Source organism: Megalops cyprinoides, chromosome 9, assembly GCF_013368585.1.
Source record: "Megalops cyprinoides isolate fMegCyp1 chromosome 9, fMegCyp1.pri, whole genome shotgun sequence".
NCBI classification, from domain to species: domain Eukaryota; kingdom Metazoa; phylum Chordata; class Actinopteri; order Elopiformes; family Megalopidae; genus Megalops; species Megalops cyprinoides.
In genome coordinates, this window is record NC_050591.1 from 8,221,884 (window position 1) to 8,293,972 (window position 72,089).

Consider the following 72,089-nt stretch of genomic DNA (forward strand, 5'->3'; position numbering starts at 1 on the left):
AATTCCCTCGACCTCAGCTGCTCCTTAAAATCTTTGAAGTACCTGTTGATGAAATCCCTGGAGTTGCAGTGTTTATTGGGATGGCAGGCATGCCATCTGCCGAGTTATGGGTTGCCAGGGCATACCCCATATCTATCCAGCAGAGCTTGTTAGGGCCTTTTGCGGGTTTCCTGCAGAAATGATGAGAGTGACTCTGAGGTTTGACTCATTACAATTTAATTTAAACATATAGCATTTTGACACAATTGTATATGACCACACAATACATTACACTATGTTACATTAAAACATTTAACAGATGCTCTTACCCAGAGCAACTTCCAAATAAGTGCATCACTATGCTAAGAGTAGCTATGGAGAAGTATTACAAGAGGTCAGAAGTATTACAAGAGGTCAGTACTATGTCCAATAAATGTCCAAACTTTCTTCATACCTTCCTCTTCCTCTTCTGCTTCTTGTTCTTGTTCTTCATTTTCCTGCCACATTACATCATCATCAGTGCTTCAGTCACCCATTTTAAGATTATCACCACTGGTTTCTCCTCATGTTCCACACAGCAGCCAAGGGAGGACAAAGGAGAGAACACTGAACTTTTTGCATAACAAAGCCAAGCAGGTTTTACAGAGATGCTCTTCTGAGAGGGGGCAGGTGAGGATTGTTCAAGAGCGTCTAAAGTTTCTCACAATGCACACTGCTGAGGTCTTAATGCCCTGTTGTCAATCAACATCCTCAGAGTGACATATAGCATACAGAACACCATCTGAACCAATCAGAAGGCAGCGCAGGACCAAGCTCATGCTCCCTGAGGTATGGGAGCCATCACAAAAAATACTGAACTCTCAGTGGCATTTTTGATAAAGAGATTGTGAAGTCTGGACTTTTTGGACAACAGTATTTCAAGGCTACTCGAATGTGCCACATATCTTCAGAAACAGCTGATTTCTGGTGAAATAGAAAACAAACTAGGTCGTAGCTATCCAGCAGGGTTTGAGATCACTAAAGAAAGGTGACACGTCCATTTGTACAGTTATTTACCTGTCAGTATGGATATTTTTTTCTTTGCTGAATGTTTCTAACTGATAAACAAACATTAATTCTTCTGGAGTCTTTATGCAAACATTGAAAATGCATGTGGTGAGGCAAATCAATACCTCTGAAAATGGGAATTTGAAGGATCTCTTACCTGTTCAGCCAAACAGACAGTATGTCTGGCTGCAAGTCTGTAATACCACCTAACTCAACCATGTATAAGCTATACCACTAACTCACATTAACCAACAAACTTTGCCGCCTTTACCCTGACGCTCATTGTGCCGTTTGAAGTTGTTGAAGTTTGCCGTTCGAAAGTATATCGTACTAGTTGCCCTTTAGGCTGTAATTGTAAAAATCTGATAGTACTGCGTCCTCAAACAGACCTTGCTCTCAGCTGAGAACTGTCTCATTGTGGAACTGTACACATCCTGTCCCCGTACTGTCGCTGTACCTACTGTATGCACTTTTGTAAGTCGCTTTGGATAAAAGCGTCTGCTAAATAAATAAATGTAAATGTAAATGTAAAACAAACACAAGTTCCTCCTTCATGTCTTTGGAATCCAAACAGCTTGCAAAACTGGCTGATCCCAGAGTGGAATTTAGAAAGAAGGTTGCTCTTATTGGTAAAACCCATCAGAATTGGCCATCTTTTTGACAACAGGATTTCTGGCCCCTCACAGACGCTGAAAGTAAAATAGCTACTTACAGCAACTAACAGAAACTAACAAATTAAAATATGACAAAGTCACTTCCTGTGAACAGCTTCAGATGAAAATCAAAATCTTTCCAAGTTTGCATTACATGTTATGGCAGAGCAGATGTGCTGAGCTTTTAACAAACACCTGACCAATTAGCCAGACACTTTCAGAGGCATACTGTAAGCGCATAGCTTAAGGCAGGAACATGACAAACTGGAGAGATGGAATGAAGGGGGCTATGTGGACACCGCAGAGGACATCATGTGAGTTAAAGTTAAAAAAAAAATACATGGAACACCACACACAAGTCTAAACAATACATTCCCATCTTGTTTGTGCCAGATCTACAACAAATTCTGTGTACATGTTTTTTTCAATTCCATAGCTTACTCTGATTAGCTGCAAGGTTAACATTGGCAATAGCAAAAAATATATATATATCTTTTCTGGTGTTAGGTTATTGACTACCTCACTCTCAACATATACACCTAATGTAATGCGCATGGAAAGGAATCATAGCCTTTTTGGGTTTTGAGATACCTGGTCTGGCATTATGAATAGCCCAGTATCAGAAGAAGATGGATGATGTTATACGAAGCCATTGAAGCCATGTCAGCTTTGCCTACATAAGTAAATACAAGTAATCATATCACTCATTTTAAAGTATACCATTCAGTGGGCTTGCATAATCTGAATAAATCTCAGATAATACAGTGGCTTCGGAAAGTATTCAGACCCCTTCACTTTTTTGCATACTTTGTTGTGTTACAGACTTCATCTAAAATTGATTAAATGTATTCTTTTGGCTGTTAATCTACATACAATGACGCATAATGACAAAGCAAAACATTTTTTTTTAGAAATTTTTGCAAATTTATTAAAAATCAAAAAATATTCCATTTACATAACTATTCAGACCCTTTGCTATGGCATTCCAAATTGAGCTCAGGTGCATAGTGTTTGCTTTGATTACCCTTGAAATGTCTCTAGAACTTGACTGGAGTCCATCTGTGGTCAATTGAATTGATTGGACATGATTTAGAAAGGTACACACCTGTGTATATAAGGTCCCATCATTCACAGTGCATGTTAGACCAAACCATGAAATCGGAATCTCGTAAGCACTCTATCAATCAGGCCTTTAGGGTAGAGTACCTAGATGGAAACCACTCCTGACTAAAAGGCATAACACAGCCTGCCTGAAGTTTGCCAAATGGAACTTTAAGGACTCTAAGGGTATGGGGAAAAAGATTCACTGGCCTAATGAGACAAATATTGAACACTTTGGGCTGAACTCCAAGCACTACTTGTAGCAAAAACCAGGTACTACTCATCACCTGGAAAATACCATCCCTACAGTGAAGCATGTTGGTGGCAGCATCATGTCATAGGGGGTGCTTCTCTGTGAAAGCGTCAAGGAGACTGGTCAGAATTGAGGGAAGGATGAATGCAGCCAAATACAGGGAGGAAGACTTGCTCCAGAGTGCACACAACCTCAGACTAGGGCAAAGGTTCATCTTTCAGCATGACAATGTCCGGAAGCATTCAGCCAATGTAAGATAACGCTGGAGTGGCTTCAGGTGAACTCTCTGAATGTTCTTGAGTGGTCTAGCCAACGTTTGAAATTGAAAACCCGTAAAACATCTATGGTTGCCTGAAGATGGCATTTTATAGACACTCCCTGTCCCAATCTGACTGAGCTTGAGAGGATCTGCCAGGAAGAAACTGCCTAAACCCAGGTGCACAAAGCTTGTAGAGACTTACCCAAGAAGGCTTGAAGCTGTGATGCTGCCAAAGGTGCTTCTACAAACTACTGAATAATGGGTCTGAACACTTATGTAAATGAAATCAGTTTTAGATTATTATTAAGTTTGCAAAAATGTATCAATGTTTTTGCTTGATCATTATGAATTATTGTGCATAGATTGATAGCCAAAAGAATATCTAATCTATTTTAGATTAAGTCTATAACACAACAAAATTAAGGTGTCTGAATACTTTCTGAAGTCACTGTAAAAGCCTTTGTAGTTTTAACATTTGGAGATACTGGGTCATATTTCTGTGAGAGATACTGCTAACTGTATTGCCATTTGGTGTAGGTAAATATTTGATTATACACAGAGTCTGGACAGACTCATACACTTGTGAAGGAATTATGCTGGCCCCACCACTCAAACACATTGTATTCCATTCAATTACCACAAAAGCAGAAACTTGTACAAAGCATAGTTACCTAAACCCTGTTTCATAGGCAAATGCAATTTGTTGACATTACAGCAAATGAAGAAATTGTTACAATGAGTTGTAACAATTTTAATTGTTCATAAATGATTATACACTGAAGTTTTTTTTATTTTGAAAGCATATGAAATGTAACTTCCAGCTTTAATTCATTTTGTACAGTAATTTTCCTGATAAAATTGCAAGTTAAACCGTACATTTCTGCTGTCATGTCTGTGTGTTGTTGCTTGTTGTGTTAATATGTTCACATTTTTCTGCACAAATATTTACTCAGTGAAACTGAGATTAACCGTGTAATCTAATTCACCTGTCTCTGCTAGATGATATGATATTGTTAATCATATCTTCTCTGTCTCCTCTGTGCAATTAAAGGAATCAATCCCATAATCCACCTACATCAGATGTTGCCAATGTTGCTGTGTTTCCAACAAAAGTCTCCTTCTAGAAGCAGCACTGAGTAGTTGAAGTGGTAACTGCAAAAATGTATGCACGAGCTTTGACATACTCACCTGTTCACTTTAAACCTCATCAATGTACATGTTCTTTGTTAATTACCTAACAGTGATAGAACAGCAGTCATGTTTCATTCATAAAAGATACTGTTTGCATTCACACTACAGTTAGGCATGGTGCCTGTCTAGTGTGTTTCACTGTGCTTGTAATTGTCTACTGCCCTCTAGCGTTTCTCTCTGGGAAATGCTAATTTTCTATATTACCTTTTTCTTATATCAATTTCTGTCTTTTTTGGTGAGCGATAAATGGGAGTAGCTATAAATCAGTTTCAGTCTGTAAAGCTTAGTTTCAGTTTCAGTCTATATTTACATCTGCCTCTGTTGATCTCCTAATCAGACTTCATGATGTACACAGCACATATGTATGATTTTTAGTTTGTTGTTTTTATTGAATTTATAAGGATGACTCAAGCTACTCTATAACTTTCTACTATATGTCCTATCCCATCCCTCTCTATAATGTTGCAAGGCCCAACAGCCTCAATCTAATTTTAGGTGAATTTAACTCCACAAAAGGCACCATTAAGAGTGAAAATGAAAAGTGTGAGCACAGAGAGTGATAGTTGGGACTGAACTTTGACTCTCCCCCAGAGCAATGAAGAGACCCTTTCATGAAGAAATAAAATGCAAAGCTGTCACCCAGGAAGGGATCACAATAAGCAATAAGCACCATGCTCGATGAACCACTAATCTGTTCTGTTCACACAGGGTCACCTCTCAAGTAGCTTCATGCCACCCCCGACTGACAACGCAACCTAGTTTGAATATTCATGTTTTTCCCTGCATGATATAAACTTGACGGGTGGCACTGTGCCTCATTGAACGAGCTGATGTCTAGCGGCTCTTAACAGTCAAATCCAAATTATCTTAGGCTAGCAGGTGTTGCCCATTTTGCCTGTTATCAAAACCAGGCAGAGCAACATTTTTCAACTGTCGAGAGGGGTCATTTGGCTAATTTTGTTTGACAAATTTGATTATCTTCAACGTTCTAACATCAGACTACGTGCTCCTAACTTGGAGGCCTAATCCTAATTAAACTTTTGCGCAAACAAAATTTCACATCCAGAGCAGGAGGACACACACATATATATATATATATTTATATAAATATATATATATATACATGTGTGTGTGAGTGTATATATATATATATATATTTATATATATATATTTATATATATATATATATATATATATATATATATATATATATATACACATATTTATGTTCCTGCTCTGGATGTGAAATTTTATTGTTATATATGTTTTATATGTTATATATATTGGTGCCTAACATCTTTTCGTTCAGAGGGAGGTGGTTTAGAAATTGCTGTGTGTAATTATATTGAACCAGATGCTGCTTTGTTGGAAATGTGGTGTGGAATAGCTGGTGTGACACAGTTCCCCCTTCGCTCCATGGTTTGCATTGCATTGTGGGAATTAGGACTGCAGCAGAGCTCCACTGTTCCAAAACCACATATAACAAGGGGCCATTGTGCCACACTCCACCACAAGAGAGCTGCCTAAAACGGTCACAATGACCCAAGATTCAGTTCTACATTTTATACTGTATGATAGAATGATTTCATTGATTTTTTTCATTAAAACAACTAAATTCAACATTTTGTGGGAGCACAGTACTAATGTGTGGTCCCTAATTGTAAACATATACAGACTCACATGTCCGACTACAGGATTTAAATGGCCAGTCAAATTAGAATAGGGGTCAGAGGGGTCAGAAGTTTGACTGGCCTCAGAAAATACCTGAAACATGAAAAAAAAAAATGTATTACTAAAGATAAAGCGATTTATAATCATCCTAATGCTTGAAGACAGTTAGTGAGACGGGTATAGGTAGTTATAATGTCAAGCTCAGGCTGAGCATGATTAAATCCATGTTTGCCTATGTAAATAAAAAATGTAATTAATATTTAATGAGGTCATTTAGTTGGTGCTGTAAATACATTATAATTTATAAATTCCTTTTTGATATGAGAGTGAACATTTTGTCACTGTCACTTCCATTGTCTTTACTATTTGGTGTAGAATAATGTAAAGTATAGTAACGCAGTGTGTTTTGAATTATGATTTAGTGACTGTGATGTATGGCAGTGTGTGTACTTGTAGGGCTTGAATACTGTTACGCTCACACTTTTAGGGGTGTTGCTCATTCAATTTGAATAGATATACTTCTCTTCTTTCGTGCTGCAACTTGCTCTGGATATAAGAATCTGCTAAATGAATGTAATGTAATTTAATGAATAAGTCTGAAGACAACATGTATTTACATGGACTCATAACAAAGAATAGAAACTGGTGTGAAAACACACCTAGCCAATCCTTTCTCTGCCCAAACCTACCCAAAGTTTTTCTGCTGGGGCACTGCTGTTGTACCCTTGAGCAAAGAACCTAACCCAAACTGCCTCAGCAATTGGCCAGCTGTGTGAATGGTTAACACATAAAAAGCATAAGCTGCCTATGTTCCTCTGGATGAGAGTGTCTGCTAAGCAACTGCAATGCAATGCAGAGCTCTGGCATGTGCTGGACTCCCTGGGCCTTCGCTCCCTCATAGGCAACAGATCATGCCTGCCCTCAAGTGAACCTGTGTGGGTGAGAGCCAGAAAATTGCATGTCCTGCTCAGACAAGGGGATCACCAATATAGAGCTGAGGGGTTGTGGGCTGCACTGTCTTCCCTCTCTGTTCAGCCCAGCCTTGTGTGCTCACATTGTGCAGTAACAGCTGTGAAACACCAGCCCTGCTGAGGCGGACTGACACAGCAATGTCACCTGGACAGTTTGCTGAGTTGTCTCAGACAGCATCTTTCACTGTTAGGGTGAGGCAGGTGTTGTACGAGGGTCGCACAATGGAAAGCTTCTCTTTCCATCTGAGTCTGTCTGGGCAAGACATTTGTTACAAGGAACAAAGGAGTTTACTGTTCATTAATGCTGTTTCACTCAGAAAAAATACATTTCAGCAATATGCCGGTTATACACTTAGAAACAGCTCTTGCTTTTCCACAAGTGGGTGAGCATGTGGTTGTGGACTGGGCGGTAGCCCTCTGTGGTTTTATATGGCATTGGACTCCAACTGACAACATCAGAATCAAGGTGGTGGCCCCCTAAACTGCTGTGATTGAAAACCTTGTAGGGAATGAGGATGCAGGCTACAGAAGAGGAAAAGTAGATGATTAGGACCACAGAAAATGACTGAGAAGTCCAGATGACTGAACACCACCCTCCACACTTGCTGGAAAACCAGTTAGACGATGTGTGGGGGGATAAGTTGTGTGGGTCAGAAGTACTGTATCTTCATTCCTGGACTTTCATTACCAAACCCATACAGTCTCCTCAGGGCTTTAGCCCAAGTTAAATGTTTTAATTACCTCTCATCAGTTCAATGTGACAGAAAGGAAGTGATGGGTTTACCGCTAAGCAAACTCTGCACCAATCTCTAACTGTGTAACCTGACCACATCCATAGCAAACTGCAGGGAACAGGAGTAAAGTGTGATGATACGTTTTCCATCTGAGCACAATGCTCTTGAAACCATTCTGAAACTTCATAAAGGCTGGCCTCATGTAATAGAGTGACCAACAAACAACATCATGACACACCATCCAGTGACACCCCCACCCTCCTTTTATCCTTGCTGGGCATGCAGGTGCATACACCCATGGTGTGCTCATGGGGTCAGAGTATGTGTGCTAAAAACATAATTAACAATGAAAGCTGCAGCAGTGTGACATGTCTCAAGGTCTCTGGTCTAATCAGCTCAATCGTACTGCACAATGATGCAGAAGGATGCTAGGGTAAGGATGCTAAGTTCGACCATGACTGAAGGTGTCAAGTGTGTCAATAACTCTCCCTCTGAAATGAAGGGTTCAATGTGTTTAGTAAGTACACAGTGTTCAGTGCTCAGTAAGTGTACACCTGTAATGCCTTCTCCAGCAAGACAACTCAGCCCGAGGACCACAATTGAAGGTGGACGCAGAACCCCGTTCAGTCATTTAAAAAAGTACTTTATCAACAAGTTATAAATAATGATTTTTAAAGATATGATTTCCAGTTTTATACAAAAATAATACATCAGGCTTAATCACTTTTGGTATGGTGGTTTCTGTCATCTGCAGTATTCATACCAGCTGATTCGTTTGATCAGCTGCCATGTATTCACAGATGAACAAAACGTTTCTAACAACAGCATTAGAGACTTACAAGAAGGCACGATTTTCTCAGTTGAGGAATATCACACATGGGAGGAAAACTTTTTTTTTGACAAAGTGAACAACAGCTGAAGGTATTGGATTTACAATGTTTTTTGCAATTACTTTAAAACCTACCACAATGCGGCTAACAAGAGAACACAGTTGAATAAATACTGCTTCAAAGTCATTTAAAATATCCTTCATCGTTTTATCCAGGGATTGTTTCACAATACTTTCCTGGTAACTGGAAGTTGCATAAGAAGTACTTTATCGCAGGGGTGTCCTGTGCATGGCAGCTAGTTTTTGCCTTGTTCTTTTACAGCCTTTAGGGAATTAAAACTGATTAAGCCCATCACTGAGACAAAATACCTCTGTAGAAAGAGGCTCTTTCATCTCACACTCCTCAGTAATTTTCCAGACTTGCATAATGACTGTTTTGTGTGCTATGTCAGTGTTTGCGTACATGACGGAACGTACAACCATTAATTGCACAAAGATTGTAAAATTTCCCTCTCCTGGTGTTCCCACCCCTGCCCTCTCTCCATGCGGGGAGCTGCGATGTGTCAGACTGTGGAAGGAGGACGCAGGGGTTTTCTGAGGCCTCGGTCATACCATCAGATCACTGATCGCCACCTCAACCCAGAGGCTACATCTGGCAGTCACAGTTGCTCCAACAAGGGCGTCAGCACAGTCTAACAGAACATGGGAAGGGACAGAAGGGGCCACAAAGTCTACAAAGGCCTCTAAGGTGGACTTCCTGAAGGCAAACGGAGGTGCGTTTTGATAAACGAGCATCAAATTAAAACCTCCGTAAAAATAAGCTGGGCCTTACCTTCCGGTAACAGGTGTAAGGCAGTAACAACAATAAAAACATTATTGGAAGTTCAGGCCAGTGCGCTTCATGACAGGATTACATTCCTGAACCAACCAAAATTTATATCACTTATATATATATATATATATATATGACTGAAGTTCTGATTAAATGAACTATTGAAGTCTTCAGGACCGTACTGCAGCTTTGATAAACATTAGGAGTGGATTTTGTCCCCTGTAGCATATTTAAGGAAAAGCAAACATTGGTCCAAAATGCATGTGGCCTAACATGCCTATTGACACCAGCATGTTTGTGTTACATTGCAGATAATATTAGCAGCACACGTAGTATACAGTAGCTCAATGTACAGAATTAGTGTCTGTTTTCATTCCAGTTCCCATGATGTACCAGTCCTGGGCATTCAGACTCACTGTCTGTCCCTCTGATTCAGCAGATTGTCAATCATTTAATCACAGTTTTTTAAAATGGAATGAGGGAATGGTGAATTATCTGAAGTGTTCACATTCCAGGCTGGGAAAGTGTTTATAACTCCTATAACTAAGACATGTATATTTTTTTACAACTGGCTGTACAGAATACATCAGATAAAACCAAGTCATACGGAAGACTTGTGATTGTCACGTGACACACACAGCTGTGTTGCTGTTGGAAGTCTCACTGACAGTGATACGATAATGACCAGGATGGTGAGCTTTCAGTGTCTGCCAGCCATGGGCAGGTCGCAATGATCTGTAATTTATTTGGCTCAGCCTCTTGACAGCGTCTGCAGTGGTTTTAGAAAGAGGCCCATTAAAACAGGCAGAGAGACGGGCCAGGTATCCAGCCAGGTGGGGGTCACGCCAGCTGTCCGTCCCAGGTTCCCTGTCCTCTTGGCAGGAGGTCGCTCCTCAACACTCCCCATGCTCCATACAAACACAGACAGACATGCCCACTCACTACACACACACACACACACACACAAACCCCCCCCCCCCCCCCCCCCCCCCCCGCCACATACACCCACACACCCACACACCCACTCACACCCATGCGCGCACCCACCCACACACACACACACATTTTCTGTTTGTGCTATTCCTTTTGCCTTTTGTTCTATTCCTCTGTAATGTTCAAATGATCACTTTCACTGAAATCATTTTTTTTTTCCATATATGCAAGTAGTACTTTGAGAAATACTGTTTCCTTAGAGGGTCCTTTTTGATCATAAGGATGCCAGTCAAAGTTCCAATCCTCACTCCTCCTTATTTGGCTTTCATGGAATACAAACTTCAAGTATTCATTTTTGTTTCTTCCTTGAACAAAACTGTTTCTATCCTGTCAGTGCTGCTCCCGCCTTAGATGGCAAGTCCTTTATTTATTTACCGACTCATTGTCCAGCACACCGTTGCCACTTCTTCAGAGTTGCCATGGTTACAGCAGTGAGAGGGTGGAAAAATGTGCAACTGTTGCCAGGCGCCAAGGAAGTCAGGTGCGCACTCTCACCAGGCTTGCAGAGGACACTGCAACAACAGAGGGAAAAACAGCTTAACTTATCTGCACCAGTACTGAACAAACAATAATAACCACAAAGAAGAATTAGTATACAGGTACACCACTGCCGGAAATCTTGTCTGAAGATTAGAGTAATCACAAAAATGATGATTTTGGCAGAATGATTTTATTTTTGGTTAACTAGGAGGTGCTGCCCTAAACCTGGGATCGTTGCAGACTGAGTGCAGAGGCTGAAGCACCTGACCAAATACATCCCTTATTTAACACCTGCCGTGCAGAAAAGCCTTATTTCCTCCTTACACACATTCTTGTCTGTGTTTTTGGACGCTATTTTGGATGCCGTGCATGGGTGGAGGGGCAGTTGACCCCACAGTGACCTGCTGGCCAGTAAACAGCCCTACCTGATAAAGGTGGATGCCAGCTGTTCTGACAAAAGTCATTGGGCCAAGGGCCATGAGTGGAGTTGAGTTTTAGAGAACAGGTGATGCAAGGGAGGGTGTGTATGTGTGTGTGTGTGTGTGTGTGTGTGTGTGTGTGTGTGTGTGTGTTGGGGGTGTCTCGGCAAACAACAGGATAATGAAGGCTGAACAGATCTATAATGTTATGAGTAAAGATCCCGCCAACTCCACCCAGCTCAAACACAAGCCCTGATAAGAGATGGCTTGGGAGAATCTGCCGGTAAACACACGCAAAGAGAGACGTTCACCTGTGCTCCCCACGGGACACACCACAGAGAGAGCACAGCTCTTATCTTTATACCCCACTATCGCACTGCTAAGCACGGCTCAATCCACATTTGTAAGGGTGTAAAGAACTGCTGCTTGCAGTATGTTGTTTGACTGAATGTATAAATGTAAGCAATGTGTGAAGTGTTTCTTTATCCAGTTACACAAACAACAGGGGATACCAGCATACTTGGATGCTAAACACTGAAGCATATAATCATGCCTGAGGTGAGGCAGGGAGGCAGGTGTGGGGTTAGCCTTCCAGCGCTGTGGATCACTTGCTCAGCTCCGAATACGTGCTACAGCGTGGGAAATAAGGCACGTGAAGGAATTTAGAAAAACAACTGGAGCCAGAGTGAAGGCAGGAAGATGTGAGAGAAAGAGAAGAGCTGTAATTAGAAGGCCAGAAAACCATTCAGGCGCTACGCAGGCAAACAGGGATTTGATTAACACAGGGGAAAGCACTTCCTGGGACCAGGGCCCATCCTGGCCAGGGAGGAATATCAAGAGTGCGAGGGAGAGGGGAAAGAAAAAGAAGGCATCATTAATCAAGCGCCTTACGGCCAAGAGCTTGGCTGATTGATTTTTCCAGCCTTTCAAAGGAAATTGGGATTCTGAGGAGTATCAATATACCCGATTGGTCAGGTGCTTGAAATTTGCAGTACACCCCGCAAACCCAACCCAAGCCACCCCTTTGCATGTGCGCACATACACACACACACAAACACACAGAGAGCCACACCAACAGGCACAACAGGCAGGTACATATACCTACCCCTTTGCGTGCGCACACACACACACACACACACACACACACATGAACAGCCACACTTACACAGACACACCAACAAGCACAACAGGCAGGTACATGTACCCACCCCTTTGTGTGCACACACAAACACACACACACACACACACACAATACAAAACAGAATGAGGTCAAACACAATACTAAGCCTTTACAGACCACACTGTCTCCTCCAGCTAGGCAAAGCGTGAAGCAAGAAGATGCTTGAAAGCCTAATGGAACAGTTTTACTTTTCAGCTGAGCCATATCCTTATCCACATCTCTAATGCTTTTACATGTTGAACTCTTTCAGCAAAAAAGCATATGAAAACAACATCTTGGGTTTTCCTTTCATATAGGGATCATCTCTACATAAGTGGCTTTTTTTTTTTTTATAAAACCTGGAAAAAACATGTGACACATCATCCAAGTGATCTGTGTGAAAGTCATATTTAACACTGAAATAACCACCACCTCTACACTATCACTACAGATATATTTGGTCAGGTGAGCGTGGCTTTTCAATGGGGGCAAACACATCTTTACTGAAATCACTGAAGACTGTATCATGTCTGTGCCAGAGTGAGCTGAATCTCAAATGCCCCTGATCCCCCCCATTGGTGATCAGCAGAGCCCCCGTCTGTGACCTCCATTTTGTGACCTTGTCCAGTGCACAGCTAAGCTCATTTTGTGGGTTTTTTTGGAGTCACTGAAAGGTAGTATTTACCCAGGCGAGACCCCCAAGCTGCACCATGTTGTTTACAGGAGCATCCTGATGCAGTGGGGATAGAACATAACACAAATTCAACATGTCTGCCCCTCGAGCCCACCTCCCTGCATTCCAACACTCCTCAGTCTGCGCAGAAGAGCTACTCTCAGCTGGGAAGAACTCCTGAGGTGCTGTGTTACTAGATGAAAACCTGATTTAATGATCCATATCTTAATAATCCATATCTACCCAGAGGGTTTGCACAAAGTGTACAGCATTGATTAGATTTCAGCAGGTGTGCTCTTGTGTGGTCTCAATGGGCATACTCCCTGGGTCACTGACCTGCTTGCTGGTAGACATGGAGCTGAGGGTGCTGATGCCGTTGGCTTCCGTCACCGCCATGGCAGGGGGGAACCGTGAGGGCTGGGAGTACTGCGGTGGCTCAGTCTTGTGTGGGTACACTGCCGGGGGGAAAGAGTCAGAGAGAGAGAGAGAGAGAGAGAGAGAGAGAGAGAGAGAGAGAGAGAGAGAGAGAGAGAGTGAGAGACAGAGAGAGAGAGAGAGACACAGAGAGAATACTCGGTCATTCCTTGCACAGCTAAACTGTTACCACACTGTCACTGATGTTGAGAGAGGGGTGGAGAGGCACAGGGGCAGTACTGACTGTGCGCGTGCGTGACGGCGGCCATGAAGGAGGACGGCTGCTGGCCCATGTGGCCGGGTGACTGCTGCATCAGGCCCTGCTGGTGGGCGCTATGCAGCTGCTGAGAGAAGGACACCGGCTGCAGCGTGGCCAGGCCGCCCGACACGCTGTTGATGACGGGGACCGTCTGCGCCTGTGATGTGCTCAAACCTGCGGGGACAGCGGGCAGGGGGGAGGGGAGGGGTCAGCAGCGGAGCCACCTTCTCCAACAACCTAATCTTTTTTATAGGTGCTAAATCCAGGCACTTTCACAATTCACGCTGGATAAGAGCATTTCTGAATGACTAAATGTTAATTGTAGTATTGTCATTTAGCAGATGTTCTTATCCAGAGCGACTTACAATTTACAAATTTCTACATCAGGATATCTAGAGAGGAAACAGTGGGTTAAGTACTTGCCCAGGGGTACCCCAGTAGAAAATTGAACTAGAAGCCTTTTGGTTACTTGCCCTACTCCTTACCACTACGCCAAACTGCTGCCCCTAAATGTACATGTAATGTAACAGGAGAGCAGACATGTCCATACCTGAACACCTCCACTGCAAATGTGCAGAGCAAAGGGGTTTGCCAACCAGATGTAGGTCTGGGGTAGGCAGAGCATGGGAGACAGAGAGAAGGAACAGGAGGAGAGAGGAAGAGTTGGGCAAGAGGGATACTTACTCTGGGCAATGGCCATGACTCCAGTCAGGGGCATGATGAGGTTCTGGGTCTGCTGATGGTTGTGGTGGGAGCTGTGGATGTTGGTCAGGGTGCTGACGGGGGGCAGGCCTCCACCCGACACTGAAATCTGAGCAAACAGAGGGGTGAAGCGGAGGTTGGTTCAGCCAGTCGGAATCTAAAGCACCTTTCCCTGTGCCTTTCATCAAGGAATGCGGGGTGCTCAGTTTGTTAATCTCACCTGATTCAGGTACAGCAGGGCGCACATACACGCAATAGTGTAAATTGAGGCCGATACTTGCGTATGATGAACTGTTTCACACTTCATGACAATAGCTTTGGAATCCACACATTCTTTTGTTAGTGAAACAGACTAGGAACTTTAATTTGAAATTTAGAATAAAATTACCACATCAGCCTAGTTCTACAGCTTTAGTGCCTTCCTTGCACCATCTGTTTCACTTCTTTCTGTTGTCTGTGGAGTTCCAGTTATAATCACACATACAAACAGATTTACTTCATATGCAGTTATATGGAGTTTTTGGTCTCAGTTTAAGAGATACAAACTGACAAACAGAACAGCTCTCAATGAGTTTAATTAGACACTGACTAATAACCTGGCTCTGTGTGTGTGTGTGTTTACCATACCAATTTTTTCTCTGTTACTACACATGCTGCAGTGTGTTTTTGTGGATATAAAGTGTGTGTCTATATGTGCCTGCCTGTTGTGCCTGTTGGTGTGCCTGTGTGAGTGTGGCTGTTTGTGTGTGTGTGTGTGTGTGTGTGTGTGTGTATGTGTGTATATGTGTGTGTATGACTGCGTGTTGTTGAAGTTTATTCACATGCTCTGATAAAAAGCCCATGTGCCTGAAATGTTTGCCTGCTCTGTAAGATGACGTTGGTTCACGAAAGCAGCAGTGAGTGGGAGCTGTTTGTTTATTGACCGAACCCTGAACCCCGGCAGGGGCAAAACAGTCCTTTCCAAGTTTCTTTTTTTCGCTTTTTCAAAGACAAAAAAGTCCCCTCATTATTAGGTCTGCTGTCACCACCATGTTACGACAAGCGGCGCTCCTCCCACTGAGCTCTTTAAAAGGTGTTAAATCAATAAAGGCGGAATGTGTCTTTGTCAGCTTTATTGGCTCAGTGCTGGACGTGCCCCCTTTTGCACTGAATATGACTGGAGCCGCCGCACTGGGTATGTACTGCTCAAATGGCCGAGGTCTTCCGCCTGCCTCCATCATCCACACAGCTCTGTACACTGAGCCTCCCTGGGCCCCGTCCTCAGCCAAAGGCACCGGCCCTCGGGCATCAGGTTTGCATCTCTGTGCTGAGGCAGGCGTCCTCTGATTGCTCACCATCTTGATGTCCTGGGACAGCAGGCTGTGGCTGGGGTTCAGGCTGTCCGGGGAGAGCTGCTGCAGCACGGACTGGCTGGTCACCATGCCGTCACTGCTGTGGTGGCTGATGGTTGTGGAGGAAGTGACCTCGCTGGCTCCCTGCTGGCTGTACCGAACTCCTGTGGAAAGAGAGAAAGGAAGAGAGAGAGGGAGCAGGGAAAAGAGGGGGAGATACAGAGAGAGACAGAAAGAGAGAGAGGGAGGGAAAGAGGGGGAGAGCCAGAGAAAGAGAAAGAGAAAGAGAGAAGTAAAAAGAAAGAAAGAGACAGAGGGAGGAAGAGAGAGAGAAAGAGTGTTTACCGCCTCATCTTTGGTTTCAGTATGCGTGTGCCACCTCTGGTCACAGGTTCAATATTGCCCCTGTTCCCTGAGGCAGGCTGGGTCAGAGGTCTCAGCCCAGTCATAAACAGGGCGTGCAGTGCAAACACACACAGGGCCCCAGCGCAGGTGACATCAGTCACAACAGCAAGGCCATCTCACTGTGCTCGCACAAGCCCCTCCCCTCAACCCCTCCACTCCTCCACTGCACAGGCACGAGGAAGCAAGCATCAGCACAGCCAGTCAAGACCCCAGTCACTGACTCATGAGATTCGGCAAACCTCTCCAATCTCTCCAAAAAACGTTAACTCTTCAGAAACTATCCACTGTTAAATCTCCTGTCTAAGTATGATACTGCCAAGTGCTATATGTTTTAAATCCTTGTCTAACGTCTCTGTTAGTGCTCTAGCTGCCCGGAACACGCGAAACTGCAGGAATCGCGCACCTCCCCCCCATTGGAATGGCTGTTTGCCAGTCCCGGCCCCTCTGATACCAGCAGAGCAAACATTACGCAATTAGCAGCCAATGTCAAACGCATTCTTATCCTATGGCCTCAGTCTCACACAGAGTCCCCGCGATGGCACCTCTGTCACCGCTCTGTCAGAGCGGAGATGTGCGCTGTTTACACGAGGATCCGAGCAGCTGAGTGGATCTTCCCGAAACCGCAACCTCTGTCTGACCTGCGACTGGCATGGCCGCGCTCACGGCTGAGGGACATACAGAATTGTCCCAAACATGCCAAACTAACATATTACAGTGCAAAAAATGACATATTCATACATCTCTACACCATATCCAGACTGCTACTGGGATGCAAAGTAGTATATAAAAATAAGCCTCATAACTTCTCCACTGATTTTGTGAAATGACCCTTTTCACCTCCTTTCCAACGCATGGGAAATACTGAATTTAACATGTCACCTCTACACACTTACATACCAAAACTGTGTGGTCCTGGTCCCAGCTGATGGGATCCCAGTTAATGAAAGCAGCGGAGAGGCCCGTGTGTAAATCAACAGGCTTCTCACTGAGACGATGGGTGGGTGAACGGAGGTGGGGGGGGGCTCCATTTCAGCCTTCACCCCCCCACCCGAGAGTGCAGACATGACGCTGGAACCCCAACACAACAGAAACAACCCGATGACACTCGGCTGCACCTTGTAAACACCAGCGCAGAGGACCATAAAGCACTCATCAGGACTGCGACCTGCTGGCTGCACAATGGCTGGGGCCTCATAAATACACTGTTTCTGTGCTGCTTTATAACCATGGGCCCTCTAAAAGTGTCAGGGCCAACGGACACTATTCACTGTGTCTTCATCTGGCTGTAATTCAGGTGCAAGAACCTCCTCTAAAAGCTGGGATTGTGATTTGGGGGGGTGAGATGGGGGTGGGGGGTATCAGAGACATATAAAGATGCTGTTAGTCTGCATGTTGTTAATACCGAGGAAAAAAAAAGTAGCGATGGGAAACTTTGGACTTTGGATTTCATGCAGCCTTGGATTTCGTGCGGTGTGCATGCTCGCATTTCTCCCGTTTTATTGTGCGTAACTAATGGCCGCTCTGTAGGGGATGTCTGAAAATATACCCTCTGTGCAGCAACTTCCTGATCAATATGCGTCGTCAGCGCCGTTGTTTGAATAACAGTAAAAAAAAAACCAAAAAAAAAACACAAAGTCCTCCCCTGTCAAACTCTGACCGGCCAGTAAACGCTCACCGGTGATGCAGGGTCTGAACACGGCTTTGTAGGCTGAAGTGGAATGCTATCAGGAACTGCTCAAGGTTTTAAAGTGCTCAGGTCACACAGGTCCAATGTCACCTCAACCCATGGTAGGGGCCACTGTGGAGGCCTCTACATGGGCCTATGTCCCTCAGTGTCCTCCGGGGCAGGTTTCCCTCCTCCCCAGACCTATGACTCCTTTCAGCTCTACACAAGCTGGTCCTTATGAGGTGCTTCCTGTGACTTCATGCAGGAAATGTACGGGCAGACAGTACAACAGCATACTCACACGCAATGGGCCAACACACAGAAGCAAAGATGGCGAGGGAACAACATGATCTGTTCCTTACCGTGAGAGACACTTCCGAAACAAAATGTTGAGAGTGTCTCTGTCTTTCAGTTTTCCTATCAAAAGCTCTAAACAGCTGTAAACGAACCCGACAGCTGTACATGACATAATGTCATCGACCTCCTCTCTAAACAAAACGCCTGTTTTTCTGTGCCCTCTGTGATGTTCTCAAGGCACTTCCCCCTCTCTCTCTGTACGCCCCTCCGGGTGTGCATTTGGGCAGCAGTGTAGCATAGTGGTAGGGAGCAGGGCCTGTAACTGAAAGGTTGCTGGTTCAATTCCCTACTCAGGCACTGCTGCTGTACCCTTGGGCAAGGTACCCAGAATTTCCTCAGTAAATATCCAGCCTTATAAATGTATAACATGTAAAAATTATAACCTGTGTAAGTTGCTCTGCATAAGAGCATCTGCTAAAAATGTCTGCAATGTAACTGTAATGCTGGCATTTCTAAGGGGCTAATGCTCGACTGTCCGTGCCACTCTGCTGGGATCCTCTCTTATATTTCACTTTCCCTGCCATCCGTTTTAACGCTCGCCATGAAAGGCAGCTGAGCTTGTCACCCCCGTACAGTGGAAACGTGTGGGCAGAACCGGGAGCATGGAAATTCACGCGCTCGCCCATTGGGAGACCACAGGTGCGCTGGCGGAGCTGATAAGGCTCCTACAGCCAGCATTTGCATGCAAATGACTGCTGGGGACATGCACCACGTGCGGTTTTGTTAACGCTTCGGATGGGTTCCCAACACAACCTGGAGGCAAATAACACGCTGCTGGCCATTCCAAAGCACAGGAGAAGCCCAGCAACTGCAGCTCTTTTCCTGCCTGCATTCCTCTTGTATCATAAGAACAACTAGAATCAATAAATACTCCTGTAAACTTTAGTTAAAAAAAAAAACCCTGACCCTATAATGACCCCTTTTACTCAACTGGAGCTCTGATGCATCTAGATTAGAGGGGGTTGACCAAAACTACTTTTTTTTTGGCTACAACAGAGGGGTCATCAGTCCTGTCTAGCCAGAATAGAGCCAATAGCCTGGTGGACAGCTCCTGCTGCTCTGGTCTGCGCCCAGCCTCACACACTATATTGTGGCCAATAAACCCAATAAAGGCTAGTGGGGGGGGACCTTTAAAAAGTGCCCTCCTCAGACCCAACAGAGATAAATGAACCTGGGTTACAGTTGCTGAGGTCTTCTAATACACCATAGACAATGGCACCCCCTGGAGAGAAGGGGTATAAAGAGGAGAGGTCAGGGGGAGCCCCTTATCAAAGGGCCGGGAGATGTAGCAGCCAAGGATTTTAACTGTCAATTAAGCATGCATGATGCAGACGGCGCCATGGCAACGCAGCGGCGCGACCTGCTGGGGCATTTTTGTCCAAGCGAGACCCCGACACCGAAAAACAGCTGACGCTGTCAGCAGGATCCTGACGGGACACCTTGTAAGCAGGCAAGCGGGAAGAGCAAAGTGTCTTCCGCTCATGTTCCCTCAAACGTCGCCCCTCCCACCCCCCACCCCCACCGTGCTCCCCTGACCCTCCTCCCCTCACAAACATCCCATCCAGTCTCGCCTCTTAGGAACCTGAGGTCAAGGCCTGAGCTGGAGTTCTGGTGCATCTAACACTGCACACGCGCATGCGCTTCTGCCTGTCCGTGGGCGTCACACAACAGCAATGCTTTATTGGTCAGAATCAACATGTTTTTATATCACTTACATTGACAGAAACGCTCAAAAACAGGTTTTATTCTGGTGATCACCTCACCCCTTGACACCAAGTGAAATCTGTTTCACTTATCCAAGGTGCAGTGTTTGACTAAATGAAACCTCCATGGACATGCTTTCCCCACACTGTTCTGCCACAACAAACAATCATCTTGCAGGTGAAGCATTTGCTCAGCGCTTGATTAAACCTCACCACACTATGTACTCCAGCGCCTTCCTGATGGATGACGTTGCCACTTTACAGAGCGCAACTTCAGGGGACGGCTGTGTTAGCCTTGGGCTGGGCTCTCTGCTGACCCTCTTCTGACCCTGGCTTGTCACAAAGTTGCTCCACTGACTTTTTTCTCTGCACTCCTGGTGCCTGTCTTTTCAGTGGGAATCACAGGTGCAATGCAGATTGTGTTTTCAAAGGTGAGGGTAAAGACCAGTCTTCACTTTCTCCCTCTCAGTCCAGGAACACTGCAAAATTCTACCTTGCTCTGATTCCAGACAAGTGTCTTGAAAGCTGCTACATGAATGCTGAAATCATAATGGAGTAGTTTTTGTAGAGTGTCTTGGTGTTCCTGTTATACAATAATTGCTCCTACAACCACAAATGACACACAATTCAGTTGCTGGCAAATTTTCTTTTGCCACTAGAAGCACACTGTGTGTCAGATTCAGCATGCCAACCTCACAACCACGATCCAGTGAGGAATGTCATGATAGCCAAACTTTTTGCAAACAAACCCAGACAGTCACTGTTCAGGAGCATACATCAAGTCAAAACCACTGCACTGGCCAATTTTGGAACAGAATGTCAACACTACTTTCAACAATTTTCAACCATTTTCCCAGGCAAAAGCAGCAAACTAATACAGCTCAGGCCAATAAAGTCAATGTTGTAGTGAAAACCCAAGATATGTCACATGACATGAAACAAATAATGTTGCACATTATTGTACACCTAAACATTATGTGTGAACAATTTCCTGTGAGATGTAATTCTATCAATGTAAATACCCTAAACTGCAGCTGAAAGGATGTTTTTTGTTTAGTGAAGTCTGTGCAATTCCATGTGGTTGCACCGCTAGCTATACAAGCTAAGGAAACAATATATTGTATCTCATTAATGTATCCCACTTTTTCCATTCATTTAAAAACCCATGACTAGCTAACCACATGCATAGTGTGTCTTACATATGCATCATCAATAATTCATACCGTAGAGGCATCAAATGTAAAACTGGTCTTGCATAAATATTTCCTGATGGTAAAACAAACACAGCGACCTTTACAGCTTGTTCTGTGGTCCACAGTGTAATAGTTCAGTCCTAATACCTGGAATTTGTATGTTAGTTCTGTACTGTATGTTTGCTGTTCAGCTGTTTTCCCCGTTCTGCTGCTTTAGGGTGTCCTAACAGCAAACCACAGTGCCGGTTAGATCAAACAATAAGCAGTCCAGCGCACGCAGGTGGCGCAGGGGGCAGACGGCTGTACCTTGCATCTTGCTGGGGGGCGAGGCGCTGTCCTGGGGCTGGTGGGGGGAGCCGTGGGACAGGAGTGAGTTGAGGCTGTGGGGCGGCCCGCTGTAGGCGTCCATGGCCAGCTTTTGCCGGAAGGCCTCCTCCTTGCGCCGGTTGGCGAACCAGTTGTAGACGCGTACCTCCGTGACCAGGTTGGAGCCCAGGCCGTGGGCCTTGGACGGGGACACCCCCCTCTGCAGGCACTCGGCTCTGAGGAGGGCAACGGGAACAACGCGAGTTAAAGCCTTGGTCGTTCCGATCCAAGAAGCACAGAAGTTGAAGAGCTATAGACTAAAAGGACTAATGACACGGCTATGGGCTCCACATTATATGACATCACCAGGACTTTTCACATGTGGTGCAGAGGTCAGAATTAGGCCTAAATATCAAATATAGCGTGACAGACGACAGAAAAAAGCTGCTCTCATTTTCATATGACATAAATAATTAATTATTAGATGATGTGCACCACCTGGGTCACCTACATTTACATATACATTTACATTTACATTTATTCATTTGGCAGACACTTTTATTCAAGGCAACGTACAAGTGAGGCAGAGTACAACACAAGCAAAAAGCCATATAAGGAGTCAAAATATTAGAAGTGCTGCATGACCAAGTTTCAATAGCTGGCCAGACATTGTACAAGCTAGCTGGTAGAGATATGAGTTCATGAAACCATAAATTTGAAATTTCTAAATAAAGTTAAATTTAAAACAAAGTTTAAGAAATTGCTTTAGATGGTAGCGTTTCAGGTATTCAGGTGAGCGAGGAAGAGCTGTGTTTCTTAAAGATAGTGAGGGACCCAGCACAACGGATGAAGTGTATGAGCTTATTCCACCATCGGGGGACAGCGGTGGAGAAAGTTCTCAATAGTGATTTTGTCCCATGCTGTGGTAGGACCACCAGACGCCTGCATTCTCTTACCTGTTGCACTCCTCCACCAGGGCTTCTCTCTCCTCCTTGCTGGGGTTCTTCTGTCTCTCGTAGGCCTGGTAGAGGATCTGCTGGGATGCAGGCCCCCACTTGAAGCGATTGCGCCTCATCTTCTTGCTGGCAGGCTCGGAGCCCACCTCGTCCGCGGGATGGCTCACTCCCTGCCCAGGCTGGTTGAATTCGGGGAAAAAAAACATCACCTGATCCTGGCCATCCCTGTCAGCCACACTGCTGCCGGAACCCTGCACCACCTGGCTGAATTCTGCAAAACGAGGGAACGGGCATTTGATCCATCTCGCAAACGTCAGAAATGATACACAGCAGAAACATGGAATACATTCATATTACAAACAAACCAATGGTATTGTGTTGCCATTTTTTTGTCTTTTTATCTGTTTGCCTAATTGTTGGAGCTCTCAAATTAAATGAATTTGTCTGTTACCTTTGATTTTGAGATCTAAGCAGACCTTGGTGTATTGTAAACTAAAACCAAGTCCAACATTAGACATCAATTAGAACGTTGACAGTTTCATGTTTAAAAAATCAAGAGATGAGTAAGAGTGCAAAGTAAGCCTGTCTTAAATGTATAATTGAAACCTTAGCCCAAATCCCTCTGCCTTGACCTGAATTAGCTTTCTCAAAAGCAGCTTGTCTTCTGTTCAGTGATGATTTTAGGACAGTATTAAACATATTTTTTATTTGCAGGTGTGAAATGTAGGTGAATGTAAAATGTTGAAACAAACAGAAATTTTTGCTTCTTTAATTTCTTGAAGTTGAAAGTAACGCGCTTTACTGAGGGTTGAGTTGAGGCCAACCAGATCAGTAACATAGGAGGCATCACATCCTATTCAGGTGACAGTGATATAATTAATTTCAAGTGATCTGGCATTTGTTACATTCTTACGATTCGTGGTTGACTGGGTTCAACTACTACCTACATATAATTTTTCATTTAAAATATAGTGAAAATTACAAAGACAAATCACAACCGTATTATAGAAATGGGAACGTAAATCGGGATGGTTAATTAACTACACATATATACTGTATAACAGCAGTTCACTGTTTTTTAACAGTGATAATTTTAATGGTAATTTTAATGATCATCGGGTTCAAATCAGCTAAACGTTTCGACGGGTGCACAAAATTGACAAAATTAGTTGTGTCGCCTCCGTATAAACAGCCTATAGGTAGCAGCTGCGCTGCAGAGAAACACGAAGGTAACTTACGTCTGTCGATCTCCCGCTGTTTCTGGACGTACCAGGTGTAGAGCGCGGCGCGCTTCTGCGTCTTCATCGGCGTGCCCTTGTTCAGGTGCTGCGAGAGGTGCGACTGATTGAGCCCCGTGACGTCCACCACCTCCCGCTGCGGGATGTTGTGCTGCTGCATGTAGCCTTTGATCATGCGCGCAGCTCGCCACGGGTCCTCGCTGAGGAGGGTTACACACAACACAGCAACCACAGTTAGAAGCAGCACGAAAGAAATAATAAATCATAATTTCAAGCAATAGACATTATTATTATTAATTAATTATAATATATTATAAATTAATATTATTGTTGTTGTTGTTGTTGGGGTTAGGGTTAGGATTGAGTCATGATTTAAAACGCTGCCTTAACGTTCATCTCAGAAGCCAGGGAGTATTTTCTATTATGTATTTAAATGATAACAGAAATGCTAGCACCAGGGGTATTTTCTCAATCACAGCTTCGGGAAGTAGGGTAAAGAACGAAAATGTTCACTGCGCCTAATAAACGCTCGTTAATCATTGCATTCTACAGTGTGTACGCGTAGATAAAAACGCACTGATTGTATTAACCAATCCGACTGAATGAGATTCGACACAGTGCAAAATACTGGTCTGTATACAAGCAATTTAATTTCGAGTTTTGCTTTTGTCTTCTTGATGACATTAAATGTAGTCGAATACAAGCCTCAACATGAGTAACATTCATTCAACTTCTGGAGCAGGAGGCCTATTTTCTGCAAGCGATATAACGCCACTCTGAAAAATACTTAGGCCTACAGGTAAAAACATTTCTACTAAGCATTATCGCCTCCAAGTGATTATTATCGATGCAAGTTAAATAAAAATATTTTTGGTAAAACCAATTTATTTATTTATTTAAAACACACTCAAAGCAAACTTAATTTTTTGAGACAAAGAGTACATTGTGTATGAAGTATGACAGTCCTATGTAGTCCTATGACGCCCTTGGTAGTTACTTGCACGTGTCCACTGGTTTTTATTGCCACCACTGATTCTTCTTTGACATTCGGTATGAATTTGGTTTCTGAGCAAACAGAAGAAAACGTTGCTAGCATTAAGCGCAATGATTAAATAATGAAATAAAACAACTGTAAATAAAACAATCATTTAAAACTGTCATATTGCTGTCATTGCTTGCCAGCTAAATTAACTTGTGGAAAATGCCTAACGAACGATTAACCAACACGTGTTAGGTTATTTTCAAGTGTAGGCCTATCTGCGACTGCTAAATAAGTAAATATAAATAGTTTACAAATTCTCGTAATCTTACAATCTCTTAGCCTTAACTGCATCATCTTTTATTCATGTACAGTTTTAAAAACATGTTCAAAAACTCACATAATTACTAATACCATTTTTGAGAAATTAATGATTTCACTTGAGCTCAGTATCTGTTCTGCCCCTCTAGGTTCAGACAACTGTACCAAATACTACACCAAATGACTAATGGTCGTGTCAACGGAAATAAATGATTCGACGTCGTCGCAACCAAGTTTTCCTCGGCCCTAAGCCGCTATGGTACAAACGCGCGGAACAGTAAGAATTCACTCAAACTGACACTGAAGTCAGACTCACCGAACGTTGAATTCACGGTGGTAATACTCAAGCAGGACTGTTTATTTTGGAAAATGCTTACATTTAAGACGACTGAGGTGCTGGTTTATAACTTTCGACAATGAATAACCAGATAGCCATTCACTCTAATCGTACACCATTGTGTATCTTTCAGTTGATGATTCACAGAATAAAATTAATATCAACAATAACCACGTGCTATAATTTTTATTTTCTCATGCTATTCTTATGGGTTCCCTTCAGGATAAAACAACGCTGACTAGACAACTTAACTGTACTCAAAATATGTTAAAAAGTAAAGCAAAGCAGAGATAGCACACGAGCTCACATTGTCCTATTTCCCTGAACGAACGAGAACGTGTTTTATTTAGGTACATACAGTGAAGTTGCCAGTTTATTTAACTACGATCTGGATAAAATAAATAAGCAACGTTTCTACAAGAATATGTTATGTCAGGGTAAATAATTGCTACTGTCATTATTTGTGCTCACGTTGCAGAAGTTATAATTTATAGATCTGTCGGCAAAGAAAGTGTGCTTTTATTTTATTTTATTGTGGATTAGGCCTATTGAAAGAATAACTTTTTACTAGGCTACCCGTCGTAACAGCGCAATATTGACACCACGAGAATGACATTTTCACAATCAATTGACGTTACAGGCCTAACCTACAACAACAGAAATGAAATATCCTATCTTTCTCATTTGCGTTGTTGTTTTCAAGTAAAAGAACATGTCGACAATTACCAACAATGTGAAAACAAATTATTAATTATAATAATTATGAATAGGAAGTCCGTTCGTAAATTTAATTTTCAGTCTTTCTTCAATAGTTTTTTACACACCGTTGTCAAACTCCAATAATGGTTGCGAGTATGCAAATACCTTCGAACAAAAATAATCAATAACAGTAAAACAGAATAATTACGAAGAATTAAAAAGTTATGATGACCATAAACTAATTAATAATCTAATTTAATTTAATTAAAACTACACCGACAAAATAAACATTATTAAGCCTGTTAAGATGCCCTTGAAACAGGCGGTGCGATGGAACAAGAAATTGGGCCTAACATGGGCATTTTGGTTACACTCCCCAACATTCCTTTTCACATACAGAAGAATCCCATATTGGAACGTAATATATTTCTTACATTTAATTTCCTTATATTTGATTCCTTGTTTGTTTACTTGCTTATTCCTAATTATTTCATAGCGCTAGATGTAAAACACGTATAGATTTATTATTAGTATAACCTCTTTGGTCGTCCAGGATATATTATTGTTGGTCTGCTCTTAAATTTATGCATATAACACCTTCCGATTCCAAAATTTAAAAATTATATTTTTGATGGAGGCTTGGACCGGAGAATATAGACATGTTTTGACAAGAAGACAGGTCCAATCAAGGTGACTGACAGTTTTAAGTAGCGTCATAACAATTTTAAGGAAATAGGCAGCTCTACATAAGTCTTCCATAGCGAATACCAATTTGAACTAACGGAACTAGGCGATAAAATGTGAGCTAATCCAATTCAGCAGAGACCCAATTGAACAGAGATGTCACCTCTCACCTTTTACTGTAAAAGGTAGGCCGACAAATAAACCAGAAATTAACATAGCGTACTCACGCCAAAATTCGATCCACTTCTGCCCTCAGCTCCGCCGCTTCCTCTGTGTCTAACGCCTGAAGTTCTTTCAATATCGGGGGCGTATCGAAATCGTCCCCATCCTCAGAGCCCTCGTCTCCGGACAACTTACTGGCCTTACTGTGCCCATTGGCCAGCCTGTGGAACACTGGCTTTGAGTCCGAATCGTTTCCGTTCATTTTCGAGCCCGGCGGGGACATCTGTAAACTCTCCACCTTAACTCCAAAACCGTTCGGGCTCGGGTCAATGTCGTCCAGCGCTTGGATCAGAACATCTTTGGTGACTCCGGAATCCAACAAAGCGCTCAGTAGCTCGTGCTGCAGAGAAGTCAACTTGGAGACCATTTTTGCGAACATTAAAAAGGCCTTTATCTTTTTAATGAAGAGAATTAAAAATGAAAGACAGCGTAGAAAAAAGCAGAAGAATAAACGGCGTGCCCTCTTCCTCCTCTCTTCTGGCCTATGACGTGTGCGAGGAGACTCCCGGCGGCACCTGCTCGGAGAAGTTGGTCGGCTTCACTGCTGGACGGAATGGTTTCATTTGCCATGATGGTTGGGGAGGGCAGGCGATATAAAACATGGTAATCAGTAGGCTGTCTGATGCAGGCCATATGCAAATCCCAAGAATCTGGCCGTGTTGACTGAGCGGCAGGTAGACAGAGTTCCATGCGTTTACATTGGATCGCTGGCGCTTTTATTGGCTTCGGTTATCTGCCGAACTTTACATGAACTTTGGACTTGTGCTGGGAAAAGACTTTCGTAAAAGGGAGTCGCTGTCATGTATAACAACAATAACAACAACAATAAGAAAAATAGTAATGCCGCTGTAAAGTGCTTTGAGTTTGAGAAAAGCGATATATAAATGAATAATGTGAATAAAAAGTAAATAATAGTAATAAAACTGCACATTGCTATTCTAGTTTGTGATGTATAGATCCATATAGGCTAAGTATCCTTTTGAGTTCACAATATTTGTGAAAGATCGCCAAAAAGGCAAAATGTAGAATAAGACTGTTCATTGTTGAATGTTCACATGTTTAAATATGATATTTTAAACTTACGTTAAGAGTTTTATATTTCGTATTTTCTTTCGTATGCATTACAATAAAACGTGTCGAGAAAGATATACAAGCGCACACGCGCGTGCACACACAATAGGACAAGTTTAATATATAATTCGTTTTTATTAAATAATCTTACAATTAATTTACAAAAGCAAATTTACAGGTACAAGCTTCTCCTAACGTGGTTTCTGCGGCCTCCTTTCTATTTTCCATTTTCCTTAATCATTTTTACTCTTAGTTCGTTTCAAAACCGGTTTTGATCCCTTTTCGGAGTCTATGTATTAAGAACAATGCGATGTTAAAGCTGCGATTAGTTTGATGTACTTTTTTATCTGAATAAACATTTGTGGAGCGGTATTATCGCGACACAGATCAGCGCTGTGATTCTGGCCAGTTCAAAAGCTAGGAAGTCACAATAGCGCACCGAGGAAGGGAGGAGGACCCCAGCGTGAGCAAGCAGGTCTTAGCCGCTTGCATAATACATCGGACAGGTCTTAAGTTTTTAATGACACCTCTATTTTACAGGCGAGGGTGAAAAAGTACGCTGTCCGCGAGCATGTTGCTTCGAGGGTGGGGGTGAGGGGTGGCATAGCCTCTTCAGAATGGACCTGCAGGTCGGTGCAGGATGCCCGTTAAACAAAACGCTCGTAAAGCAAATGTTTCTAACAAATGTTTCATCATATTCTTATGTGCTAGGTTGCGTAACACATGTTATGGACCGGATTCTTTTGAAAAGGCTCATTCTTGAATCGGAAAAATAAACCGTATCAGTACTATCAACTACTGTTTGGGCTTGAAAGCGTATTTTCTGCCAGGGCAAACGGGGCACAAACCACTTTTGTGACACATGATTAGTGTCAAGATGTATTTTCCAGCCACAAAAGTCTGTATTTCTGACGGATTAATTGCATAAAGTATTGGTTATATCCCATACCAAAATTAAAAATATTGTAACATATTTGTAATTTATTTAGAAATATGTTATCAGCCCAAGGATATATTGCAAACACATGTAAAATATATTTATGCATAGCAGAAATATATTATGATATACCAAAACAATAATTTACATATTTGCAACATGTTGATTGCAATATACCAAAACAATAATTTACATAGGCCCCTATTGAGCTAAAATATGTATTCTCTAAAACATATTCTCAGGTTGTAATTATTTGTATGGAGTGCAGTTTTTGGTTGAAACGTGCATTGAACATATTTTCATGAACACCAAATAGTTATTGACTCACCTGTTCTAGAAGGTAGGGGTGCTAATTAAATTACCCCACTCTTGTGTCAGGGAAATTTAGCTGTAGAATATCGGTGAAAGAATATAGCAAGAAGAAATCTTTCTCTGGGTTGTGCTATCGTTGTAAGGAGATCTGTAAATCTTCGCTTCATTAAAAAAATCGTTAGCAGGATCAAATGGGGCCTTACAAGTAAAAGAAATCCGCGCATTTTGAAAATCGATAAATACAGATATAGGCTATTTGATGACAGTTATATCAGTTAAAATGCACTGCGACATCTATTTTGTATATTAATTGAACCATTCTGAAAGAATCAGAGTTAGGGAGAAGATTCAAAGTGCAAAACGTTCAGTAACAAATTTAAGACAATGGCTCTTTTCTCCAGAAAAAAATCCCGCAGTTATTTATTTATGTAGGCTATGTGTTTATGTATTTCATTAACTTATGTCAAAAGTAACTAACACTGACTGAAATTCGTTATTGAAATGTAAGATGTGCACATTCATCAAATATTATTCACAGCAACCTTGTAATAATACGTCAATAAAAATTATCAACCATAATTAATATTTTAACCTAGACGTGGCTGAAAAAAACAAACTATGCGAAAAACTGCAGCATATTCCGGAAAGGTCGCCTCCACTACACTAATTCAATTTGTTTCCAAGTAAAATGCGTTACAGTAATTTTTTAAAAATCAGATGTTGATAGTGGCGTAGCGGTGACGACATTTGACGAAGATTTGACCGAAAAATAATATTTTATTATGTAATTTTTTTTCTGTTTTATTTGATTTGAAGTAACACTAGTGGCGGCGATGGTTATAATGAAGGAGCAGCATAACTTACGGAAAATGAACGGATCAAACTTCACTGAGAGTGAAATTGTGTGAAACGCAACGTAGGCTATATGCCATTACAATATGTAAATAAATAAAAAAAAAAAATTAATGCAGTTTCGCCCATAGAATGTGGGGGGTTTACTTTCTGGGTGACCTTTAGGTAATCATCAAACTATTAAAGCAGGCAGTTATTTTGTTGTGACCTACCTTGATATAGGCCTAACATTATAATTTCACACCAGGCCAATATGACACCCCAAACCTGGATACAGGGTTCGAATTATGGGGGGTCTGACCCTCTTAATTAAGTCTTGGACTCCCCTGAAAGAGGTAAAAACAACATATCGGGGGTTGGGGTTGAAATATTTATATATCCATCTTACCTGTAATTGTAAATATTACAAAGTACAGTCCACTTTAGGGGTGTGTGAAATCGTATTACAAGATTCCTCCAGTCAAGAATATGGGAAATATATTGTAACATTTACAATTACAGGTAAGACGGATATATAAATGTTTCGACACCCCCCCGCCCCGAACTGTTGTTTTTACCTTTTTCGGGGGGGTCCAAGTCTTAATTAGGGGGGTCAGGATTCCACCCCCCCCCCCCCCCCCCCCCGAATTCGAACCCTGCCTGGACGGTTTTGGATATGTTTTGCAGTAGTATGTCTCTACTGGTGGTTTTGTGTTTATTTTTTCCTAGGCCCAATATAGCAACATAACAGCCAAAATAGCTGTCAGGTGGGTGTATATATGTGTGTGTGTGTGTGTGTGTGTGTGTGTGTGTGTGTTCATACAGTACTCTAGCACTATTTCTACACATAGCCTACATTGTGTAGTACAGTTTGTGTATAATTATGTGTTCATAACAGATGTTTCTTGCGAGACAGTACAAGTCAGTATATTAATTGGAGAGTCCTGGCATTGGATGCATTGATAGTTGTTATTTTTGATCACACAAGCTTTTAAATTGTGAAGTGTACTGCCTGATTGCACCATAGAGAAAAAAGTTGTAAAATGAGTGAATGTTCAACAAAGGCGACCAGAAAATTTCTGTCCGAATTTCAGAATCATCCTAATAACAGTAACAAAACATCCATGTGTTTGAACAGACATCTTCACAGACTTAACCATTAGCTAAAACTTAGTTTAGTCAACAGTTCAAACAGCAGCATGAAGTAATGGTTTGGCTAGGTGGAGAAATGGTTTGGTGAGTCAGACATTTGTAAAGTTGAGGTCATGTGGAACATGCAGGTGATGTACTTGTGAGTTTCACACTTACTCTGAATGGCTTTACTAAATACACATTATTGAAAATGAACAAAAATACACCTGTAATGGAAATTATCTCAGAAATGCCATATGAATTGACAGAGACCGTAAGTCGTAAGTGATATGTTGTCAGTGTTAAGTCACCAGTAAATTATCACTTGCAAAGATGGTCCCACTTCACACAGGGGATGAACTTGAGAGATGGGCCTTGCATTCATTAAAAGTCACTGCCCTGTAAACCATTAACAACAGATAATAACAAACAGCAAAAAAAAACCATGCATCCAGAATACAAACCATCAGCCTTGTTGTGAAAGCGAACTGTGTTCTGGAGCGTGTCAGAGAACACGGACCCAAAACATTCTCACATGAATTAGCGGAACAGGACTGTTGGGTAACAGTGACGGGCAATGCCATGAGACATCTTTAATACCTTACTACCCGAGTGCTCGCTATCTAACAGAACATCTCTGAAGAGAGCCTGTCGATGTCTTGAACACTTGTTAAAGAGTGTTATTTTTATTTTTTATTTGTCTATACAAATGTTCTTGGCATTGATTAAAAAGTAACATTAAATGTGCTTCTTCTCAGTTGGGTTTAACTGTCCCATACGTTTATAAGAATTTATAATGTAAGGTAATGTCAGTTGGTTGTGTTGCCTCCTGCTCAACAGTGTTTTCTTTTGTTTTCTTTAGTTTTGTTTCTTATAAAACAAAACCTCATTTGTATAAGGCACATCCCCCACTCTTTCCATCACCTTTTTCCATTATTTAACCTAGATGTTCAGAAAGACATCAGATCAGCACACAAACAATGAAACTCGTTCAGTGGGAGAGGCGATCGCGCTTGGATGGCAGAGAGATCCTGGTGCTATTTGCTCTGTGTCTGTGAGCAACCCTTTATAGGGGGTATCTGACAAATTCCACAAATGGTACAGATGACTAGAGAACACTACACTACATAACAGGGGATTTAAATTGTCTTTATTACACTGAGTGTCTGACATGTAAAAAACTCTCAAGCAACCTCCAATAAAACACACCTGTAAGTGTGGTGTACCTGAGTGTAACTGCATGTGGCGGAAGAAGAGGAAAGAAACAGCCGGTGAGTCACTACATGGGACACCGAGAACTTACAGCCTATCAGTGTTCTGCCCTCTGTGATCCTCACATGCCAGCTCATGAAAGAACGGTCTGGTAGTCTACCCATTGTTTTTGCCGATGTAAAGACAACAAGATAAGAATGAGCCACTCAGTGCGCTCTGATAAGAAATTCCTCAAGATTAAAGCAAGGAATCACAATACCACTGAACAATTCCAATTACCCAAAGGGCAAACACCGGCAAGCCTTTCTGCTGAAATTCCCACAGAAATCCTTTCCCTTAAAGAACAAGGGGATCAGATATACTGGTGTTCAATCTTTGACACAGTCCAACACTTAAACGGGTCAGTTTCAGTCAAAGCAAACACTTGCGAATGTCACATGTCTGTGAGAAGTTGAACAAATTTGCCGTTTTGCTAAAAATATATTAACCACATCATATTGAAAGGTTCAACAAGTTCTAGGGAGAAGTGGAAAAATTCTTCTGGAAGAAGATGAACTCATTATGTCCTGTGTTCTGGAATCAAACCCAATGGACAGCGCAGGGGGTGGTAGCAGTGAGAAACTGGATCATTCCGGTCTGAGTCCGTGTTGTTTTTTTTCCCTCTTTTTTAATGCAAGTGTAATGAGTTAAGGGGTTTGAGGTTAAGCTGAAAGCATGGCTAGTGACCCAAACTGCGCTTTGGCTGCCACACAGGTCTACCGTGACCTCCCACCTCCCTTCAAATCCCCCTCCGCTGTGGTTTTGAGCAGAGAGCGGAACATTTGGAAACTATCCCTCCGTTTGAGGAGAGAGAGCAGGAGCGAAGCGTGTGCGTGAGATTTCGGCCGTGAGCGATGAGGGTCCGTTCCGCACGCCGACCTGGACCTTACCCCGCCAAGTGCTCGTTACCTCTGCTTGAGAACTTGGGTGCTCTTATTATCACTGTCTCTCACTGGCTCTGTTGTGAAAGAATAAGGCCAGCACGGTAAAATCAATTCAATCTGCAGTCAGTTAATACCCATAAACTATTCTCTTCTCTTCCATCCCACACAGCAATGTTCTGTGAGTTTTTGCTAACACGTCTTCACCCCTTTCCCTATTGTGCCTATGCTACTTATCTGCTGTACTCACTTCTCCCAGCATGCACTGGGACAGCTCCTTTTTTCACCTATTTAATGGGTCCGTTTAAAGCCTTTATTTGAATTAACGCCACAGACTGGCTTACCCTTTGTCATAAGCGGCAAAGTGTTCATAAGGTATCACTACAATATTGTGCAAGTAATGACATAAAGTAACACCTTGACTGTAATATTTTCATATCAACTTTTTTTCTGACTAAGCACTTTTAGGTGAAGATTGAATGGGCCCAAAAGCTCTTGTTCTGCAGTGGCTAACAGGCTGTGCCCACTACGCCACTGTTCTCCATTTCAACAAAAAACCCTCAGCTGCTCTGTACCTACTGTGTCAAATGGTGTCAAAAATCAGTACACACCACTATGTCCTCAACAACATGTCTACTGTTCAGTGAAACTTCCCCTTCAACAAGTACACATTACTTTCATCCAAATAAACATATTCACATTCACGTAATATGTCCCATGTGGCCAGCCTCAGAGAAAAGTGTATCTTTAACCCATTTTTTAAGAATAACAGCATGCAATGGCTAATATGTAAGGAGATCAGATCAACTCAGCCAACTGCTTTTGAGATTCAGTTTTGGAATATCATACAAGAAGAATGAGATTAATTTTAAGGTTTGTTGTACTTCAGACATTACTGTTGTACATCATGTAAGGCAACAGAAATACATCTGTGTACAGTGATATGATTATTTTACATTATTTCAAACATAGAATCAATGACACAAATTTTACGTTGAAAAACTAACATAAGCATTGAAATTGTGATGAAAGAATTTGGTCAAATTTGCAGTTTGAAACAAAAAGCCAAAGGAAGCTATGGCAAAGAATAATACCATTGTCAGTTCTTTACTGATTTTGATTCATGGATTTAGCTTTCATTGTAGCACTTTGATCAAATCAGAATGAGTCCTCTGTGGAAGTAACAGCTGCTTTGATCTTCTACAGGAGTCTTGCATTTATTGTCTTTTCAGTGAATTATTTGGTGGATTTGGCAGCCCAAGACCGTGACAGATATAAATTTATTACAATAGGTCTTTTTTTCCCAGGAACATAATATTTGTCAGAATGTTGCATGTTGCTCATCTTGAGCCACATTTATCATAGCTTCTGAGAGTTCTAAAGATATATGTTTCAATGCTGAATATGTCCTAATCACTCTACTGCAGGCTGAGGTCCGTGTATGAACCCTTGAAGGATATAAAATTCCTTAAATCTGTCCAGTGTGGATTTCACCCTTCTCTGCTCTCCCTGGAGGTGGGGTGATTGTTGGGCCAGTGTATGTCATACGTGTGAAGGCTCCAGGCTGTCCTGGGGTGGTAGAGATGGTAGACAGCACAGTTGCAACACTATCTCAAAGGGGATCAACGTTTACAAAAGGCTGACACAAAAGTTAAAATGAAACAAGAAAAAAAAATAGTAAAAGGCTAATAAAAGTAGCAATATAAATCATATTTAAAATTTCAGCAACAACTGAAGCCACCCAGTGAACTGAAAGCAGACTCATGCAGGTAAGCATCTGAACCCAGCGTTAGAATTTCCTAGCCCCTGGTAAATTAATCTAAACAGTAATGAGATGGAAGGTATGCCGTCTGCCAAGGTATGGGTTGGCGGGGCATACTCTATACCTGTACAGCACTGGATTTTATACAGAAATAACCACGGTGACTCTAAGCACTTTTCCTAGAAAATGCTTTGTTCCATCTCTGTTCATCTGAACACACCTACATCAGATACAATTTTATATAGCCAGATAATAAATGGGCAAACTTCAAATATTTAGTGTTTTTCTCCCCTAATCTTACTGCTCCATTACATAATCCTCCAACAACATTCCAATAGCACTTCTCACCAACAGTCTGCTCTTTCAAGATACATCAGTCTACATCATCAAAGTCATCTAACAGCTGCAGCTGTTAATTGTAGTCTATTGAACAGTGTTGTGTGGGTTTTATCAAGTAGTAATGCAGTCACACTGTGGATGTGTTAGTAAGGACACAATACTGTATATACACAATGTGTCAAGATATATCCATTGCCTTTTCAACCTGAAGTACAGTAAGGAGTCAAATTGTAACAGTGCTGCATGAACACACATAATGAAACTGATGTGCATGCTAGTGTGTAATTTGCACATTCAATAAAAATGTACCAACAAGGTAAAGATATTAGGAACCAAATGCAAACTGCATTGTGTTTTGCTTCCCTATAACCATGTCTTGAACAAACAGTAGAGAAACATCTGTGGTTGTCACCTCCACCATGATCAGTTTTGATGTTGAAATAATTGTGTGTGATTATGCCACTTATGATCACCATGGTTGAGATGGTGAGACCACAATGCCCAACCTAGGGAATTTAGCTTGCACCACAAATGTAACTCCAGTTTGCCTGAATATTTCCCCTTTCTCCTCCAAACTGGCAGAGGTCAGCTGCCTTCTGCCTGTTGGAGGCGTTGGGCTAGTGTAGCACAGCCTTTCAGAAGAACTTCCACGGGACCCAGTGCCTGTCAGAGCGGGCCGATTGAAGGCCGCCCGTCTGTTGTCCCAAGGTGCAGCGCGGCAGGAGATTGTTAGCTCTGCCAACAGACATTGGAAAGGGAATTTGCTTTTCTTTTCTTGAATCCTCCCCCTAGGAACAGAAAGGCCCTTTGTCACGTTTGGCCTCACAAGAGCAAGAGGTGTGTGTCAGTGATTCTGTTGTTTTCTTTTTTCCTTTTGTCGACCTGTCCGAGGGTTTGAGGTTACGAGGTCACTTATCAGTCAAGCGGTGAAGTAAACTGCTTTGTCTGCCTGTCTCACTGTCCCTGAAAATTCGGAATAAGATCTAGAATTACAGATTGTCAACAAACTGCCTGCATGTGAGAGATAAAAATGTTTGTAGCTGCAGACCTGAACAATTCGCAATTAAAATATCATTTATGCAATATTTAAGCAGCCACACCCTGCTGATGTGAGGACAGGGTTGACTGTCACTGCACTGGATGCACCAGTGTTATGACTTATTGCCCAGTTCTGATTTGGAGGTGCTGAGTAAAATGGGAAAGATGCCTATGTTCTACGTGTGGTCTATAGCTGCAGACACTGAATAATATTAATTCACAATATCAAATCTTGCTCACAGTAAAGGCAAAACAAATTACTGCTGAGTTTAAGATTTCAAGACTCACATAACAGATTTGTGTTGTACAACAAAATCAGGAAAATCAGGCCCTACCTATCTGAGCATGCTGCCCAGCTCCTTGTCCAGGCACTGGTCATCTCAAGACTGGATGGACTACTGCAATGCTCTTTTGGTTGGCCTACCTGCATGCACAATTAAACCTCTGCAGTTGATACAGAACGCAGCTGCATGTCTGGTTTTCAACCAACCAAAAAGGGCTCATGTTACACCTGTCTCCACTGGCCCCTTGTAGCTGCCCGCATCATGTTCAAGGCCTTGACTACATACAGGGTGACCAGCAAAACTGCACATAAGTACCTGAACTCACTGCTGCAACCCTATGTTCCCTCCTGACTGCAACGGTCTGCCACCGAACGGCGCCTGGTGGTCCCGTAGCATCATGGCGTTACATCACTATCCAGGACTTTCTCCACCGTTGTCCCCTGGTAGTGGAATGAACTTTCACACCTCATCTGTTCTTGCTGAGTCCCTCTCTGTCTTCAAGAAATGTCTGAAGCTCTTCTGCTCTCACCTGAGCACCTGAAACACTTCCCCCCATCTCCTACTAAACTAAAAAAAAGTAATGGTTTGGTTGTAATGGTTTAACTTGCTAGCTTTACCTGCTACTTGGTACCTCTCCTGGCCAACATTTGGAACTTGCGGTCATGCAGTGCTTCTAATATTGTTGACTCTGTATAGTTTTTAGCTTGTGTTGTATTGTACTTCACCTGTAAGTCGCTTTGGATAAAAGCGTCTGCCAAATGAATAAATGTAATGTAAATGTAAACGAACTGTTTCACAACACCAAGAGAGCTTACATTTGTCAAATTAAAAACATCTAGTGAAAGTTCCACTTCATTTAATGGTGGACGTTAAAGTGTTAAAGTGTTAAAACTGTACCTGTATTATTTTGTGTTTTTGTTTTTACAGTTTTTATGTTTTAAATATTTTTACCTGTTTTTTATATTAGTTAAAATAAAATATAATTAATCATTGTTTAATCAAGCACCTGTGCATACAAAGGAATCATGTATATTTAATCTCCAAAAACATTTCAGATATGCTAGCAACTTATTATGTAGAAATGCTTAAATTAACATGTCTGCATTAAAATGAGCATGGTGTTACCTCACACAAACTGGACAAGCTCTGTTCCAAAACAAACCACAGAACATCAGTGTGGTGTAATCATAAGCAGCAAGCAGGGGCTGCCAGTTCGATTTGCAGGCCAGCCACTGCTGTCGTACCCTTGGGCAAGGTACTTAATCTTAATTGTCTCAGTAAATACTGTATAAATTGATTAAGCATATGATGTAATACGTAATACAGACCTATCCAATGTTTCCTATGTTCTTCAAAGTAATGTGGCACAGTGTTTTTCTTTTCAACATACCATCTAAAGAGAATGAGGGCTGTCAAATCCAGGTGTGAAATGAGGGAGAATCAGAGAGCCAGCAAAACTCTAACAGCAGTCATATAAAATTAGTGCTATGAAAGCAAGTAATGATATCTACTGTATGAAGAAGAAGATAACAATAACAATAATAAAATGTAATATTTGGATAGCAGTTTGCGCATTAAAATCTTGACTTCACATTACTTCAATGCTTCAATATACATCAATGCTTGTTGAGAGAATGGAATGACAATAAATAAAATATATATGCTGAACAAATGAAAAAAAAAAACCCCACAAATCATATAATTAGAGAGGAGTATGTTTGATTTCCTTCTCCTTTCCAGTAATTGTCCACTTATCATATCAGGAAATTTATTGTAATGGTTAAAGATACATCAGTCAGATCTCAGTCTTTGTTCTTTCCTTGTTTGTCATATTACTGCACGGTCATTGACTTCAGGCCATTGATGGGTACATGGTTTTTCTGTGTGTCTTATGCAAATGCTCTTGTGGAGACTTGTGGAGAAGCCCCTGTTTTTAATCAGACTCCATTCACCTGTGATGTGAGCTGGTCCCCTAACTCTCAGCCCCTGTTTTTAATCAGACTGCATTCACCTGTGATGTGAGACGGTCCCCTAACTCTGAGCCCCTGTTTTTAATCAGACTCCATTCACCTGTGATGTAAGCCGGTCCCCTAACTCTCAGCTGCTGCTGCTGTAGCTGTGGCTGCCCTCAGGTCAATATTGACTCAGCGAGGGAAGCAGCAGCTACTTTGTCACACTGGAAATAGCTGCGTGTGCAAACACAGCACCGCAGGTTACCTCTTGCTACAAGTTCACCTCCAGTACACCCCCTCTGCAACACGCCACTCTTCCTTCCTTCGAATGCTTTGCACCTGGTCTTCATGTTCTTTATCTCTGTCCTCAACACTTCTGTTGCCCCTGTATGCTATTTGACCAGTGTGGCACATGGGAGTTACTCTGCACGAGAACCAAACAGGTGCAACGCAGACCACAACTTCCACAAGTCAACTCTAGATAACAGGATCTTTCAAGGGACTGATCACAGTTATCCCATTTCATGAGAGATGCAGGGCCATCAGCGTGGCTAATTGTTCCCGAGAGAGTGATGTCACAGTTGATAATGACCTCACATGACCAATAACCTTTATGACACTCTCTTCCTCAAACCCCCACTCAAGCTTAGCCAGCTAATAGCCTAAAATGAACTGTGTCGTGTGAATCTTTGTTGTTGGTAAGTTGGTGGCATGGTGCTGTTGCACCATAGGGGGGTCTCACTCAGTGAAAATTAGCACTTAAAGTCAATCCTTACAAATATATAACTATTCCTTATAGTAATTTCAACAATGTCACTGTAGTGTAAAACATTTGAGAAAGTCATCTCTATCACTGCTGTCACCAAAAACTAATGAAGTATAGGCACTCGTCACTCTATGCACAAACAAGGTAGGAGTTAATCCGAATCTCCTATTTAAACTGAGAATGACAAGAAACATACAGTATATGACCAGGACCAACACATTTACACTGGTTCACTCAGCGCAAGCTATTGGACAATTAGTCCAACAGAGCTCTTTCTTCTGAGCAAAAGAGGCATAGGGCAGAAATAAAAAAAGTTTAGATTTTAAATGTCAAATTTTTTGCAAAGGCAGAGAAGGGGCCGGACCAGTAACAGAGAGACAGCTTTTAATGGCAACTTATCCATTGTTCAGAATAGTTCTGAGGAAAACTTGAGGAGATGTGTGTTGTGGAGGATGCTATAATAGAATCTGTATGTTTCTACTCAACACCAGATCTCGCCATAGATCTCATGTCCTATGGATGTGATGCTTTTACAAACATTAATGTTTCCAAGGTTACCTGGCAAGAGCTGTCAAAAGCCAATGGGCGCAGCAACAATACGCTTGTTACTGGACAGTTGTCCCCAGGACTAGGGGACCAGACCAGGTCATTCCCAGAACCCCTAGGCCTGAACCCAGGCACGTGATCTTGATCATGTGGCCCCCGCCCCTTGGCTGGTGCCTCGAATCCCTCTAAGGTAAGGACTGCCAGGCTGAGGCATGCAGCCAGCTCGAAGCCCAAGGGGTGAGCCAATTCAATGCAGCTCTAGCTGAAGAGAATATAAGTGAATACAGATATGTGAGAAACAACATGTCAAATATTCAGGGGTTCCGATTCCCTGGTCTCCACCTTTTCATATGGAGAAGTCTGTATCGCAGCTATGTGCTTAAAACATTCACCCTGTGCCACGCCTCTTTCCATGACTGCTTGCTCTATATTGGCTTTGAGGTTTCCCATTGAACGGGGGCAAGCTGGCCTGTCCTCTGTGCCCTGCATGTTTGCATTCCAAGTAGGCAGATCTCCTATTGAGATCTTATTGGGAAGAGGCATCACTTCTGTATCAGGCAGGGATGACATCAGTCAAGTTAGTCACTGGTAGGGAGCTTTTCCTAAGGGAGGGATCATGGTATTCCACTGTGCAATTTCTTGACATCATTTTTTACTTGTGTTTATTTTCATCTTCGTGGCTCTGTCTCAAATGGCATACAATGGCATATTGCATAGTTACTGTAAAGGCTAGTTAATGACCTTGGACCTAAGCTTGCATACAGCACTTGCAAAACAGTGGTTTGCAGCAGATGCCTCTGATATTTACACAATCAATGTGGTCACCTTGACAACTGTCCACCCCAACAAACACCTAACGAGCACTCCTTACAACAAAAGCTATGAGAGGGAACTCGGCTAACAAACTGATGTTCTTTTGGCTATTCATGAGTCAGACTCTCTTGTCAGTAGGTTGGCTATCACAGAGAGACATTATTAATCAAATGCTGGTGTCCAGCAGCAGATGCTGTTTTGTGATTTTGAGTTTGATATAATCAAGATTAGTTTGGTGTGGAACTGGAGCCCTTGATTTCCTTCTTTTTTATAAAGGCTTCTGTCAGCTAACTCAATGTGAAGCTAAATCAATGATGTGAAACTCTGAGACAAAGGATAGGTCAGCTTCTGCTTTCAAATTTGTCATGATTAATGGGCTTCAAAACGGTGCAGTCACGTATATAAAACCATAAAACATCTGTTTTCTCTCTCTCATACATAAGCACACAAACTACATATATTCTGCTTGGAGGTCAGGACACCAATGTGCCATGACTGTATGTAGAAATATAAATGTACTTCACTTACAGCCTCAATTCAGAACCAATTGTGATTTTGCTTATAGTTGGTATATACGCTACAACAGTGTAAATGTTACCACACAATACCAGAAACGTGTTCGAATACTATATAGAAAGCATGAAAGCCATCAAGAAAAGTACTTTGGGGGGCAGTTCTAGAATTTCCATAAAGGAGATATTGTACAGTAGCTGTGTCATACCTTGTCCTGCCTGAATGTAAACTGTCACACAAAGCGTAAATTGTCTTCTCCTTTCTGAGTATTGCAGGCACAGGGTCACAGGTAATTGACTATAGAAGACACACCTAATAAATGTGGAGATGTCCGTACATATTTCACAGGGTCACAAACTGCACCGAGAGCTGGAGAAAGCGATGCCGCTTGTTCCCATTTCGAACAATCTCATTTCCTGTTTTGCGGCATCTGCCTGCCATAATCAGAGGAAGAGGACAGAGGGTGGTACACCAGTGAGGCGGATGATTGGGAGTTCACTCTTCCAGAACTGATTGTAATACAGGTGTCCTCAGTAAAATGAGGGGGTGCTCTCATTAACATTTACACTGACATGTGCCCCCTCTGTCGTCTGATGCACTGGACTAAGAACGGCTCTCATGACCCAGAATGCTCTGCAGTAGGGCGGTGATGCATGCTGGGGGGTGAGGCGTGGCTGGGAGAGGTCTGAAGCAGGAGAGCATGTGACTGTGATTCCCCTGCCTCTCTCTCTCTCTCTCTCTCTCTCTCTCTCTCTCTCCCTTGATTAACAATTCAGAGGCAATTACCTGCATGGCTTGCTCTGCGATTAGACCCAGGTCTGGCATCACCTTCATTAATGCAGTGGCACGCAGCTCGGCCATTAGGGCTGCAAAAAATGGAATTTTTTTCACTGGGAACCGGCAGAACAAACACAGGCACAGAAACAAAATGTCAAAGAATACACAGAGTTAAAACAGTAAAAACAAAGAATGGATTCTAAAGGAAAAAACTTTCAAAACACATTTAGTCACATTTTCACAGATGGAGACGCCTTCTGCTAACACAACGTCCTTCCGCATTCCTGGTTGAGAATCTCTCTTTTGGCTTTGTACCACGGCCGTCTGTGCTGTGAGTCAAGCTTGCGACTCACAGGCAGATCAGAATAATGCAGTGAGGCTTCACTTGTGCAGTATCAAACCTGGAACAAGGGACAGGACAGAACCTGGATTCACATCACTTGAATGGAATCTCAGAGCTGTGCAATATGGACGCCATAGAACATACATAATAGAGATTTGATAATAATAGAGTTTTGATGATGACTGTACTTTTCAAACACCATAAACATGGCTAATTAACAAAAACACAAGTTCCATTGCTCCCAAAACGTCTATGCTGTCAGCACAATGCCAGATTCCAGAGGATTGGGGTTCATTGGCAAAACTATCAATTTGCAATATTTGCATATGTGATTATGATTGTGATAGGTGAATCAGTTTTGGTTAATAGATATTCAATTCAATTCAATTGACTGCAAAGGTCTTATCACTAGTTACCATATGAATAAGCTTGGACATTTTCAAGCTAGCTATGTTATTTTATTTTTCCACCGGACACGTAAGCTTTAGCTGTTCATGTATGTTTTGCCAAAGATTAAGCCAAATCTTGAATTACACACAATTACACATAATTTTATTATCACATCTAACAAAAATATAATACAGGTATATACAAAAATATAAAACAGAAAAAGATAAATACAGCTTGTTAGATAGCTACTGTAGGATATTTCAAAACAATAGCTTGTATAATGCTGGCCTGAACAGATTGCCATGATAACCATGTGTCTGGGGGTGTAGCCATAAAAGAATTAGTCTTGTTCTTGTATGGCTACACCCCCAGACACATGCCAGATTTGGATTGTTTTGTGGACTTAGGATGCAGTGGGTCTCAGGTATGTATTGTTTCAGCTTTGAGAGCTGCTTTGCAAGAATTACTTTGCAGTTGTTTTATGCTGTGCATTTATAACATCAAAAAATGCTCGGTTATGCCTTTAATGACAGCCTACATTCAAGATGCTGATCCCACAGGAACTTATGAGTCTCAGCCTCCTGTCTCAACACTTCTTCCTTCTCTTGCTAACTCACAGTGACTGGATTCTAATGTGACTCAAAACTCTTCCATGGTTGTTTCCATCCTGCCTTACTCAAGCTAATCAAGTTGAGTCTCAGTTGAGGCTCATATCTGCAAGGTTGATACTGAGGTGGGTTATTGTGCTCAGGAGTGTCTCACAGTGGAAACCTCACTGGCACACAGAGCAAAAAGTGAATGGAGGATTCCATTTCTCTGGGAACATAAAAGTTTTCCTCAAATGGAAAATAATACCAGTAGTAGTGAATAGCAAGTCTCCCTCTCATCTCTCCATCCTCACAGCCCTGGAAAATTCTCAAAAGTAGATGTCTCTCTAGCCACGACTTTATTCTGGCTATAAACCTGACAACAAGTTGAAAATAGGACAGTAGCAAGACCGACCTTTGGTGTTAAGACTTTTTTTTTCCATCAGCGATTTGTTTCCTAGGTCTGACAGCAACAGTAGCAGGTTATCTATTCCACACTCTGAAGCCTTTCCATTTTTGCTGAGTGTTAATGAATAACAGGGTTGGTGAGGAATCAGCACATTTCCTCTTACCACAGACACCAGTTGATGTTGATGTGTGTGGACTGAGAGGAGACTTAATGGGGCCATTGTTGAACATGTCTACCATACCAGACCTATATACAGTATATATGAGTACTGCAGATCCTTGTAACATGGCAGAACAATTACATGGAAAGGACATTTACAACACTGTTTAATGAATTGCTCTAAAGCTTCCAAAATGAATCTTACTAAATAAAACAATGTAGCTGTCAAGGAATGAGTATGACCCATGCATACTACACCACTCAGTGTCCTTTGATACTTTATTAGGAGCCTACTCTTCATTAAGGGTGATGAGTTGCCATTTATTTGATGAACATTTGACACCTGGAAGATGCTTGGCCACACAGAGCATTAAAACAGTGCCTGTGTCACTCCGCTATAATTCACCAATGAAATACAGTCTCTGGCTCAATGTCTGCTGTTGTGTTAGAGTTCTTTTCTTTCAGATTGCAAATTTCATGGTACATAAGAGTGGCAAAAATGTAACTTAAAGGCTGTGACTTTGTGATGGTTTCATTTATGCTGTGAACGTGTGCAGGAGCAGGAGGTTGAAAGAATGCAAATTCATTCTGTGTCTGTTACAGGTTTTCAAACTGACCCATAAGGCTGGGTGCCTTCTAATATTAAATCCAGAGTTATCTATTTTCATGTGGCTACAGAAAAAAATGTGGCTGCGCGCTCAATCAACCATGGCATCTGTCCTGGCCAGCTTTGACACGTTTATGCACCTAGAACTAAATTCCACCCTCCTGTTTTTGCCTAACATGACACTGAATTAAAGACATCTTATATAAACCCCACACACACATCACCTAAATTAAGATTTATGTCTGCATTGCATTTTGTAGAACAGATACAAAATGTGTAAATTAATGGATTTAATCTTGCACATGACCTCCTAAAAATTCTGCATGGATAAAATAACCTGTACTGACATACCAAGACTCGGAATCTATTTTTTGGCATTGTAGTAATGCACTTGAATGTGGAATACAAGGCATCTGATCCTCCGTACTGTTAATAATCACTCTATCAACTACAGATCAGGTGCACCACAAAATCCTGGCACCAAGGAGTGTAAGTGTTTAACAGAGCGGTCAGGCTGAAGCCTCAGGCACAGGCAGCGTTCAGCGTGGAAGTTCATAAACATTTCTGCCCCTGGGTGGCGCTCTTCCTTCAAGTCGTAGCCAGAACACCAGTGTGGCAAGGGGAGTGAGAATCTCTGATTATTAATGCAGGGGACTGTGTGAAGATCTGGATTTATCCTCTTGGCAGTCTGCAGAGGAGCATTTCTACAGCACTGCAGTTTATACAGCACTCTCATCAGGGACACAGGGGCCATCACAGCAGATGCACAGACACAGAAAGCACTGAGAGCTGCACAGCATGTCCGCTGGGGAGGAAAACAGACGGAGGGGAAAAATGAAGAGCTCAATAATTTAAAAACAACCAACAAAAATTCTAGGCTTCAAAAATTCAAAAACAATCAAATTCTAGCAAGTCAAATCAGATGGGGAACGGGGCACAATTTTAAAGGAATTTGAAAAGACGTAAGGGAGGCCAGTCTGCAACTGGCTGTTGAATCTCCCGCAATTCTGAAATGAACCAAACTGAAAATTTAAACTTTTCTGTCCTTAGGAGTGTAGTCACAAAAGAGAAACAACACACAGTGTGTGCCATTAGTCACCAAATTAGCAAAATTTAAGAACAGGGATTCCAGAGAGAAAGAATTGTAGCACAAAACACTGCGTATCACTGCCATATTTAATATAGCGCTAAAACAATTCACATTTTCAAATAAAGTCACTTCAACATCTGATCCTGTGGTTTTTCACAGGTTCTCTGCAAATTAAAATGGACACACCACTTTACATAATGTGACATATCACACACTGATGGGAGAGAGAGGGTGAGTCCTGTATACTGCAAAATCCTCTGGCTGCACTGGCAGGCAAAGCCAATGAGTCAGCCCCTCCAAAATGTTCCTCTGTTTGGAAGAAATGTTTTTTTGGCAGTCCGGCCAAGTGTCCTGCCGCCCATGGAGAGAGAGAGAGAGAGAGGGGACGGTGAGCAGATGGGTTTGTGAGCTTCCAGAAGAAGAGCCTGGATCATCACCTCCTTCCACCCCCCACCCCCCTCCTCCTCCCGTGGACCGAGGCTCCCACTCTTCAAGTCCTTCGGGTCTCCACGCTCCTGTGATCATCCGCACAATCAATTCGCCTGCACGTCTCCTTCCCCCGAACAGTGCATTAACTCAGAGCTGCCAAAGGGTGAGGGGCTTCTTCAGTTCTACCTTTCCGTGCCTGATCCTTTGCTTGGCACTCAGCTGTGCTGGAGTCTCACTTATCTGAATTTTAAAAACTTTGCCAAGGCACAGTATGCCACCAGTTCATTGCCCTCTCTGCTTCACAGCGCCCATCCAGCTTGGAGAGGGGGGGATTTTGGTGGTGGTGGTGGCAGGGCCCTTCCCCAATTGCCAACTTCCACAACCTCAGCCACTAACATCCTCCTGGTTGCATTCCACATTCCACAATATGATGCAACATATTTCTAAAGTCAGGGACATTATTTTGCTGTGTCACGCTACACTTGCTGGAGGAATGAGAGGAAGTGTAGTTGGTGGCCATTCTCTCATGCCCAGGAGCAGTGATGCAGGACTGTGTTATTGGATTGAGACATAGTAACTGCACAGTCCCAGCAACACCCCCATCACCTCCCACCGAGTCTGCAAAGCCAGACAATCCTGCAATGGGAAACTCAGTGCCTCCTCAATAGGGTAAAAAATTCCTTTTTACTTTAAAATACTGTGGGTGTAATATGTACCCCATGGGTTATCTCTGACAGGACTGGATTACCATTCTTGCTCTGTGACATCTAGGTTTTATTACGATTTCCCCTTGGACTCCAATGTGGTTTCTGGAGCTGCATCTCTCTCTGCACAAGTATTGAGGGCCCCACAACAACATCAAGAACAGAGTCGCAAATGAACCAACACTTTTAGCTGAATGCCCCTCTCCAGCTACTGCGGATGCTCACTGGTTTCCATGAAAAGCCCTCCACACAGCTCTCCTCAGGCCTTTGGTTGACGGACAACAGAGAACATAGGAAGCACAATGCTGTGGAGCCTATAACAGCTCCACCCTCTCTGCTGCTGAGCAGGTCACCATGAGCCCTCCAGCATCGCAGGCAGCGGAGGCAGGGCAGTGATCCCATAAAGCGCCGGGCCACCTTATGGCCGTCCCGCTTAACATCACATGCCTGTACAACCCAGATTATTTCCTCAGATAGGAACGGAGCAACAGGAGCCGGGGGGTGACGAGTCACCTCTCTGTGCTGCTCATTCAGAGGTGCAGCTGGAAAGGAGTACCTCAGAGCCAAGTGTTTAAAAGTCTTTTAGAGGCGCAGTCTGCCAGATTTTAAAGTGCTGAAATCTATGTCAAAGTGAGCTAAAAATGTTGCTGTACCGCTAGCTAACTACATTGCACATTCCTCCTAGTACCTTATGCTGAACTATCCTTATGATGTCCTTACGCGCTTGTGATACTGTCCTGCAGGAGCTCCTCTGTTGAACTGAGCCTGTTGAACTTGCCATGGCCTGGTATAAGTAAGCAGAGGGTTGGGATCAGAGAGCTGCCTGGTAACATGATATTGGTGAACACTGTTTGGGCCGTGCACACAGAGGGAAGGATCAGGCTTAGACGTTTGTTTATCTGGCAGGCAAAGGCGCTTTCGACTTTAGGGGCAAGAGGGCCTGGACTCAGCATTACCTGGCACTCCAGGAGCATTTATTTCTATCTTGGAACTCATATAAGACTCAGCAAGTGTACCAGTGGTGCACACCGCTCAGACAGCCATGCACTGTCACTGCACCACGATGCGGTCACAGCACAGCACACAGAGCATTCTGCTGGGCTCATGTAAGTAACCGATGTAAGCCACTCTGGATGAGGGCGTCTGCTAAATACAAATAATGTAAAAATGTAATGTAATGGGCTCATGCTGGGTGAGTAGGATGGGCAGTTCATTACACTCCTATTGTTCTGTGGCAGAAAACTCAACGGTCAAAGGTATGTGGCATGCAGCCTGTAGCCACATGTAAATGCAAATGTGTTTTGCCCCAGAATAAAGTGCAAGGTGGCAGTCAAGTCAAGGACCCATCAATAAGCGCTGACTGTGGTCTCCATCCGTACTGTATGACAGCCCCAACCAAAGCATCTACTTCTAAACCAGTCCTCCTGCACATGGATGGTACCATCTGGCTCCCAGAAAGGATGTGTCACCCTGTAACGGTTATTCAGAAGTAAGCCAAGCCAACCAAAGCCAACCCACCCTTGGGTGACTGCATGTACGCCTACAATGTGCAGCACTCAAACAAACACCAGTATAAAATGTGCTAAATATGCTATAAACATATAAATGGTTGCTCATGTTTTTTTTTCCTGTTGGCTGGCTGATGCAGCATTTGCAGAACAAAGGCTTGAGGAGGAAGCGGTAGGAAAGTGAGCGAGCCTCGGCGGCCGGGCCCTGCGGGGCTCCAGCCTGTCACGGTGCCATCAGCAGAAAAAGGGATATTAGAGACGCCCACAGAGGTTACCGAGCGGGAGCTGGCAGGAATCGAAGCTGGGCTGTGCAGCGTGACAGGCCCCTTTGTAGATTCAATAAATCACGCCTTTATGATAAGCTAATTACCTTGACAGCAGCTCAAAGGAGAGGCAGTAAACGGGATGGCTTACAAGACAATAGACTGTAAGGACTTTGGCTCAGATTGTATTGTGGGGGGGGGGGGGGGGGGGGCGTAGGAACAAGGGGGAGGCAAGAGTGTGGAGACGCTGACAACACACTCAGCTACACCTACAAATATTGCTCAATAAGCAGGTCCATGGTCATAAACAAGCAATTGTACACTGAGAAGACCCCAAAACGGTAGCTGATGGTGGATCCAACTGTTACCTCAATATCAAAACGGGAGCTCCAAACACACATACGAATGCCAATGTAAGCACACTCACATGTTCACGCACACACACAGACACCCCCACAACACACAAGAGTGGCCCAGTTTCATTTTCCAACACACAGTAAGATGCCAGCACAGAGACTCAACAGATACTGTGTTAACTGTCTGTGGAGGCAAAGGCAAAAAAAGAGCAGCTATCTGACAGAGGAAAGGGCACTGCAGTTACTTGACGGGTGTGCTTTAACGGCTTGCCTCTTCTTTGACCTGTTTTCCATCCAGCCATGCACATCTCAGTCTGAGATTTTTACAACCTTCCCAAGCTGGCACTCCAAAGCCTTTTAGTGTTATTTGCGTTCACCTTTACACATTTCTCCTATGATTACCTTCAGGCCATAAAAAACCTTATCAGTGGGATAGCTGTCATGTATTCAGAAGCCTTTGTTAAGAATTCCTATGAGACCGGAAGGGGAGCTCAGGAGCGGACAGTAACACAGCTCTACAGCCTGAAATTGTAGAGAAAAAAATAATGGCAGAACAGTAACGTTCTTATTGCCTTTGTGCTGTTGTGACTTTTTTCACTCTTTCATTGTGAATATTGCCCCAAGAAATAATCGCCCTCTGGAGGGCAACACTTTCTTCTGAGAGTTTCGTTTGCCTTTTTTTTAAAGTTCTTGTTGATGGGTTTCTCTAAGAGCCAGTGGCACGTGAGTGAGTGAAACTGGTAATGTGTGAAACTGCCCAGTGGGACTGGCTCAGAGATTTCCTATGGCACATTGCAATGCTTAATTACTGCCAGCTTTGTTCTCCCGGGCATGGCATTCAGGAGCCTTCCGCCTTGTAAGTCCCCTGTGCAAGGACAAACCAACAGTCCTCACAGAAACCCTGTGTGGGTGGAGGTGCCTTGCTAATGGCTGAAGCTTATTTCAAGCGGAACGATGCAAGTAACAAGGCTGTAAATGTAGAATACGTGGGGGTGTTTTGCATAAATGAAATATTTATGGCGATCCCTGGCGAGGACGTCTTCTGAGATTCCTGCACAGCCACTGCCATGGCCTTGTTCTTCCAAGCCTCACTCTCAGTGTCCCAACCATCTCTCTCACATTCTTCTGCTGCAGTGTCATCCCATATTACACACTATTAATAGGAAGCGATGAGATAATCTTCAACTCTGGCTGGGTCGCGGGAAATCCCTGCTCAGCCGTTTCCGAATGACCAGCCATTACGGCTCATGATTTCCAACATTAACTGCTGCTGTGGGCTGTTTACCTCTTACCTCTTATCCCAATAAGGACGCAATTTCTGGTTCCAGACACATAGACTCAATTCTTCTGCTAGTTCTTCTGATGGTCCCTCTCCTAAAATCTAACACTCACCAATGTACTGACCAGTGCAATCCCACCATTACTGAAACTTCGGTGTAGAGATCATTGACTTTTGAGCTTCTAACAGTGCCTAAGCCAACAATCCCTTTAAAGCTAAGTTCATGTTGACACCACATGGATGTCCTACTATAGCTGCAGCAGGTCCAGGGAAATGAGAGCCGTTTCTCTCTGGTCCAGACAGTCTCAGAGCTCTGTGTATGCGGGTGACGTGAGCCCTCTGAGCAGAGGTGTAGAGGGGACAGGGTGTAACGGGGAACAGGATTAAAGCCCGTGCCGCTCAAAAGGAACTCACTCAACCCCCGATGTAATAAAAAGACAATAAAGTCCAGAACCACCCCGCAACGCCCTGTAAGCCGCCAAAGAAACCAGACGCTCATCCTCCATACCTGAACTGATACGTTCAGATTCGCGGGGGATAAACAAGGTCAGGGACACCCCAATGCTGTGTGAACTGAATGTACTGAACACAGGGCCAAGCAAACAAGCAGATATGTCAGGACAGTAGCTAACAGTAAAACCGCAGGGCATGGGACAAGGAAGAATTGATTACGGTTATGACTAATAATGCCTCACACAATTACCCTACTACTGTATAAATGCCTGTTTCATCTGAGAGCAGTTGAAATCTACTGTGATCGAATAACTGCAATGCAGCATTAACCATACACACACACACACACACACACACACACACACGCTTAAAACAGCACTGGGTGAACTAAATGCACGTCTTTTTGTTATCCTGTCACATTAGGGCTAAATGCAACTTCAGTCAGATTTATTTATCACTCATATATTACAACTGGAGTTATTGATATTATTGACAGTGAAACTTTAATGGATAACCTTAAATGGATTCAAGTTATTATAGTACAACTGTCCTCAGATGTGGTAATCAGCTACCAGTGATTGCCCATGGAGAGCTCTCCCTCTTGTGGCTGAGAACTGAATACTGAATACAAAGTATACTGCTTGTTCAACCCAACAGCTCAACTCTTTTTGCTATTGTACAGTGTCATCATGAATGCAAAAAAGGATGGCTGTTCTGTTATGATCTTGTTTTGAGCAATGAATCAAATGAAACAATAAAATCATGTAATTATCAATCAAAGATAAGAATCCAAATCCAAAATCTATTTACTTTATTTTTGTAAAAGCATACACGCACAGAGATGAGTTCAGATGCTTAGTGTGCAGTACTAGTCACAGCTTAGCGCAATTAAACCACAGCGTGAATGTTCTGTTGCATGTTGCCACCCTGAGGCGGCGTGTGTGCGTTCCAACAGTGGCCTCGTTAGGGCCTAGCTTTAGAGTCCTTCCTTTCAGATAGCGCTGCATCCCTTCCAGCAAATTATGCAACAGCAGAGCAAGAAAGAGAGTAGCGAATCCAGACAGGGCCTCCACACGGAACGCACACACAGAGGAAGGGAACGAAGCCTAGCTCAGGCAACGAAAATCGCTGCTTTGCTTGTTGGTTTCTGTGCTGCCAATGGCGTTGCTATCAGTTGGGTCTTAGTGCAATTGTCGCCTAGAGCCAATTACTTGTTTATGAGGCAATTCATTTTGTTTATGGGGCAAGTTCTGAAAGTAGTAGAACAGCTCAGCTGGAGCTGTAATGCCATGTTGCAAAATGTGCACAAAAACTGATATGGGTAGGGTGTAACATATCCACGGGTGCTATATGACAGTGCAGGTTTTTTTAGTGCCACCTGCTGTTAATTGTGTTCTTGTGAAGTACGAGGCACACTATTAGGATGCCAGTTATAGGTTTCTGGGGCGTAGCATATACAGCAGTGAATTTTCGGGGTGGTCCCAAAGATATAGCTACGATGACCCTGAGGTCTGAACTCCTTATAGACATGTGCTTTTGTTCCACCTGACATCATATAAACACATAGAATTCAGGTGTAATTTCACACAGTCATGCAATAAATAGCCAAACCATTTTGCCCTTCCCTACTTACCACCATGCTGGCTGTGTAGTGCAGCAGCAATAGTAGTTCACTTGGCATTCCTCCTGTTTTATTGACATTGCTTTGTAACATTACCTGCCTACTGCACAGAGGATGGTTTGAGGGCAACACCCTGGTTAATGACTAAATTACTGAAACAGCAGGCAATTATCATGCATCCACGTTTCACAACACCCACCCATTTATGTGTTTCAACACAATGATCCTCTGGATAGAGATACCAACCCCGAGGTCACCTACAAGTTTACATTCTCGATGGCATGTACTAACGATCTGCTGCCAGCTCGGTGTACATGTCCAAGAAAAGCTGCCTGTGCTCACAATGAACTCCCATGGTGTTTACACTTTCTGCACGTGTTGGATTTTATAATACACTCAATTTCTATAAACTGTAGCTGCATTATTCCACATTCTATTTCCAACTACATTGACCTCAGTTTCTCATCTTACTATTTATCTCTTGATAATTGAATGCCAGCTCTTTTCCTTATGCATTTATTTTACACTGCTGTCACAGTGTGTCAAATTTTGCTATGACCAAGCTCATCCTCCATTATTGCTACAGGTTTACAATGGCATTACTACAGGCTTTCAGCTTATCAACACATCATGATATACATGTAGAAGTCTTATATTCTCCCAAATTTAGTATACACATTTGTAACAACTTACAAAAAAACCACCAACACTGTGTTAGCATTCTGAGACCATGTGCTAATGGGAATATGCCCACTAATTACGTCACTAACCATGTAAAAATTGACACCCACTAATGAAAAATTTAGAGCAACCAATCTAATTCAAATGTTGAGTTTTCAGAAAGAAATTGGCACTTTAGACAAGCAGTGGTTTAACTGTAAGACTGGAACAGATCAGTCTCCCGTGTGTGGTTTTTTCTGTCCACTGAGAGGTCAACAGTCAGCGACAGAAATATTCCTAGCACTGGCATTTCACACAGAAATGTGATCACTGCAGCTGTGAGCACTGCACTGTGATCTTCTCTGATATGAGAAACTTTGGTGGCAGTCTAATGGTCTTTAGCGAAAGCTAAAGTCACCCCTTGTATTTCGAATGAAACGTGAGATAGAGACGGAAGATTGGTAAGGTTGATGACTACATTATTCCATTCACCCTATTGGCTAATCCCTAGGTAAACCCAAATACAATGCAAACACAAACAAAGCAGACCATCAACATGACCCCATTATTACTAGATCTTTGCAATGAAAAGACAATCTTCCAAATAAAAGTCACTTTGGGATTGATCACAAGTTGTTTTTAATGATGCGAAATGTTTTTTTTTTTTTTTTTTTACATGGACTTCTGAAATGGAACTAAGCTGAAAAACTAGGTACATCTGAATTAAGTACCAGTCTAATACCACAGCCTCAGTTCATCCATATGCAATACAGGTTTTCACTCCAAAGACACCATTGGAAGCGAGAGACAAATGGAACAATGTGCAAAAAATCAAACCCACAAAATAAACTCCAAGGGACTGCAGGAAACAACGGAGCAAATATTGGCAAAAGTGTGAACCTTTAACCCCCGATACGGCAATGCCTAGAGTTTTATTTCATACAGATTAGAATTCAATGAAACTTAGCCTCCAATATGTCCACTAGGTCCTAGAACATGGCCTCTGCCTAACCCTATGAATGTTCAAAACAATTTTACTACATGTAACTTGGCAGCAATAATATTTTACATGTCAGTGGGCCTTCATATTCTTTTAAATCTCAACCCAACATTTGGCAAATTCAGATTCACAAACTGACTTTCTCAAGTACGCTGTGCTTCTGACACCTCACTCTACTGTTCAAAACAGGGCTCAAAACAAGGACCAGAAATGCTCTGAGAGAAACTTAAGCATCTACAAATAAAACGTTCATCTCAAAACCCTGTGAACATCAAAAGACAAAAAAGGGTCAAAAATAAAGCAAGCTTTAACATTCATTAACACTGAATAAGTTTGGTTGAGTTTTCCCACCCATGAATGTAAAAATCCCACCCATTTTGAAAAAGGAACAGACATGAGGAATTCAAGATGGCAGAAGGTTTAACAAGACACCACAGCACAGTTACGTTTTAAAGGTGGCAGCACTAGAGTCATTAAATGTATGCACTGAACCGCATCCTGCCCCAGGTTCAGCGGGTTACTTTCTACATGGGTAGCTGATGCATCACCACATTCCTTTCAACTTAGTGTAGAGCTACTCTTTATTAATCAATTAAAGGCCACTGTCTAAACATTTATAACTTCAGTGCAATAACATAAGAAGCACAAACAAAAATCTTTCCGACAGCTTTTCTGTTTCCAGGCAACTATTTTTTTTTTAACTGCAACATACACACATATAACATTGTGCAGAGTCCATGCAGGCACACAGCCAGTTTGTATCGGTTTGTGTTTTATTTTCCCTTTGATTTCTGAAGTGAGAGGGGAGTTGTGGCGTTCGCAATCAGTGCGTTACAGTCCAGGTTCTTGCGCGGTTCTCTGCTTGGACTCGGCTCAGCCAGACTTGAAGAGGAGGATGGCCACCTGCCCCAGGTAGAAGTAGATGAAGTGCTTCGTCTCGTGGGTCACGTAGCTCCCAAAGTTCCTGCCCACGATGCAGTGCCACGTGGGGTTGTACTTCTTGTCAAACTCCTACGGAAAAAAACAGCTGTGTTAAAGCGTCCCGTTCGGCTACACCTGCAAACAAAACACACGTGAATTTAACCTAGCTGCTGGGCCGTGCATTAGGGCAATCAGAGCATCAACACGTTTGCAAAAACCAAATTCGTCTTACTGGTGGCCTTTTCAAATGATTCATCCCACAACAATACGCAAAAATAGCCTTGGCATGAACAAACGCTCCCATCACCTTCTTGATGTAGGCAGCGATGTCCTTCTCGATGTTGTACTTCTCCATGGCCTGGGTGGCGCAGTCCACCGCATCCTGCTGCATGTCCTCGGACATGTCAGCGTTCTTGATCACAGCCTTCCTGTCAGCCATGATGCCTGCCTGTGGTGGGTTGGGAGGGTGGAAGGTGGAGAAGATGGGCGAGTCAATCACACACACGACTACAAAAATCAATGCTCTTGAAGTGACTGAACCGCATATTTCACACCGAATTCCACGCGAGTGCTGTGCCAATGCGAAACTAGTAACACCGATTAAGGCTGAACACTGAAGAAAAGTGGTTGTGCGGGTCGAGCTGTGGGAAAAAAAGTCAAGCTTATTCATAGAAATAGTTTATGAACTAAAACGCATGCAGTACCATGGCTGCACCCATTAATACAACTGTTCAGGCTTTTGCCAGGTACTCTCTTTTACTGGGGCACAATTCTGAGGAAAGCTTTGAGAGAATCTGTGTACTTGGCACTGTACGATCAACCAACAGATGGACCAATTCAAACTGCATCTTGTTAGCCGCTTTACAGTTAGACAACACTAAATCTTTTCTGGGAGTAGTTTGAACATAAGGAACTTGGAGAGGCTGTAGCAAGCAGGACAAAGGAAACTTCAACTGAAAGAAGAATTAAGAGAACTTAATATTTTGCTTAACTTTCTTTACAGAAGAGATTGCTAACAAATTCAGCCCCTGAATACACTGTCACCTCAGCTTGCTACCTATGATGGTAGAACTATCTTAATTGCTTGTAAGATCTCATTTACCCCCCACGGTCACATACATTTACTGTTTTTCACCACAACTCACAACTGTGCCGTGTGATTGAACAAGGTCTTAAAATGGCCACACACCCAGCAGACAGGCAGGGTTACTGCTAAGCACACAGCAGGACCGGAGAAGTGGGAAGACCATCGGGGGAGACACCCTGTACCTCACCTATCTCCGCTGTCATGCCCAAACACTGGCCTAGCCCAAATCTTGTGTTAATCTTCAGTAAGAAACATTTTGATGGAGCATTCAGAGCAGAATGTGAAAAGCCCTACTTTTCAAAAAAGTTTTGCGAGTTGCAGGCACGAGGATGATGCTTAAAACGGTTTGGACACAGGAAGCACTGTGGCCCCCGTTTGCTTGTGTGTGAACATAAATCTTAGGGACTTATGCCAATATTCTCCCTACTTTGACTAAAATTCTAATAGTAAAATAGTATTTTAAGACAGTAATTTAATTATAATATTACTGAATTTCCGATACTGAACATGTATTATTAGCACTCAGACACCACACATGAAACGAACACAAAAACTGACTTGACACGTTAGTAATATTATTTAGTAACATTATTTGACATTTGTTATCTGAGCATTTTTTGTACGTAGACATTTCGATCTGTATCCAACAAGGAGCAATATTAACAACCGTCCTCATCAGAATCAGCGCCGTGCGCGGTCAGCCAGAATTCCCGCAGTTGATAGGCTCCGATTAAGATTCAGATTAATTCAATGCTAAATCAGATTCACAGCAGCGCTGAAAACGTGCTGCTTCAGCAGCTGACGTGAATCGGCCCTGACTTGAAACTTGGGGAAAATAACCGTGGCTTTCCATGCACGGAGCTAGCTGGTGGATTTTCGAGGCCAATGTATTAATTTCTACAGTGTCCTTGGCCTTTGACTTCTGACTGAAATGTGCAAGATTGCATTAGCATTATACTAACATTGTAAACTTCTAACGGGTAGATAAATACCCCCCACGCAGCTAAAACAGAGAACCCATGTGCAGTGTTAAACTGCAACGACCACGCCATAACTTTGAGCAAAATGCATTAGATCGCAGGCTCGCATGCAGCTAGCCGGTGAACGTAACACTAGCCTGCTACACAGAGCTAGCTGGTGTTAGCTTGCTACATACGATGGTCAGCTTTTTCGTTGATTAGCGTAATACTTTGCTGCATAAATGACACAGTCTAGTTTGACTAACGAATATCTTCTTAAAAATAAATACATAAGAGGTTCGGATACTTTCCTGTGGAGTGTCTTTTTCTATTCCAGAAAGATGACTATCAAAATCACAGCTTGCTAGCTAATGTTAGCTAGCCAGACCACCACACAGCAATTCTGTGAAAGACATGGTCGCTCACCTTTCACTGGTATTATTGAACACTTCTTCCTCTGCAAACTGGTCTTCCACCTAACCAACTAGCTCGCTAGCCAGCTATGCACCTTTGCTGCGGTTGCTCAGACGGCTTACTTGCAGATTCACTGTGCGACCGGCTTTCAGATCAGCTTTGCAACATAACTGATCCAACATCTGCCCAGCTAAATTACCTCCCCCCGCCCTCTCCGGCGCCGCACGCCGCACGCCGCACACCGCCTTCCATTGGCCGAGCCGCCACCTCTTCCATCGCGCTGCGAGCATTTTCCACTCGCTTTTCTCTGCCCGCATATTATGTCGTCCCACAATTCAGAGGGAGCCGTGGAAAGGTGAGAAATCCTCAGCTCGTTCGCGACCGGTCTGAGCTGGCTCTTCACGGATCCATGAATCTCAAAATTGCATGGATGCTGAGAAGTAGTTTTCTTGAGGAAAAAAAAAACTGGGTTGCTGGAAATACTGGGTTGGTCATTTGTGGTAGTTAATGTGTGTGAGGTAAATTGGACAAATGTATTCATTCTAAATCAATACAAAATCAATACTGAGTGTCGTAGCCTTTTGAAGATGTGTATGTGTTGTATGTGGAGAATATATGCCTTGTACCTGCGAGCACAACTTAACATGCAGAAACCGTTTTTGTTGTAGATATCACAACTATGAGTGGCAGACCAGTTTTGCTAATGATTTTGCAAATGTGTTTTTACTGACACGATTTGCACATGTGGTTCCTTTTCATTTTTGTCATAATTATCACTGTACTGTGCAAACTGTACTGTTTTGCAGTGTACTTCCTTTGTTTACATGATCTGCGGATGACCTTGTGAAATGCAGGTTAACAAATGTACACAGATGAATTATGGGAAAATGTGCAGAATTGGAACATAGTGATGATGCAAGAGAAATGCTCTTTGGTTTTCCCAGACGCAAATAAGGTCCCTATCAGCGTTTACGGATGGGCTCTTGTTATCTGTGGCTGGTCATTTGCAGTTCTCCATATTCACACCAGTTAGGACTCCCCATTCCAAGCTTCACTCCCTGTTTCCTGGGTCACAGAGAGCTTTAGCCTGCGCTCCTACATTTCACCTTCTACACATGTCCCTTGCACTTGGGTGGGGAAAAAACAGGTCAGGACACCCGTCTTATCAGTGTGCCAAACATGGATACATTTGGTTAAAAATGTGGTTGCAACCAGCAAAAAAAAGATGTTCATTTTTCAAACACTTCAGAATCCGTCTTTTCATACTTGCCATTTCCCTCATTGCTGGGCCTATTTCTTAAATCCCCTCCGCAAGGGAGTAAAATAATAGCTTTGTAAGGGGGAGGACTGGGACCAAGACTGCAACTCTTTGCTCCTTTGCTTCCTTGTGTGATTGTTTAAGGAACTCATGCCGTGTATTAAGTGAATCCTTTTTTTCGAAGAGTCAGAATGCTGTCTAACTTTTTATCCATTTCTGTGGTCACAGATGACTGTTTTGGGTGTGTAAGCAGTGCTCGTCAATTACAATATGAAGGGGGAGACCTCACTGGCCTCCAGAAACAATTTATTTCATGTTTATTTGTATTTCATTGTGAAATATTTGTGAGAATTGTTAATGGGAGCCCTTGACTAAATCACCAACCAGCTTTCCAATGACAGATCTGTATTCTATAAATTTCATTGCAAACATCTTATGTGTAATTGTGTGTTTGAATTGTCTACGGCAGCCATTGGTTAATGAGCTGCACCCGCATTATTCTGCAAAAGGCTGAAATGTGTGTGTGTGTATCTGGAGAGAGAGCTTGGAGCTGAGCAGTTTGTGCTATGGCTAAGCTCAGGCTAGGTTGTGTCATGGTTTATTTTAGTCAGTCGCTTTTTTGTACAATTCTACTTCTGACAAACTTATTTTTATACAATGTTTTAATATTTATACTGTATATACTAATTATTTAAGCAAATGGTCACATTAGTGATTGCATGCTTACTAGGTATATGGGACACACAGTTGCCTCTTATTGATACCTTTGTACACTGGAGATGGCAACCTTTCTATGTACATTTTTAGACTGGAGATATATACATACAGTTCTTCTAAGTGTGGTGTTTTCATGTGGTGACAGGTACTTCTGTTAAATGCCATCTTCTGACGCAGACTGAAGACCCACCTCTTCAGACTGCATCTCGGTTCCACTTCAATCCCCACCCACTAACACCTGCTACTTCTTGCATTTGATGTTAATTTTATGTTCAGTATTATGAATTTGTGTTCTAGGGACTGCTGTATCATAGTATCTGGCTTTTGCCCGATAGACTGCAAGTTAGACTGCACAACTTAACTTGTGCTAGGGCTTGAATAGCATTATGCTCACATTCACTGGTCTGGGAGTGTTGTGAGCATTTTCTGACACTGTTGCTCATTTAAATTGAATGGATATACCTATGTTCTATTGTGATGGATGCATAAGAGCGTCCGCTAAATGCATGTGATGTAATGTAAAGGCTAAGGCCATGAGCCAAGTTTGTAGAGGTCTAGAGGTACTCTAGCTTCTGAAGCAAATCATTTTGTGTTTTTAGAACTCAGATAGATACACCCAGAATTGGTTCATTTTGGCCAGGTCAACTGATGACTTCATTTTACTACAGATGCAACTCTTCCTTCACTGTGCTTTTTGCGAAAATGCACAAAGCTTTTGACTCACTGGAGTGACAGTATACTAGGGTGATTTGTATGGCTGGATGGACTTTGACTATATGGGCCTTGGGAAGAGCTTGATTAATATGATGAAACTCTTATGCACATGTTCCTCAGCGATGGTTATGACTGAGTGACAGGCCCTGTTCTTTTGTTTGCATTGTCCATAGAGCATTTAGCAGGCCATCTATCTGTATTTCATTAGAATGCACCACTGTAACTATGACCTGACACAATTTCCCTTTATGCAATGTTTTGGTACTGCTCTATCACTGTTTACAATGTCTTATCGTCTTACTATTTTTGACCATTTTAGTTTGTCAGGATGCAAAGTCAACAGGCTTACATCTACCTTATTAACTCTAAATGTTGCAGTGAGAAATGTAGCCTTACCCAAAACTGTTCTAGCCATACCACACTTTAAAAACCGCCCCACAAGAGCAACTAATTTTAACAGTATTCTTAAAAGCACAGAGATAGACTTAAATAGGTAGTCCACAGTCCTTCCATGCATGTGTTTCCATTAAAGCAACTGTGCTTTAGTGTATTACCTTTCATTGTCTTCTGCTTCTTAAATGTCATCTCTGGTGATGATGGTCTACATGCATTCCAGGATCTATAGTCCCACTGTAACCTGCTTGACACCTCATTATTTTTTATTTACAGCCTCAATCAGCAGTATGTGCCAAAGGGGACCATGAGCGCTATTAATACATCCTTTGTGGAATTTATTGGACACAAGGGGCCAAACCAGAGGAACAGAGTCCAAATTTAAACTACACTATCTCAACTGCTGTCCATCAGTAAAGTGTGGCTTAGAGACATGGTGTTACAAGATTTTGACACCAGTTAGAATGCTGCAGGTTTTGTATCCATTGGATGAACCGTTACAACTTCATTCATGGAATACCTGGACCCCTGGGGAGGCTTTTTAAATTGATCTCTAGCTCCAGTTGTCCACTCTGTCCTGGGGATACATGTGGTGCTGCCAGCACCTCCATGCATATGGTGTTGGAGTGTTCATTTGGGGATGGAATTGGGAAGGGAAGTGAGGAGAGGTGATGAGTGCAAATCACAGCCAAGGTAAAAATCCCAAATGGCAGGTCAGCTGACACAGCAGTGGTGTTTTACAGCAAAAATAATCACCACTTGAGGAACAGTGACACAGGTGTTAAAACTGTCAAGTTGTCAACTTAAAGATACAGAAAAATGGCCCTGGTGGTTCTAGTATTAATGACCTATATGATCATTTAGTGATATGTTTATACAGTATCTTTCTGAAAGCTGCCAAAGTTGTCCAAAACTGTGGTGGCTGGAGAATTTAAAAAATGAAAACATCACCATTTTCTTGCTTGTTTCTACAGTTTTATTCTTATTTTAGTTCTACACTCCTTAATACACCAGATGCATAAAGAACGACACAAAATCACAAATATGCAGGTTTGGCCATAGAGCAGTTTGTGTTCCCTGTGGGCCCAGCTGTCTGGTCAGCATCGCTGAGACCAGGGTTTCATCACTGTACCACTGTGCCATTCATTATCATGGTCTACGACACACAAGCACACAAATGCACACCTCTGCCCTAAAGTGCACACTTGTGTATCCTTCCACTTCATTAATGTAGTCCTTTCAATTAGACACACATTTCCAAAAGAGTAGTCCTTTTAATTCGTCACACATTTCCAAAAGAGGTCATAGGATGACTGACTAAAGGATGGTCATTAGAGCCCAACAGTACAGTGATGGACATCCCTTTTTGTACGATAGCTGTCTACTCACATTAAATAAACAGACATGTTTGTACACACCACCCCTTAAACCTGATACTAATACATTCCTTTGATTGGGTGGCTGTTGGCAGTACTTATAACATGACATCTTGTGGCTTTGGGCGCAAGAGTAATCAAGGGTATTAGATATGTCAATAAAATATATGATCACCTCCTGATCCAAGAATGAACTTAGCTCTCATTTTCAGTAGAGGCTTTGAAATAATTTAAAAACTCTCAAAGCAATGAACAGTACCCTTCTCACTTTTACTGCCATTAAGGGGAAATAAAAATACTTTATAAAGCTGTATTTAATTTAAAATTTCAAACCCAGTTCTCTGTGCCACTTTCATCAACACCACTAGTAATTCTTTTCCCTAGTAATATATTTCTACACAAATACGAATCATTTTAAGCCTAATGTACAGAATGCACACCACATGGCCTGTGATATTTTACGGCAGCAGCAGTGGAAGATCCTATTGGTCGGCAGAAGCTGGAATATGGGCGTTCAGTAAGCGTGATTGGCTATGTAGAGGGACTGGCCCGCAGCTCCACAGCTGTCGCTGCTGCTAATGTACTTCCCCTGGGCTGCCAGACCATTGACCTGCAGGGAGAGAGGAGGCAGGAAGCAGAGAGAAAAGCCATTATTCCATACCATAGGTACTGCATACTGCATGTCAATAAATGGTTTTGTACTGTTAGGAGGACAGAACTTTCTCCTTTGTCGTTCCTCGATGGTGGAATGAACGTCCACACTCCATCCGATCTGCTGAGTCCCTCACTGTCTTCAAGAAACATCTGAAGACACGGCTCTTCTGTGCTCATCTGAACACCTGACACACTACCACCTAAAGCACTTTCTTATGCCTTAATCATTGTTTTTCTTCAAAAAATTTCAAATCTATGGCTTCATACAGTTGTATCGCTACTAGCTAGCTTGTACCTTGTCTGGCCAACTATTGAAACTTGGTCATGCAGCGCTTTTAATATTGTTGCTATTTGCTTGTGTTGTACTCTGCCTCACTTGTAAGTTGCTTTGGATAAAAGCACCTGCCAAATGAATAAATGTAAATGTAGGTGGAAAGAAATAAGAGGTCACAAAAATATCATTATCCAGATAAGAAATATCTAATCTGGTAAAGCTGCAGACAACTAGACTGGAGGTTTGACTGACGATGTAGCATTTGTAACAGCTCTGTGACACACTTATAAATACACCCATCTCCTAAAACAAAGGGTAAATGGCACGACTGCATTCAGCAGCACTCTGGGCGGAGGGGCGCACCTCGGCCCGCTTGATGAACTCCTCGGTGGCGGCGTGCTCGTTCTCCCGCTGCCCGCGCCAGGCGTTGAGGGCGGAGGCCTGCAGGGCGCGGCCGTAGGAGAAGGTGAGCGGCCAGGGCTTGACCAGCGGGCAGATGTTGATGGCGTTGAGGTTGACGGAGGCCTCCTCCTCGCTCTGACCGCCAGAGAGGAAGGTCACTCCTGCAGAGGCACAAACACACGCACAAAACACACACATCTCCACAGATCAGATAGGTCTCTGTACAAAATCTTGTTTAAATTGTCTACTTCAGTAAGGTATCTTTCACATTGGTGCAGTAGATTTAGGTTTTAAACAGTGTAAGGGGGGTTTTCTGGTTATTGGATATGACTTTTGTCCATCTTAATTTACTGGATACTAAGTTTTTAATGCTAACTTAGCATTAGCACTGCTGGGAAATATCATCTGCCACGCTGAATGATTGGCTTGTTTGAGTGTCAATACTGTTGAAATTTAACCCTTAGGAGTAAACTTTCATAACCACAAACTGTATACATGCATGATGGTATGGTTAGCACCAATGTTTAGTCGCTTTGTGCTGTTGTCCTATTGTTGAGCGTGGAACAAGACTGGCCTTTGGGGTCAAGACATGTATTGTACATGGTTCCAGAGATAAGAGGATGTGAAGTAGTACTGCTCTCCCTCAGAGGACATACCAAGATTATTATATACCAGCTGTATGGCCAGTTTAAATTCTTGATTAAGTTTACTTATGTTAACATGAACTGCTTGTTTCTTTGGACACAGGCCAAAATAACGGTGTGATTGTCCCGCGTGACATTCTGGTGGTGTCCAATCCTGTCATTTTACACAGGAAAACGTGCTATGTTCAATGGAGCAAAAGTGGACATTTGGCACACTACCATACTGTAGACTTCAGCATGTAAGCACACACAAACTGAAGTACAGCCTATGAAATGGAATGTAGCATGAATTGGGGAAGGATTGAGGAAGACAAAATATTGCCTCACCAGCTTTGAGGATAAGCTGTTTGGACTTTGCCTAGTTTCATGACGAGTTGGTAACAAAATTACCTACAGTTACCATCTGCTGGACATTATTTAATTTAATAATATTTTGTTTGGACAAAATCAATTTCTAAACTCTGTTTCTTTAAATCAACATTTTTTATTTGACTTCACAGTCTCACCTTTTCAGTTATGTCTCATGTTGTAACATCTTTGTTTTCCTGGAACTGTAGCATTATTGTTTTCCTGGAATACTGAAAAATCCATTGTGTGTGGTATTGTGGAGCTGGTAAAGAAGTTTGAGTATCAGAGTATATTTTCGTGACAAAATTTTGTTTAAAACTATCCTGTGTTTCTAGTGGTCTATGTAGTCTCCACCTAAAACATTGTTATGGCATAAAAAATAAAAGAATCCATTGATTATTTGTCTAAATCCAGCACCTTTATGCAGCAAATCTGTTACCTGCCACAGCAGGTGGCACAGTGCGGCGCAAGGCAGTGACTGTTGCCATGGCGATCTCCTGAGGGCTGTACTTGGTGGGGCAGCTGTGGCCAGGGGTGACCATGTTGGGCTTGAGCAGGGAGCCCTCCAGGTACACGTGGTGGTCAGACATGGCCTTGTACACTGCAGTGAGGACCTGTCCCGGACAGACACACAGACAGGAAGACGGATTCAGCAGGTGGCCTGTTAGGAGCACACCCACACAAATACAGAGCAGAGCCGAGCTCAAACTGTTTCATTACATTACATTATATTACATTATCATCATTTAGCAGGTGCTCTTATCCAGAGCGACTTAAAAATTGTTGTACAAACAGGATGCTACTAATAATATACGATCAAGCATCAGTGCCAAACATACTGATGAGATCACAAGTATGTGCCTAGATAAACATCTAATACACACTATAAAAGGACGCACAATGCTAACACATACTCTGAAATAAAAGTACTACAAGTATAATTACACATAAGGAAACACTTTCCTCTCTCTGCCAGGAGGCCGCAGCCCCTGAGCAGAGGATGAGGAAGAGGACCCACCTTCTCTGTGACATACTGACAGCGCTTCAGGTCATGGTCTCCGTCAGGTAGAATCTCTGGCTCCACAATAGGCACAATTCCATGCTGGGGGAGAAAAAAAAGCACAAAAATCAACCTTTTCATTCAGTCGTTAAGTAATAATGAGGAAGTGAGATGCTGCAGATACAAAAATGAAATAAAATCTACTTTTTTCACTAATGTATGTATGGTCCCTACTCTGTATTCCCCTGGCTGCTGTGGTACTACTCAGCACTACTGTCCCACCTGCTGGCAGATGCTGGCGTAGCGGGCGAGGACATTGGCGTTCTCCTGGATGGCGAGCTGGGAGGGCGTGGTGCTGCTGATCTTCAGCACGCAGCGCCACTTGGCGAAGTCCGCCCCATCCTTCTTGTACTGGACACACCGCTCTGACAATCCGTCCAGTCCTGTGGAAACGGAGCGCTGTGTGAACCCAAAGCATCTCCCTCCACTTTCAAGCACTCTGAATCAAAACCGGGCCTTTAGTAATGACCTTACATATATAGCTAGCTTGGTATTTTCCTGGCTGTGTACTGAATGCACAGAGTCATGATTCTTTTGCATGGGAAAGTAAAAAATAAAATGGTTATGCTGTTGCACAACACATCTACGGTCTGGTTAGGCTTCACAGCTGAGGATGAGGCTAACATGGCAAAAAACGGCAAAGAAGAGCATTCTGTTGCAAACAAGAAGTGCAAACTCATGTCATCAAATAGATCGCCATTTATGCCGTTTAATATACCAGCCCCTGCTGGTGAACATCTGGCATTGCATTTGGTGTACTGTGGGTTTGTCTTTGGAATTAACCTTCACAATGTAGACACACAAAGCAGATTATGTTACCTGAGCGTTATCAATCAAATTAAAAACATTAAATAGCAATGCTAACTAGCAAAATAAGACATTGGCTAAAGTAAAAAGTAATAAAACATAAAAATGATTTCCTGAAGCATCCTGCCACCCAAGCTCTTGCTGCTGTGGTGTGACTCTGTACTCTGTGATGTTCTGAATGGTCTCAGGGTGACAAAGCTGGTGACACAGCTAAAGATGTGCGTAGCACTATTCCCTTGTGACAGGTTGTTCTGTCATCCTGGCATCCTTTTGCTAGTGTGAAAGGCCTTAACAGACTGCTGTCTGTGCTACATGCTAGAGGAGGACTGGAGAAGTGAAGCTCACAGTTCCCTTCACCACAGCATCTGACTTTAAACAGTTTACATGTGATGGGAAATTGCCATTCATTTGCGGGATTAGATCTGCAGAGTCACAGTGCGCAGTTTGCAAATGACGTCAGTCTGATCTTTGGTGTAATCTCTTCAGGCTCTATGAAGTGGGCTACGGCACTGGCCCTTCAGTCTTACCCTGGGTGGTGGTCTCTCCGTTAGTACCTGGCAGTGGGACCACACCTTTGTCAACCTGAGTGAGAGAGAAGGCAAAAACATCCTGGTAAACAGTTCAATACAGTTCAATTCTTCAGGTAAAGTGGGTAAATATCTTGAATACAAATATGTTCTTTCCATTTGACCTCTAACTGAAGCAAAACATAAGCGAGGTTGGGGCGATAAACCCTTATGTTGATATGTCACTCAGCGTCCCCTCACCAGCAACTCTGATCTCTTACTTTAAATGTCTACATTGAATAAAAAGGTGATATTACTCTGAAAATAATTTATCATATATGACATCTTCATAAGCTCATTTTGTTATCAATCAAAAACGTTACCCATAATTAACAACATGTTGTCCTGGTAAAGTAAATACATGTTCTTCATCTCCATCTTGTTGATTTGGAGGTTGTGGACACCAGCAGCCCCATAAACACCATGTGCAGTCATTTTTCAGTGCTTATAGTTTTATACTGTGTCCAGGGACTGCAAAACCAGTCCTTCAGTGTGGGACAGGGAAACATACCACTTGATATGACCTCTATTTTCCCCAATCCTTCTGTCTTAATGCCAGATAATCTCTATCCTGTTGTAATATATTTATCATATCTCAAAATCAAGATGAGCTTTAGCCACAAGAACCTGTATCAGTATGAGGTGAAGGGTGAAACCACACTCCTGTGGAAAGACAAAAAATCACAAACAACAGCCCTGGCCCCCCACGCCTGCTTCTCCCGGGACGTGCGGAGCTACCTTGATGCCCACGACGATGCCCTTGTCCTTGATCATCTTGACGAAGGGGGTGCCGTCGTCAGCCTTCTGGTACAGGGTCTCGTGGAAGAAGATGACGCCGCCAATGCAGCTGTCGATTCGGTCGTCCGCTCGGAAGAGCAGCTGGCGGTACTGGCGGCGGTTCTCCTCTGTGTTCTCCACGCCAATCTGGGTTAGACGCTTCGCCATGCTACCTGTCAGCCCCACACAGAGTTAGCTGTTAGCTCACCGTCTTCACATATGTGGAACTCGTACAATGTCACATTTAATACACCCTTGCCAGAAATATATATATAAAAATATATCTCTACTTCCATCTCTCTCTACTGTATCTACACACACAGACACACAAGTCAGTATAAGGAAAATACTTACTTAGATAGGCACCTGGCCAGATAAGTGTCAAATTATATAAATTATAAATTATGAAATCCTCCATTGCTGTTTACTAGTTCATCAACCGTCTCTGCTGTGTTGCATTCTTCGCGCGCTTTTATGATGTCACGCTACTTACATAGCTGACAGCGCAATCGCCATCCAGCATACGCCCCGCCTACTAAGGAGGGTACGGTTGGCAGTGGAGGCACAAGCCGTACCAGGGTTTACCGTACCAAACCATTACGTAACAAACCAAACTGCACTGTACTGCTTGGTGGAAACGCACTTCTAGTGGGAATCCCTGTCCATTCTTCTGTCCCTGTATCCACAGCTGCTCAAAATGTAACACACTGACCCACAGATTCGTCAGTGTGTAATACACTACAGTACACTGACCCACAGACTTGTCAGTGTGTGACACACTATGCTGCACTGACTTACAGACTCATCAGTGTGTAACACACTACGCTGCACTGACCCACAGTACTGACCCACAGACTCGTCAGTGTGTAATACACTACGCTGCACTGACCCACAGTACTGACCCACAGACTTGTCAGTGTGTAATACACTACGCTACACTGACCCACAGTACTGACCCACAGACTTGTCAGTGTGTAACACACTTTACTGCACTGACCCACAGTACTGACCCACAGACTTGTCAGTGTGTAACACACTTTACTGCACTGACCCACAGACTCGTCAGCGGCCAGGATGCCCTTCCCAGGGGTGACGATGCGCAGAGCGATGTCCTGCAGCTCCTTCTTCTGCTCGGCAGAGAGGGCGACATACTGGTGCGTCATCCTTACTGCAGTGAACACAATCTGCGTGAGAGAAGAGGAACACCACGCGTCATGTCCAATTTACTGTTGGCTGCCTGAAGCACACTGTTTATTTAGAGATATAATCTGCTGTTACAACAGGGATCTGTACAAAGAAAAAAAAAACAGAAAATCTTTACTGGTAAATGAGTCCAAACAATAGGAGGCAGAAAGCGAAATCCTTTACTAATGGTGCAGTCACGCAATCATACCGTTCACAAAAGTTTAATTTCAAACAAAATCAAAGTCAGCAAAGGACAAATTCCATGACAACCCCCCCCCCCCCCCCCAAATTGAGGTTTTCTGATATCCCACATGAATGTAGAACAGTCATTTTTTAGGAATTTAACTTAAAATACTCTTTAGAGTCCCTCTCAATATTCTCCTCCTGAACAGAGGAGCTGACACAATTCTCTGGTTTCAAAACTCATGTGGCGTGTCAGCCCCAGCTTCTCTGGATTCGGCAATGACCCAGTCACAATGTGTGTCAGGTTAACTCACAGTGCACTCGCTCAAAAATTATATAGTTATTATAAAATTATATATGTGCTCTGGCTCTCACAGAACCGCTGATACAACCGTAGGGAAACAGTGTGAGTTCTCTAGCCTCCCAGTTATCCCTGGGAATTGTGACCGTGATTATGTAATCGCCCTTTGTCCCCTGTCAAGTTTGATTACAGATGTCCAAACGCCTGTGCTGACCGTGCCTGGTATAATGTCCCAGTGTTCAGAGGGGGAGAGGGCTCCAGAGGCATACAGTACAGTGACCAAATAACTGCTTTATTCCACATGCGGTAAAATCTTCCATTTAAAGTGTTCTATTTATTGTGTAGCATTATTTATTTACTATTTATAGCAATAAAAGTAACTATTCTTAACAGTATTGCAGAAATATTACAATTAAGAGCTGAGAAAGTATCATAAATTGACAACTGTTTATTTATTGGAAAGCAACATATTCCATTCTCTTATTAGGTCATGTAGATTATGAAGAAACTGAAACCAATATATGAGCCCATGCTCGGCTAAAGAGCAGTTTAGCGAATATTTTAGCGATACATTAAAGATACATATGAAGCAACTACTAATGTGATAAGACACGATTCACCCCTATTGCGATGCAGTACGAGTCGACACGATTTGATTCAACACGATACAATTCAACGCGATACGAATATGATGCTATGCAATTCAATACAGCACAGATAATTTGATTTTATTTCTTTGGTTCTTCTTAAGCAGACAGCAAATAATGAATTAACTAAAAGGTGCCAATTTTACTTCACATATTTGTTTCTCATTTATGCTGTTTCTTTTCTTTACAGCGTCACGGCATATTTGCAAATTGCATGCGTCTTGGAAGGTTTTTTTTTTGTTTTTTTACAATTTTCCAACTATGTGCTTAACAATGGCCAGGCAAAGAATGCCCTGTCCTTACCTTAAGTTAACCATATTGTGATCATGACTACAGTGGCTTTGCACAAGTTATCACTGGTATTTCAGACCTGTGACACTGCTAAAATGTTATAATGTAAATATGAATTTGACCTCAGTGTAAATATGATGTTACACGTTTTGCTTGTTTGTACTGTATGTCTTTCATTTTTTCAAAATTTTAGGCCTACCTACTGATTCACTCCAAACTGATTCCATTGAACCCTATGCTCTCCCTTTCCCACACTCCTATTCATAACAAAGGCACTCACAACTCTGTCAGCTTTTCAGTTGCCTTGGCAACCCGTGGCACAGTGCCACTGTAGAGGTGGGAAAAGCACAAGACACTGATGCACAGTGCAGCAAGGAGGATTGTGGGGAGGAATGTGTTCAGCATTCCAGTTAAAACTCACGGTCTGCCTATCAGTGTTATCACCTAGACCAGTGTTTCCCAAACTGTGTGCTGCCGCGGGACACTGGTGTGCCGAAAGAGCTGCCCAGGTGCGCTGCAGGAAAAATCCATATTCAGGTTTTTTTTGCGTTAATAATAATTTAAATGGCTGACATTGTAGGCTATTTAAATCACATTCAATGTCATTATTTCTAAACTTAACTGACTATTCTAATTTTTAAAAACTGTATATTTGCACTTTCATACATCTTGATACTCTCCTGCGGTTTTGTTTTGTCTCGCGTCTACGAATTGAGAGAGGAATTGCAACACTTTCTAACCACAGAAAAGACAAACCGCGCAGTCGTTTGCTGATGAAGAATGGTGCGCAAATCTGGTGTACATGGCCAACGTTTTCCAACATCTGAATGAGTTAAACGTGCACATGCAGGGTTGAAATGAAAATATCCTAACGAGCACTGACAAACTCCGAGGATTCCGTTCCAAATTCGGCCTGTGGCGAGAGCATGTTGCAAAGGGGACACTGAAAATGTTTCCCCTCGTTTACACAGGACATGCGATCAACGGGCCTCCGACTGGTTTGTGTGAGGTCATCTCTCAACATTTAAAAACTCTTGAAGAGAAATTCACCTTCTATTTCCCCTCAGCCTCGACTGAAGAGTTTGACTGGGTCTGTGACCCATTCAAACAATCCACCACAACAAGAAGCTTATCGTTGAAATGCAAGAACAGCTCATCAAAATGAGGGAGGACCGTAGTATGAAAATGCTCTTCAATGACAGCCACTTGGATAGTTTTTGGTTAAGCGCATCCAAGGAGTATCCAATCATCGCAGGCAGAGCAGTTGATATATTGCTCCCCTTTTCTACAATGCACATCGTAGGCAGAGCAGTTGATATATTGCTCCCCTTTTCTACAATGCACTTGTGCGAGTTCAGCTTTTCAAGCCTTTCGCTCATCAAAAGCAAAAAAAGAGAGAGACTGAGAGCCGTGGATGAGGAGCTCCGGGTTTGCCTCTCATCAGTACCAGCCAGAATCCCTGCATTATATGCAACCAAACAAGCCCATGTTTCACATTAAAAGTAAGTAGCCTACCAATAGGCCTATGTCCAATAAACAGCAATAAACCTGTTATTTTGTGACTTGTGTATGTTTAATGTCATGGTGGTGTGCCGTGAGATTTTTTCATAGTAAATAGTGTGCCGCGAGAAAAAAAAGTTTGGGAAACACTCACCTATCACCATTATCATGACATCTCTGTGACTGAAAAAAATGCTACAAATGCACCTCAAAATTCTTTGTCTTGAGATTAAGGTGTGACAAAAAACTAGATGTATTATGATACTGGGGCAACTGTGACACAATAGGCCTGATTTTGATGGCGCTAAAAATGTGCCCATTTATTATTATTATTATTTATTATTGTTATTATTAATGTAAACTTGTTGTGGTTGCCTTTGATAATTCAACGTTTGTGCCACTGGCAAAAATAGCACCCATATTCATCCCTACACCACTTTGTCCAATGTACGGTGCCAGTCAAACTTTTGGACACACTTTTCTCTCTTTATTTTTACAATTTTCCACATTTTAGAATAATAGTAAAGACATCA

At 42.6% G+C, this 72,089-nt stretch overlaps 3 protein-coding genes across 3 annotated transcripts in view; all 3 read right to left on the reverse strand.

Annotated features, from left to right (window-relative positions):
- Positions 1–10,568: 10,568 nt before the first annotated feature.
- hnf1ba (HNF1 homeobox Ba) lies at positions 10,569–27,589 on the reverse strand. The gene is made up of 9 exons (XM_036536876.1): positions 27,022–27,589; positions 23,775–23,974; positions 22,537–22,807; positions 21,581–21,816; positions 15,954–16,114; positions 14,602–14,728; positions 13,903–14,091; positions 13,581–13,699; positions 10,569–11,025 (listed from the first exon to the last, which is right to left on the reverse strand). Exons 1-9 carry the CDS (start codon positions 27,393–27,395, stop codon positions 11,005–11,007), a joined length of 1,698 nt encoding a protein of 565 aa, XP_036392769.1. The 5' UTR covers positions 27,396–27,589; the 3' UTR covers positions 10,569–11,004.
- Positions 27,590–53,731: 26,142 nt separating this feature from the next.
- dynll2a (dynein, light chain, LC8-type 2a) lies at positions 53,732–57,662 on the reverse strand. The gene is made up of 3 exons (XM_036536624.1): positions 57,472–57,662; positions 55,307–55,447; positions 53,732–55,089 (listed from the first exon to the last, which is right to left on the reverse strand). The coding sequence occupies exons 2-3, from the start codon at positions 55,436–55,438 to the stop codon at positions 54,952–54,954; spliced, it is 270 nt and encodes an 89-aa protein (XP_036392517.1). The 5' UTR covers positions 55,439–55,447; positions 57,472–57,662; the 3' UTR covers positions 53,732–54,951.
- A 3,844-nt stretch (positions 57,663–61,506) lies between these two features.
- The window catches only part of LOC118783128 (fructose-bisphosphate aldolase C-B-like), a 13,803-nt gene continuing 3,220 nt past the window's right edge, over positions 61,507–72,089 (reverse strand). Inside the window, exons 2-9 of the mRNA XM_036536836.1 lie at positions 68,501–68,633; positions 67,411–67,622; positions 66,634–66,688; positions 65,522–65,682; positions 65,258–65,341; positions 64,679–64,853; positions 63,209–63,408; positions 61,507–62,527 (exon numbers count right to left, since the gene is read on the reverse strand). Of these exons, the coding sequence (XP_036392729.1) occupies positions 62,432–62,527; positions 63,209–63,408; positions 64,679–64,853; positions 65,258–65,341; positions 65,522–65,682; positions 66,634–66,688; positions 67,411–67,622; positions 68,501–68,612 (1,095 nt within the window). The 5' untranslated portion in view covers positions 68,613–68,633 and the 3' untranslated portion in view covers positions 61,507–62,431. The remainder of the gene's footprint in view (positions 62,528–63,208; positions 63,409–64,678; positions 64,854–65,257; positions 65,342–65,521; positions 65,683–66,633; positions 66,689–67,410; positions 67,623–68,500; positions 68,634–72,089) is intronic.

Coding starts and splice junctions, on each gene's coding strand:
- dynll2a (XM_036536624.1), bottom strand. CDS start 55,438: ATGGCTGACAGGAAGGCTGTGATCAAGAACGCTGACATGTCCGAGGAC. Junction 55,090..55,306: donor TCGCTGCCTACATCAAGAAG/GTGATGGGAGCG, acceptor TTTTTTCCGTAG/GAGTTTGACAAGAAGTACAA.
- hnf1ba (XM_036536876.1), bottom strand. CDS start 27,395: ATGTTCGCAAAAATGGTCTCCAAGTTGACTTCTCTGCAGCACGAGCTA. Junction 22,808..23,774: donor ACAGCGGGAGATCGACAGAC/GTAAGTTACCTT, acceptor CTCGTTTTGCAG/AATTCAGCCAGGTGGTGCAG. Junction 14,729..15,953: donor TGTCCCAGGACATCAAGATG/GTGAGCAATCAG, acceptor CTGTTTGCTCAG/ATTTCAGTGTCGGGTGGAGG.